The sequence below is a fragment of the Coffea arabica genome, chromosome 6c (genome assembly GCF_036785885.1).
Source record: "Coffea arabica cultivar ET-39 chromosome 6c, Coffea Arabica ET-39 HiFi, whole genome shotgun sequence".
In the NCBI taxonomy this organism is placed as follows: Eukaryota; Viridiplantae; Streptophyta; class Magnoliopsida; order Gentianales; family Rubiaceae; genus Coffea; species Coffea arabica.
Window position 1 is genome coordinate 35,415,992 of NC_092320.1, and position 72,089 is coordinate 35,488,080.

The following is a 72,089-nucleotide window of genomic DNA, read 5'->3' on the forward strand; positions in this document are numbered from 1 at the left end:
TCTTTTACTATGACCCTACTACTCAATCACCCCACGATAAGTGTAAATGAACCTGGAAAGTAGGGTTTCACTTTTCGTTTTCAAGTTGGAGCAAGTTAGGGTTTTCACGTGTATCCGTAGTGTAATTATTCGGTACCGAATGAGGATCAAATTTGGTGTTTAAGAGTGACTTTTGGGTGAGAAATAATATGTGATTAGAAGCAATGATATAAAGTTAGTGAATAGGAAGTAAAAACCCTAGTATGTGTGATTTAAGGAAAAATGGTGCAAACCGACGGGTATCGATCACTACCGATTGACCGCATCACTTGACCACCACTTTCTTACCACATGAGCTCATTAATATTTGAACAAAATATCCCCTCAATTCCAGCTAGCTTTGACCGAAATTATGGACCAAAATAACAAGGAAAAGAAACAAAAAAATGAGTGGAGGGTGGTGAGGACACTTGTCGGCCACCTAAGGGCCCTTGACCAAGACAACTTGTCTTACCTTCTTATCACCTTGGGCAACCTTTCTTCTTCATTTTTCTGCTACTTGGCTGAGACAAGAGAGGAGAGAAAGAGAGCAAGAAACCAACTTCCTTCTTCTTGAGTTGAGCCGTCCAAGTGAGGAATTAAAATTCTAAACCGATTAAAGTGTGAGTTGTGAGCTTGAGAAGCTAGGGGAACCAAGAATTCCAAGAGGAGGTGAAGTATTACTCTTGCAAGCTTCATTTGTTGAGGTATTTGCTGCCTATACTTGCTATATGGATGATATATGTTGTATCTAAGCTTATATAAGTGGTTGTAGTGATGATTGAATCAAGAAATGAAGAAAGTTTCATTGAATCCCAAAAATTCCAGGTTTCTGGAAATTTTCAGCTCTGTTCTGTCCGGTTTTGTAGCCCTATGTTAGAGGCCGATTTGGCCTTAGGTCAAAGCATGAAAGTTGTAGATAATGGTATTTTATAGGTACCTACAAAATTTCAGCTCAATCGGAGCAACATAGGTAGTGAAAAGTCCAAAATACCCTTACTATTTTAAGTTTTTCCCCAGCAGTCCGTTTGGTCAGTTTATCCAGTTTATCACGTTTTTCCACTAGGATCCGTACTGATTTAGTTTTTTACCAAAACATGAAAGTTGTAGTATTCTTACTTAGCTTTCAAATGCCTCTAAGAACACCTGAATCGGACCTTTGTACCCTGAGATATGACCATTATAGTACAATGCGGTTAGACAGCCGACGAGTGAGATTTTGGTTCTGTAAATTGAGGATTTGACTAGGTTGCATTGGAAACTGAACTAAGTGATCTTCATGAACATTGTAGCCTTGTGTCTTAGCTTCGAAACGGTATAAGTTTCACCTCAATCCGATAAGCGTAGCCTCAGATGTACCCATTCCGCAAAAACCCATCAAAACTGTCTTTTGTAAACTTCGTTTCCACACTTGTTGTTAGCTTAAATTTTGTCCTTGTATTGTTATGAGCCTATGGAACGGCTATTGACTTGCATTTATGATATATATGACTTTGGGATTGGTTGAGGAAAAATAATGAAGCCTAAATGGCTGGAAATTAGGTAAACACAAAGGGCATGCTGCCCAAATTTACGCTTGAGGGAATGAATTCCGGTTTCTAGGGTTTAATTGGGGGTTTTTCTAGTGGTGGCTTTTAAGCTTCTAATTAGCTTTGATTGAGGGATATTGTGGCCTAATTGGATATATTTTATTGCTTATTAACCGTATGCGTGATCGGTAATATATTGTAGGTTGGAAATGAAGCATTTATGGGGAAATGTTGTCCGAACTTTGAGAATGTATGATTGCTTTGAGTTTGTGATTTAGAGCTTGGACTCAGGCAAGGTAATGATATATGATGGATAGTTTCTGAGCCGTGGAGGTGAGTGACCCTAAACTCTTTCCAAAGTTACTTATGAACCGTTTCTTGCACTATTTACTTGATTGCATATCATGAGTGCTTGCATGTGGCCCATGACATGTTTTGGCTTAAATGAGTACTTGGAATTCGTGTGCTGAACACCAACGTCTCCACCTCTGTGTACTGTTCATCTGGAGCAAATGGCTCCCCCTCTGACTGTTTACTGTTAAATGTTTGTTTGGAGCGTTGGGTGTTTAAGTACAACGATTTCACTGGCTCACGAGAGCAATAAATGTACATTTGATCTTAGAATCATGACATCACTGAAATGAACGACTGTGAAACTGATTTGCTTACCGATTTTATTGGTTACTCGCTGAGCTTTTAGCTCACCCCCAAAATGTTTTATTCCCCTCCACAGGGCTCGAGACGAAGGAAGTGCTTGTAGCACGTATTCATGTGACCGGATGGATTATCTCATGTATGGTTTGAGTTTTGGATTTCATCTTGTGTAATAGTTGTTATTAGGGATTGTATGAACGTTTGGACTTAAGTGGGTTCGTGATATGTAATTCTTGGAGAATTTGATACATATTTGATTTTTATATTGTAATTTAATTGAGGACTGTAGTGAACGACTGAGTCCCGGCGAGAGCTGGGCAGGCGACTCGCCGAACCCTTTGGTACGCCCTAGGGGGAGGTGGGGCCGTCACAGATTCCCTCTCCAAAAACCTTCCTAAAGTCGGCTATAACAAATCAGAATTGTTCCCAAAAAAAAATTCCAGATTTCCTTCTCTTTTGAAACCTCCCAAAGTCGGCTGCAAAAAACAGAATTTGGTAGCTAAAAAAAATTTCCAGATTTCTGCTCCTTTTAAACCTTCCAAAGTCGGCTGCAAAACAGAATTTGGTAGCTAAAAAAAATTTCCAGATTTCTGCTCCTTTTAAACCTTCCAAAGTCGGCTGCAAAACAGAATTTGGTAGCTTCCTAACCGCTGAAAATTTCCAGATTTGTTACCTTATCAAATCAGAATTGCTTCCATGAAAAAAAATTCCAGATTTCTTGTCTTCTTAAAGATCTTCAAAAAGTCGACTATCTCTCACAAAAACTTCCTCTCTCCAGCCGCCCTTAGCTTGCCAACAATTCGGCCTTTCTCCTTCAAGACGCAACGCACAATTCTGTTCTCTCTTCCTTAGACAAGGCCACGGCAGTTTTGTTTCTTGTTTCAAGGAAATGGCTTCTCAAGACAACGAGAGTATTGTCACTCAAGAGTCCCCCAAGCGGCTTGCTCAAGAAATTCCCAAGAGATTTACTCCTAAACCAAGGAAGCCCCGTATGGATGCAAGAGCGTACAAGAAACTTTTTATACGAAGGCAAGTGCAAGTTTTTAAGGCCCAAGATAATCAAGAACCTCAAGCAAGGGTTGTTCAAGTGATCAAGACGCAAGGTGTTCGAGACTTTCAAGAAGAGGTTGGACAGAAATTTTGAGTTTCTTTTCTTTTTTTTTTTTCTGGTGTAGTTTCTGGTTTGGTTTGGAACAAAGAGTAACAAGACAGCTTGGTCAATAAAATTTCGGCTTCTTTCTTTGTTGCTTGCTACCTGAATGCCTTTTTTTTTTTTTTTGACTCTAAAACACACAATTACTTGACTGTTTTTGGGTAAAATTCCAGAATGTTAATGTCAAACCAATGTTCTCCTTCAATCCTCCAACAACTATCAAGACATGTATCAAAGTTTCAAGACTTCAAGATTAGTTTCAAGGAACTCAAGAAACCCTAGATTATTGTAGTCCCCCTTCAAGATTCCAACCCCTAACAAGTTTGACCACAAAAATCAGTTTAGGAAATTAATGAAAACAACTTGGTGGAATAACTAAAGTTTGGACAGATTCGGTAAGAAACTTGTGCCCAAGGAAAACCCTAGTTGCAAGTGAAAACCCTAGCCGTCGCAGAATTTTTCTTTTTTTGATATTTAAACAGAATATGCAACGAACAAAACACGGCTACACTTGAAGGCAGGCTTCAAGACAGAATCACACAACAAGTAATGCACGAAGTTGACACGAAGCAAAAGAAATCAAAAAATCTGGAAAATAAACTACTAACTATTACTAAAAGATTCAATCTCTTGCAGCCCAAAACATGGCCCATAAGCAGCCCATATTTCGTATCAGAGATATTTTTAAGGCTAACCAATCACATAAAAGTTCCTCAATTGCACTTTTAACCCTTGCACTCCAACTTTCTCTTTCTTATACATTTTCCCCCAAACATTTGATAATCTTTCAATTTACTCCATAGGTTATAACTTAATCTAGTTTAAAACACATAATCCCACTTAAGTACTTCACTAATCACTTTCCCATCTTAATCACTTCTACTTAAACATACTTTCTCCATAAATAAAACAATTAAACCACAACTTTATAATATTGGCAAAATTAGGGTTTTTAAACCCAACAGCTTTCTAATAATTGATACCACTAGAGGTTGGCTAATCCTTTTTAAACTTGTTATACGATAACAAATCCATTTGTTTCTTGCACCAAAACACACACTAGAATACCGCAAATAACAAATCTTAAGCAAAGTTAGGGTTTTCAATCTTAGCCAAAATTTGGGTTTTTCCTTAGCCCTAAAACCTTAGTTTAACCATACAAAATAATGAATAACCCTAATATCAACTTACGAACGGACTGGGGCCTCACAATCTTCCCCACTTAGGACAATTTTGTCCTCGAAATTAATTCTTTGGTCAAAGCGTACCTTCAAAACCCGCCGAAGGGTCAGTCACCTCGTATTGACCCATTGCATACACTCTTGCTGGCCCTTTGGGTCGATTTTCCCCTGCGTTTGATGGCTTCGTTGTGGTCCCTGTTGGTGGTTTGGGTCCTTCCTTCTGCATCTTCGGGCACCGGGCAATTAAATGTTCAGTGCTACCACATTTGAAGCATTTTCGTACCGAACTATTCTTCCAACAATTTTGATCGGTATGATTGCCCCCACAAAAACCACAGGTTGGTTTATTGGCCCTACCTGACCCTCCACGCTGAGCACTCCTTTGAGGCTCTTGCACTATTTGACCTCGCCCAAGGCTATTCAGGGTTCTTGTAGGTCGTGGACCATCTGTGCCTTTGCTCATCTTAGCAGGTGGCTCGTCTCGCGAACTTTGTCCAATCGTGGAGTTATTCGAGCTGGGTTGCCTCCTTTTCCGGTCATGGAAAGCTCTAACCTGTCCCCTGGCAGTCTCAATCCGCTGTGCCTTTTCCAGCGCCTGGCTAAAGGTGTCCAGCTGTGCAGCCGCCAGTGCCTCCTGGATTTCCACGTTCAAGCCTTGGGTAAAGCGGCGAATTCGCTTTCGCTCTGTTAGTACCAGCTCTGGGGCAAAGCGAGAGAGTTTAGTGAATTGAGTCTCATATTCCGCCACACTAGACGCCCCTTCACGCAGGCGAATAAATTCATCTTCCCGTTTTTCTTGCACAATGGGCAGCAGGTATTTTTCGTTAAATTCCCGTGTGAAGTTGATCCAGGTCTAGGGGGTTTGTTCGCGCTCCCACTTGGTTTTAATCACGTTCCACCAGGCTCGGGCGGCCCCTTCAAATTGAAAAGCAGCAAAGGATATCTGCCGTTCCTCCGAGTACCTAAGCGCGGCAAAAATATCTAGCATACGGTCCATCCAACCCTCTGCTAGGTCAGGGTCGGGTCCACCTACAAACTTAGGGGGTGTAAATTTTTGGAACCGTTCTAAAGCACGGTCCTCTCCCTCATGATTACCCGGATTATGTCCCGGATTATGTCCAAGGTTCCTAGTACTGCTCCCCTGGCCCTGTTGATTTGACATTCGCTCCAGAAGATCGGCCATCCGCTGGATGGCTGTAGCGACTTGGTCTGGCTCTTGTCCTTGTTCCCTTTCAGGGATTCGTGCTCGCCCTCTACCTCCACCTCGAGTACCGGAGGCCATTTAAGTGCAAAAGTCTGTAGATCGGAACATTACATATACTTATTATCCAAACTATGAACAAAAGTACGGACGTAAAGCGTATGCACAGAAGACACACAAAAGATAAGTTAAAAATGCTTTTCAAGCATATACATATATTTACAAGGTCACACCAAAAGATTTACACATTACCGACCTCCAGTCGGTACAAAACCCAATGAACACATGAGCTTCGGCTCCAAAATCTAATCAGTCAACCAGATAACAAAAGAAAGTAGTCATGCTAGTTCTAACAAAAGTCATACACTAGCGAACAAAAGCACAAAAGCGACCCTAATCGCCTCCCCTAGGGCCCAGGTTCCCAACGGAACCTAACGTGTCCACCTCGTCCATCCCCTCTGGACCGGTGGCTCGTGGCGGTGCCTCTGCGGCTAGATCTAGTAGGAGTTCGCAGTCAATCGGCATTTTAGCTTAAAGTATATCATTCAACTTAAAAGGGTCACATATGTCTAGTGCCCATCGAGTATGTCCCACTTGCCCAAGTCCTCTAACCTCGCTCTGATACAAACTGTGACGACCCCACTTCTCCCAAGGGTGAACCCAAGGGTATCGGCGGGCCGCCTGCCTAGCTCGCGCCAGGACTCAAAACTTAAAACAATAAAAGCCAAAAAATTCAAAAGAGTTCTAGATACAATCCCAAAAGAGTTATTGTGAGGACCCAGACCGTTCGTACGTTGAGAGTAGGGTTTTTCATTATTTGGTACGGTTAAATTAAGGTTTTAGGGCTAAGGAGAAACCCTAATCTCGACCAAGATTGAAAACCCTAACTTTGCTTTTGATAAAACCCTAGTTTATGTATTATTCGTAAACTCGAGCTATAGTTTATATGCGGTATCCTAGTGTGTGTTTTGGCATATGTAAGTTTAGGATTCGTTTTAGTTTACAAGGGTTTAGCAAGTTTGAAATGGTTAGCAAACCTCTAGTGTTACAAATAATTAGAAAGTTTAAGTGGAAGATTATTTATCGCCCACCTTTTCTACATTTTCTTTATTAGAAAATTCCCCAAATAATTTTAGGGAGTAAATATAGTTTTTAGATGATTTTTCTAGTATCCGTTAGTTTTTAAGAAATTAAGGACGCATATCGGACGTGAGACCCACTAGTGCGGAAAGTTCGGTAAAATTCGGCCAATTAGGTTAAGTTCTGGATACTGGGTTTAATTTATCAGGTGTTATGAAATAATTGAAGGTTGCTATATGGATGAGAGTGGAGAGAGACAAAGTGATAGAGATGCATTTAATGAGGTGACAAGTGTCACCATAGGGTTGGTAGGAACTTTGACCATTCTTTCTTGTTTTATTATTTGACTTCAATAAATCAAAAAAAAATTGACCAAAAATCCCTCAAAACATAGCAAGCTTGGCCGGCTCTCTTCCTTGAAGAAACAAGAAAAACCTCTCTCAATTCCTTGCTCCAATCTTGCCCAATCTCTCAATTAAACCGATTAATCTCCCAATTACTCCATAAAACCTCTTAGTTTGGTGGAGTTAAGCTTGGTTGTGAAGTTGTTTGGAAGCTTAAGGTGCTAAGTGGTCTCTCTTCTTTGGTTCTAAGGTGAGTGACTATGGAACCCCTCTCTTCTATCTAGAGATGCTTAATTAATGACTTGTGGTTGTTATAAGTGTGATTTGGTGGACTATTTCTTGATTTTAGTTAAGATTGATGAAGTATTCTATTTATTTGGGATTTTTGCTGGTTGCATATGATTAATATTATGTGGCTATGTATGATGATTGGAAATGATTGAGAATGAAGCTAGTTGGTGTGAATGGTAGTTAATTGCAAGAAATTTCTGTTTTGGAAGAGAAATTGGGAATTAGGGTTTCATTGTTCTTCAATTCTGTCCGGTTCTGTATCTCCTAGTTAGAGGCCGAATTGGTCTTGTCTTAAAACATGAAAGTTGTAGGGAATGACATTTTAGAGGTGCCTACAAAATTTCAGGTCAATCGGAGTAGCGTAGAATGAGAAAAGATGGATTTACCCTTGCTGTCCTGTTTCTACCCGAACCTGAGAACTGCGATTGTAATTGGTTATTTTGGTTTGGAATGCTTCAGAATTGGTTGTTCTGGTCTTCTAATAAAATGTAGCCCTATTTCTAAGCTTTCATATGGCTTTGGAATTTCTGGATTTGGACTTATGTAGGCTGTTTTATGATGTTTGTACTAGAATACGGCTTGTGAACCTGTTTTGCGATTCTGGTGTAGTATGTGACATTTTTGACGTAGTTTCACTCGAAATTGGACTGAGTAGCCTTCTTCAACATTGTAGACCCTTAAGTCTTGAATATTCCTGTAAAATTTCAGGTCAAACGGATTAGGTTATCATGAGTTATAGATGAAACACTTAAGCCTGTTCTGAACATCAGATTCTGTACGTTTTTAGTTTAGCTTCTGCCCGTGACTTTTTCGGTTTTGATACCGTACAATATGGGTGGTGACTCCTTCATAATAAATGTAGATCTCGGTTTTGGCTTCGAAACGGTATAAAGTACGTCGAAATCCGAGTTCCGTAGCTTCCGTTATGACCCAAACAATATCGATCGTCAGAACTGCCTTGTATCTGGACAGTTCTGACGGGTATTTTGGCACTCGATTTTCGTTCTATTCTGAATGGATTCAGATTTTGGCCAAAACATCAAAGTTTTAGCCTTATGTCTAAGTTTTCTAACGCCTCTGGAATTTCTTCATTTCGATTTCTGAGCCGTGAGTTACGGCCTTGCAAACAGGGCCTGTTTGGTAAACCGCAATGAAACAGCTGGCACTGTTTCGTGCATTTTTGACCTATACCTATTGAGATCTGGGTTGAGATACCTAAATTAAAGTTGTAGCTCTTCCTTTTAGCTTCGAAACGGTGTCTCACCCACCTTGATCCAACACTCCTAGCCTAACTTTTGACCAAAACGGTTTGAGATGGCAGATTTGGCCGTCCCGTTTGCCGTTCCGCGCGTGCGCGTGTGCCCCTTTTTGCCGTTTCCGCACATGCGCGTGCCAATTTTGCCGTTTTGCTTGTTTTGGGCATGTTAGTGGCCGTTTGTGATAATATGTGATGCAATCTTCTATTTCAGACAGTGGTGAGTTAGGCGGAGCCGGTGGGGCCCACTACTAGCGAACACGCGCGAAGTGATTTTGCTCTTGTACCACTTTTGTATTTTGAGTAAGTATTCAGGCCGCTCCTACGTGTTAGTTGCTTATGTGTTCGCTATTGATGAAAAAGGGTACCTAGGCGAGCGTGTACTTTATCGCGCACGACCTAAACCCGAATTTGTGCACATATTTGAACATGACATATGTATATGAATCATTTTGGAACTAAACCCCTTGAGCTTGTGGCTCGGGGTGACTTTTGAATAAATTTTGTGAAGTTTGTGAGTTTGGGGCCCGATCTCATGACCTAGATGGACTATTCGAGCCAGTTAGGGCTTGGTCGAAGTCAGTCCAACCTGGTTTGAGGTCACCAAGTTTATGAATCCGGTTCACCGATTATGTGGACCAAGTTTATGACCCGAGTTTGTGAACCAAGCTCAATTTCATTCGCTCGAGCAAGTTTGTGAGGTGCCTGGCCAGAGAGGGTGATAAGGTGTACGGTGGGAGTACAAGTGAAGTTCTACGGACGATTAATTGTAGTCGACGGAGTGTCGGCAGGAGGTCACGCATGGCAAATGATTTGGCTTTGGAGCCACCTGTATCCTTATTATGTGATGTTACTTTTCTGCTTTTGCTTTACTCTTACTGTGTAACTGTTGTTACGTGAAATTTATGCTTTCGCCCCTGTTTACTTACTAAGCATATAGCTTACCCCTTTCCTTTTGTTTTCCTTAGCAGGGGCCGACGCGGGGACTTTTGGCACGTACACTAGTATAGTTAGGTTTGATTGTAATAATTGGACATATAGTATGTTTGTTTTTGTTTTGGTGGTTTGTATAAGGACCCTCCTTAGGGTCTACATTTTGGTTTTGGTGGTAATTATAAGGATGTAATAGTGTGAGCAGGTACTTTTGGAGAATGTAATTATAACTCTTTTGGGATTGTATCTAGAACTCTTTTGAATTTTTCTGGCTTTTATTGTTTTAAGTTTTGAGTCCTGGCGCGAGCTAGGCAGGCGGCCCGCCGATACCCTTGGGTTCGCCCTTGGGAGAAGTGGGGTCGTCACAGTCATAATTACATTCTCCAAAAATACCTGCTCACACTATTACATCCTTATAATTACCACCAAGACCAAAATGTAGACCCTAAGGAGGGTCCTTATACAAACCACCAAAACTAAAACAAAAACAAACATACTATAAGTCCAACTATTACAATCAAACCTAACTATGCTAGTGTGTGTGACAAAAGTCCCCGCGTCGGCCCCTGCTAAGGAAAACAAAAGGAATGGGATAAGTTATATGCTTAGTAAGTAAACAGGGGCAAAAGCGTAAATTTCACGTAACAATAGTGACATAGTAAGAGTAAAGCAAAAGCAGAAAAGTAACATCACATAATAAGGATACAGGTGGCTCCAAAGCCAATTCATATGCTATGCGTGATCTCCTGCCGACACTCCGTCGACCACACTTAATGGTCCGTAGAACTTCACTTGTACACCCACCGACATCTTATCACCCTCACTAGCCAGTCACCTCACAAACTTGCCCGGGCGAACGAAATCACAAACTTGAGCTCGAGTCACAAGCTCGGGTCACAAACTTGGTCCACATACTCGGTGAACCGGATTCACAAACTTGGTGACCTCCAACCAGGTTGGACTGACTTCGACCAAGCCCTAACCGGCTCGAATAGTCCATCAAGGTCAAGAGCTCACCCCAAACTCACAAACTTCACAAAATTATTCAAAATCACCCCGAGCCACAAGCTCAAGGGTTTTAGTTCCAAAATGATTCATATACATATGTCATGTACAAATATGTGCATAAATTCGGGTTTAGAGCGAGTGCGATAAAGTACACCCTCGCCTAAGTACCCTCTTCATACATGTCGAAACACATAAGCAACTAACACATAAGAGTTGCCTGAATACTTACACAACGAACAAAAGAGCAAAATTCGAAATTTGTGCCGCGAAGAGTAGCTAGTAGGCCCCACCGGCTCCACCTAGCTCACCACCATCTGAAATAGAAGATTGCGTCACGTAATATCATAAACGGCTACTAATATACCTAAAACAAGCAAAACGGCAAAATCGGCACATGCAAGTGCGGAAACGGCAAATCGGGCGCACGCACCCGCACGGAACGGCAAACGGAAATGGCCAAATCTGCCTTCCCAAACCGGTTTGATCAAAAGTGAGGCTAGGAATGTCAGATCAAGGTACATGAGGTACCGTTACGAAGCTAAGAGAAAAGTCTATAACTTTCATGAAGACACCTCACTCCGGATCTGAGCGGAGATGGGTCGAAAGTGCAGAAAACCGTTCCAGAAATTCGCACTTTAGAGTGACGAACAGGGTATGTTTGCTGGACCACAACTCCCAGCTCAAAATTCCAAATCAGGAAATTCCAAAGGCATTCGAAAGCTGGGACATAAGGCTAAACTTTTGATGTTTTGGCCAAGACCTGAATCCACTCAGAACAGAACGAAATTTGAGTGTCAAAGTATCTGTCAGAACTGTCCAGATACAAGGCAGTTCTGACGATCGATTTTGTTTTGGTCATAACAGGAGCTACGGAACTCGGATTTCGACGCATTTTATACCGTTTCGAATCCAAAACCAAGATCTACATTTCTTATGAAGGAGTCAAATCCCAGATCGTACGGGATAAAAACCGAAAATGTCACAGGCAGAAGCAAAACGAAAAACGCACAGAATCTGATGGTCAAAACAGGCTTGAGAATTTCATCTATAACTCAGGCTACGCTATTCCGATTGACCTGAAATTTTGTAGGCATATGCAGGACTTACAAGGCTACAACTTTCATGTTTTGAGGAACTTCCGAATCCATACACAACATCAAGAAAAACAAAGCTGAAGTTCGGATCCTGAACTGTCCAGTTTCCCAGATTTGCCGTTTTTTCGCGCCACTACCGTACGGTCCGTTCTTATGATTTTTAGGCGAGTTTTTCTAACCAATTTGATACCCAAAAACCATACTTATATCAGTCTAGGAGTGGTCTAAAATTCCTTCACAAATTAACCCAAAATCACCAAATACTAACCATAATCCTTAAGCTAATTTTATTTGCACCATAGAACTTGTTCTAACATCTAACTACACAAACCCTAACTCAATAGCCATAAGCTGAACTAATCTAACTTAATGGAATCTAGGGTTTCTTAACCCAAACCAGATTTTTACTAGAAATCAACTAATCAAGTGAGGCAAATTATCAAACACAACCACTACACATCAATTTCTCAATCAAAGCAACTAAGGAAAGCATTAAAGCAAGAAGCCCTAATTCCTCTCTTTCTTGACCGAAATTTCCAGCAACATAAATCACAAAAATTAACCATGATACTTCATAAAAACAAGTGATAGACATAAGAGGTACCATAATCAAGCACAACTAAGATCCTTTACCAAAAATAGCCACTAGTTCATCAATCAATAATCAACTTAAGTCTTCAAATAGACTTTTTTACCTCAAGATTAAGGATGTAAGATGACTAATGATCTTAGGCCAACTCCAAAGTGGATTCTTTATGCTTCAAAATGAGGATTTATGGAAGGAAATTGATTGAACTTCACAAACTTCTTTTGGTTTCTCACTTCAAGGTGGCCGGCCCTCTCTCTCTATTTTTTTCTCTCTAATTTTTGTTTTGTTTGTCTCACAAATGACTTAATTATGGCCCTTGAGACTAATATGTGGTGCAAGACCACTTAGGAGAGATATTTTTAAGGCTAACCAATCACATAAAAGTTCCTCAATTGCATTTTTAACCCTTGCACTCCAACTTTCTCTTTCTTATACATTTTCCCCCAAACATTTGATAATCTTTCAATTTACTCCATAGGTTATAACTTAATCTAGTTTAAAACACATAATCCCACTTAAGTACTTCACTAATCACTTTCCCATCTTAATCACTTCTACTTAAACATACTTTCTCCATAAATAAAACAATTAAACCACAACTTTATAATATTGGCAAAATTAGGGTTTTTAAACCCAACTTAAGCTTTCTAATAATTTATACCACTAGAGGTTGGCTTATCCTTTTTAAACTTGTTAAACCTCGGTATACGATAACAAATCCATTTTTTTCTTGCGCCAAAACACACACTAGAATACCGCATATAACAAATCTTAAGCAAAGTTAGGGTTTTCAATCTTAGCCAAGATTTGGGTTTCTCCTTAGCCCTAAAACCTTAGTTTAACCGTACAAAATAACGAATAACCCTAATATCAACTTACGAACGGACAGGGGCCTCACATAATGCGGCCCATCTACTTAAACTAGAAAAAAGATTCGGTCCACTCTTGAACATGGGTGGGCCGATTATTTGACTCCAATAACTAATAAACTATTAATTAAAACACGACTAACAAACCAACCAGCAACTAAGGACTCAATAACAATCAACCCAACTAACAATCGGTCAACTCATTACGGATATGCGTGGCCATCATTCGATGCCTCATTGGCTTGGATCAACGTGTAGACAAGTCGGCTTGAATCAAAGTAGAGACAACTTGATTAACATCTTTCAAGCCTTCAATGTCTCTATGAAAGCCTTGAGTCAAGGCCGCCATCCGTGCACACATTAGTTCCCTCCACTTGAGAAGAATTTGTCCTCAAATCTGGATGGAACTGGATGATACTACAGGAGTTGGTAGTATGAAACCTCAAATCTAACGCCACCACATTTTGGCCCTCTTAGACTGAATGATAATTGCATACGTCATGATTACTATGATTCAGTGCACATGTCTATTGGTCAGTTTGAAAATGCTCACAACTGGCCAAGAAAAACTCATGGCTTTACTCCAATGACTCCTCAAAGACAATGCATATAGCTTCGGTTCCATGATGCACTGTAGAATGTATGGTTCATTGGCAGCAAGGTTACAGCTTCTTGGATCCTCCAAAATGCAACTGAGAGAATGAAGAACACGTTCAACTTCATCAGACTGATCATCACTTTGAACACTTGTTGCAAAATGGTAAGACAGCATAGGACCAGATTCCAGTGCAAGAAATCCCTTTCAAACAATAGATTTAGGGATGGAACATGCCATGATCAACTCAAACTCTCCTTGCTTAACCTGCGACAAAGCAACTACACTCGAAGGCAATGCCTTGTCGAGTTTATTACCATTCAAGAGCACATGTTTACAGAGCACAAGTAACAAAGGCTGATTAGATTGTACAACATTCCTAATGTCGTTAGCCTTTATTATCATGTTTTGTTTCCTAGTGTTTGACTTAACTAATGCTTGTTCATTTGTAACACTAGTGACAACACTCTTCCCTTGGGTCGATTGCTCAAACGTAGAGGTCGAACAATTTCCAGATTCTGCCTCTTTTTGTTTTCTTTTTTGTCGGTCTAAGTCACATTCTCTTTGCAATTTAAGTTGGTCCTCATACACTTGTGAAGGTGTGAGGACCATTCTTTTACCATCATACAGAAGAGTATATTTGTTAGACCTACCATTAAAAGTAACATGCTTATAAAATTGCCATGGTAGGCCTTCCTAGTATCACATGAGTAGCATAGGTACAATATTGCATATGACTTCATCATAGTACTGACCAATCGAGAAAGGAAGGCGTACCTACTTGTAGACACGGATTTCGCCGTCTTCATTTAACCCTTGAAGTCGATAGGGATGCGGATGTTTGGTTGTGGACAGCCCTAAGCTCTCCACCATGATCAAACTTGCAACATTAGTGCAACTTCTGCCATCGATGATGAGACTGCACAACTTGTCATTTATTTTACCCTAGTGTGAAACAAATTTTTATGCTGTAATTGCTCATCCTCCTTAACACGGGCGGTTAACACTCTCCTCGCGACCAGGCAACCAATTTCACCTTGGATTGGCGAACATTCTTACTATGCTGAGTCACATTCTTATACGACCAGCACCAACCTTGTGATGCAACCCGTACAGAAAGGCTAGGATCTAGAAGGTGAGGACTCACATTGATGATGAACGAACGTAGCAGAATCACCTAAACCCGTTGATCACGTGGTTAACGAACCTCGGTATTGGTAGAAGACGCTATAATCTAGCGCGGTCGTAGATTGATAAGTCAATTGAATACCAAAGAAAATGATTCTAAGATATTCAAGGATGCTTCAATGAAGCTTTGAGAGAACTCTCAAGTATTTTTATTAATCATCAAAAATTGAGCATTACAACCCAAATTCTAAGTTAAAAACTAACTAGTAATAAAGACTAATGGGCCAAGCTACTCACTAATGTCGCCCATATGGGCTAGACCATTGACCCAAAGACTAACAACGACTAAGGTCCAAACCACAAGTGATACGAAATATGGGCCACTTATGGGCCATGTTTTGGGCTGCAAGAGATTGAATCTTTTAGTAGTAGTTAGTAGTTTATTTTCCAGATTTCTATTTTATTTGCTAGGAATAAATTTGGTCCAAGACCTCATGTTGAGTTGGATCCGATTTATAGAGTCTAGGCTCACTATTACTTAAGTTGGTTAATTAGCTTTTATTGTTATGTTGGGCCAGGTTAAAGCCTTCATTGGATCGATTATAAACTGACCATTAGATAGTGGATTTGAGTAGTGGAATCGGGCCAAAGGCCTAGCCTAGCCGAGTTAGGGTTTTCAAGTCACTTTAGGTTTTCAAGTTGTATGGCTATATATAGCCAAGGCAAGAGACCTTCATAATTAGTTTTTGATGATTAATAAAAATACAGTTTGAGAGTTCTCTCAAAGCTTCATTGAAGCACTATTGAATATCTTAGAATCATTCTTAGGTATTCAATTGACTTATCAATCTAGGACCGCGTTAGATTGTGGCATCTTCTGTCAATACCGAGGTTCGTTGACCACGTGATCAACGCGTTTAGGTGATTCCGCTGCGTTCGTGTGTCATCAACATGAGTCCGCGCCTTCTAGATCCTATCCTGTCTGTACGAGTTGCATCACAAGGTTGGTGCCGTTCGTATCAGCTGGCATCAGAGCTAGTTGAAGGTATCACGTATATCCCTTCGTTCCTTTGTGTCGTTTTGTCTTTCTTTGGTGTCATTTCTTTTCTGGTTTTTGGTGTCATTTTCTCTTCATTGTGTTGGGTCAAATTCTGCAGCTTTTGTCTTCAAATCTGTCCGCGTAAAATCTGAAGTTGTTTGTCATATTTGAGAGTAAAAAAATCTGTCCAAAAATCTGAAGTTGTTACTCTTGTTTTTTGCATTCAAAATTCTGTTTCTGGTTGAGTAATTGTGTCATTAGTCATCCTTGTTGCGTGGAGTTTGTACCCTGTCCGTTTGGTGTTGTTGTGTCGAGTTGTGTTGGGGCTGCCGCACCTTGTGGTGAGTCCGTGAATCATTAGGGTTTAGAATTCTTGAGTCAAAAAAAAAGAAGAGAAAGAAGCGGCTACCATACCTTGTTTATTCCTTGTTTGTCCGAAATTAGGGTTTGTTTTCAAGGGTGGAAACCATTGTGGGCTGTCCAAATTTTCTCCATGCAATTCGTGAGTTGTGGACTGTTTTGGAGTTGTAAGCCGTTGTTTGGGAAGTATACCACAAGTCTTGGTGAATCTTGAAGTTCTTGATTGATTCTAGCATCAATCTTGAATTTCTTGAAGCACTAGAGTGGAAACTTGGCAAATCTTGAATTCTTGGAACAACCAAGTGTATCGTGAATACTTTTGGCAAGTAAGGTAATCTGATTTGTTTTCCTTTTCGGCCATACCAAAAATTCAGTTGCGGCCAATCTAGGTCAAAACCCTAGCAGCCACACCTTGTGTTTCGTTGTTCAAAAAAATAAAAGAAAATAGCGAGCAACATTGATTCGGTCAAGTCAGAAATTTCCAAAATTTTATTGCCACTAGTCGAAGCTTACATAGTGTGTCCGAAACTACAAAACAAAATCAAAAGTTTTGGTCCACTACTTCTTGAAATTCTTGAACACCTTGAGTCTTGGGAACTTGTTTCATTCTCCTAGTGAAAAATTTCTTGTACTCTCTTGCGGTGGTGAAGGGTTTCCTTGGTTTTGGAGTGAATTTCTTCGGGACATCTTGGGTAACCCGTTGGGGGGGGAGCCTGAGGAGGGTTATTGGTGTCACCTTGTTGATTGTCCATCTCTGAGTTCTTGTTCTTGAGCCAACACCGAATTTACCTTGTGTGTTTTGTGCCTAAGGAAGCCGAAATTGAACTTGTCTTGTGGGTTAAGTGTCACGCCAATTGTGTTTAAATAGCCTAAACCAGCCGTGATCCTTGATTGTATTTTCCTAATTGCAATTGGTTTCCAAAGTTCTTGATTAAGATTGCTACCTTTGATTGGTTTCCTAATCTTGTTTGGTTGCCAAAGTTGTTTGATTTCCAATCAAGACACATAACTACGTTTTAGGAATCACTCTTCCTACTTTTTAGGGATTGCCTTCCTACACTTTAGCAACATTGCCCCTACTTTTTAGCCTACATTCCAGCCGCCACCTTACTCTACTTTTTAGGGATTTCCTTCCTACATTTTAGCCCTTACCTTTTCCTACATTTTGGGAGTTTCCTTAGCCTTTTCTTTTCAGCCACCTTTCCTACATTTTAGGTAGATAGCCGCCACCCATTCCTTTCTATAGAAGGCCATTTGGATCTACTAACAAGCAAAGACAGCTTGCATCTAAAAAAAAGAGTATTTTTCTCTTTTTTTTGGTCGAGTCTTTGTCTTCATTGCTGTCTATGTCTCAGTCATCCCTGTCTTTTCAATTTTAGTCTGTCCATCTTATTGTCTCTCGAGTCAATCATTCCTATTCAATTGAGGATTGCCACATTCTCGTGATCCAAATTGGAAGCTGATTGTTTGCCGGGGAGGAGTTCTAATTTCTTCAAGGTAAGCTATCAAGAGGTTTTTGAGAAGTGAGTGGTGAGAACATTAGAGTGTTTTAAACACTTGAGTGATACACGACAGTGAGTGAAACACGTAAGGGAGTGAGTGAGGACTATTCTACTAATGTTTGTTGAGTTTTGCAGGTAATAAAAGTATGAGACAAACGAATGCTCAACTAGAGCTTCACCATCTTATGCCTAAAGGAGTAACTACTATGGCATTGCATGAGATAACTGAGCAATTGAAAATCATCAAAGCTCAAAAAAATGATTGGTTTTATACACGTTGCCACATCAAGGATAAAGTTTGCAGCTTAGCCATTGATAAGGGTTGTGAAGTTAACCTCACAAGTACTGTATTGGTTGAGAAATTGAATCTTCCAACCATTGACCATCTTCGACCTTACAAGTTGCAAAGTGACAGTGGTGATATTTGGATTACTAAGCACACACTTGTTCCTTTTCGTATTGGCCAATACGTGGATGAGGTGTTGTGTGATGTAGTTCCCATTCAAGTGACGCATGTGCTGTTGGGACAATGGTGGATGTTTAATTGAGAAGTTAAATATGATGGATATACTAATAAGTATTCCTTCACATTTAATTGCCGTCGTACCAGGCTTGTGTCGCTTAATTGTAAGCAATTTTGTAGTGATCTAGCATACATGAAGAGTGAGCATGAGCGTTATAGTATGAAGAAAGAGCTAGATGAGCGAATTGTGACTGAAGAGGTAAAATTTGAGAGAGTTGAAAAGGAGAAAGAGGTTGAGAATAATGAGGGGAAAAAGTCAGCTACTGAGCATGAGAAAGAGATTAAAAATTCTAAGAGTAATCTGATTGTGAGAAAGGATGTGAGATCATATATTTTTTCTAACGATCTTAACTCCACTTTGTTTAGTGTTTCTACTTTTATGCAGGTTAAGCAAGGAAAAATTGAGTTGATCTTGGCATGTTCTATGCCTAAATCCATTGGTCTAAATTCGACCATTCATGACACAAGGCTGATTAGAGAGCTTTGGAGTGGTTGGAGTAAAGCCTTGAGTTTCCCATGGCGGATAGTGAGCATTTTCAAGCTGACCAAGAGACATGTGCACCGAATTACAATAATCATGACGTATGCAAGTATCATTCATTCTAAGAGAGCCAATATGTGGAGATTTGAGGTTTCATACTGCTAGCTCTTGTAGTACCATTCATTTCCAAACACGATTTGAGGACAAATCTTTTTCAAGAGGAGGGGAATGATACGAAATATGGGCCGCTTATGGGCCATGTTTTGGGCTGCAAGAGATTGAATCTTTTAGTAATAGTTAGTAGTTTATTTTCCAGATTTCTATTTTATTTGCTAGGAATAAATTTGGTCCAAGACCTCATGTTGAGTTGGATCCGATTTATAGAGTCTAGGCTCACTATTACTTAAGTTGGTTAATTAGCTTTTATTGGGTTATGTTGGGCTAGCTTAAAGCCTTCATTGGATCGATTATAAACTGACCATTAGATAGTGGATTTGAGTAGTGAAATCGGGCCAAAGGCCTAGCCTAGCCGAGTTAGGGTTTTCAAGTCACTTTAGGTTTTCAAGTTGTATGGCTATATATAGTCAAGGCAAGGGACCTTCATAATTAGTTTTTGATGATTAATACAAATATATTTTGAGAGTTCTCTCAAAACGTCATTGAAGCACCATTGAATATCTTAGAATTGTTCTTAGGTATTCATTTGACTTATCAATCTAGGACCACGCTAGATTGTGGCGTCTTCTGCCAATATCGAGGTTCGTTGACCATGTGATCAACGGGTTTAGGTGATTCCAATGTGTTCGTGTGTCATCAATGTGAGTCTGCGCCTTCTAGATCCTATCCTGTCTGTATGGGTTGCATCACAAGGTTGGTGCCGTTCGTATCAACAAGTTAGTTAGGCCTATTTATTACACTCTACTAAACTAGTAATGGGAAACTAGTAATGGGCCATGGACCCCCGTAGCCAAATCGTGGCTTCTAATCTTCAAGAATGGCCGAAACTAGTACAACAAGCTTAGTTTCGTTAAGGCCCTCGATGGCCTTTGGTTCTCCACTTGACTCTCGGGCCGCACGAACCAATGTTTGTAGTGTCTCATTCAATCTCTTCGCGCGAGCTCGTGTCATAAGCCCCAATGGCACCTTCACTTGCTCCACTTGGATAGTTCTCTCAACCTCCTCATCATTCCCCTCCATTACGAAAGATTTGTTCTCAAATCGACCTCATCATCTGCAAGATAGGGACTTAGGTCAGCGACATTAAAGGTAGCTGAGACATTATACTCACCTGGAAGAGCGAGCGTGTAGGCGTTTTCATTCATATGCGCCACAACTTGGAATGGTCCATCTCCACGGGGTAGCAACTTGTTGTGACGCTGGACAGGAAAACGCTCCTTATGCAAGTGTAACCAGACCCAGTCACCTGGTTCAAACACCACGCGACTCCGACCCTTGTTGGCATGCTTGAGGTACAGCTGGGTGCGAGCTTTAATGTTGGCCCTAACTTGCTGGTGCAAAGCCTGGACAAACTCAGCCTTCTTCTTGCCATCAAGGTTAGTACGCTCAAACAAAGACAAAGGCATCAAATCCAAGGGAGTCAAAGGATTAAAACTGTAAACAATTTCAAATGGAGAAAACTGCGTTGCACTATGAACTGTACGGTTATAAGCAAACTCGACATATGGTAAACACTCCTCCCAACTTTTGAGATTCTTTTTAATGATGGCCCTGAGTAGGGTAGAGAAGGTGCGATTAACAACCTCAGTTTGACCATCGGTCTGGGGATGACTAGATGTAGAAAATAGCAACTTAGTGCCCAACTTCCCCCACAAAGTTTTCCAGAAGTAAGAAAGGAACTTGACATCTCTATCAGACACAATGGTCCTAGGTACACCATGCAAACGGACAACTTCCTTAAAGAAGAGATCAGCTATGTTAGTAGCATCATCCGTCTGATGACATGGAATGAAATGAGCCATTTTAGAAAAGCGATCAACGATGACAAAATTGCTATCATGACCCCTTTTACTCCTAGGCAGACCAAGCACAAAATCCATTGAAATGTCGACCCATGGTGCTGAAAGGATAGGTAGAGGTGTATACAAACCGAAAGGTTGGAGCTTGGACTTGGCACGTGACAGGTGATGCAGCATGACACTACTCGCTCCACATCCCGCCTCATGCGTGGCCAATAGAAATGTTCCTGTAAAGTCTCAAGGTCTTGGTGACACCAAAGTGTCCCATCAAACCACCTCCGTGAGTCTCACGGATTAGTAACTCACGAACAGAGCATGACAGAATGCATAATTTGTCATTACAATACAGAAATCCATCATGTATGAAGAACGTACCCTGACCCGACTTAACACAAGACTTGTAGATATCAGAAAAATCAGAGTCGGTATCATAGAATTCTTTGATAAGGTCAAATCCAAGGAGTTTAGCATCAAGTAAAGCAATTAAAGCATACCTCCTAGATAGTGCATCGGCAACGACATTGGTCTTGCCAACTTTGTACTTGATCACATAGAGAAAGGGCTCCACAAAATTGACCCACTGTATGTGTCTCTTACTCAACTTGTGTTGAGACTTGAGATGCTTTAGTGCCTCGTGGTCAGTGTGGCTGACGAATTCCTTAGGCCGCAGGTAATGTTGCCATGTCTCCAGTGAACGAATCAAAGCATAGAGCTCCTTATCATAGGTGGAGTAGTTCAAGACAACACCATTCAACTTCTCGTTAAAGTATGCGATCGGCTTTCCCTCTTGGATCAACACGACTCCAATTCCTATACCAGAAGCATCACACTCAACCTCAAGTTTTATCAAAACTAGGTATGGATAATAAGGGTGCGTGTGTGAGCTTGTGTTTAAGGAGTTGGAACGCCTTCTCTTGAGCTTCCTCCCACTCGAACTTTACATCCTTCTTGATAATGGCGGTAAGAGGGGCAGCAATAGTACTGAAATTCTTCACGAACCGGCGATAGAAACTCGCAAGACCTTGGAAACTCAGACTTCACTCATGGTCTTGGGCACGGGCCACTCATTGATGGCCTGTATTTTGCTCTCGTCCACTCTAATGCCCTGTGCACTAACCTTATAACCAAGAAAAACAAGCTCATTAGTGCAGAAAGTACATTTGCCAAGGTTAGTGAATAACCTCTCCCTGCACAAAACATCAAGAACAGCTCGTACATGTGCTACATGTTCCTCAGGACTCTTGCTGTATATCAGAATGTCGTCAAAATAAACAGCAACAAATTTACCTAAGAACGGGCGAAGCACATGATTCATAAGGCGCATAAATGTACTAGGAGCGTTAGTCAAACCAAATTACATAACTAACCACTCATACAGACCATACTTAGTCTTGAATGCTGTCTTCCACTCGTCCCCTTCCTTCATTCGGATTTGGTGGTAGCCACTCTTCAGATCAATCTTGGTGAAGATGACTGCACCATACAATTCGTCAAGCATATCATCTAAACGAGGTATAGGGCGACGATACTTAACTGTGATGGCGTTGACAGCACGACAGTCTACACACATCCTCCAAGTGCCTTCTTTCTTTGGAATGAGGATGACTGGAACTGCACATGGGCTCATGCTTTCTCGGGCCCAACCTCTCTAAAAGTTCATCTACTTGCCGTTGGATCTCCTTAGTCTTCTCAAGCCCCATCTTGTAGGGCGGCCTGTTTGGCAAGGATGCTCTAGGAATGAAGTCGATCTGGTGCTCGATCCCTCTGAGTGGTGGTAGGCCACTTGGGATCTCATCTGGAAAGACATACTCAAATTCTTGCAACAAAGAAGAGATTTCAAGAGGTAAGTCATTGAGTGCCTCATGAGAGAGTAAAATCACATCTTTGCAATATAAGACATAAACAACTTGCTTGGACAAAAGTAATTTGCGAACTTCCCTGTTCTTTGCAAGCAAGCTTGGCCGTTTCTGCACTCGACCAGATGTTCCAGGGGCAGATGTCCTCCCGGCCAATGCCTTAATGATTGCTTTAGGGTCGGTTGACTTCTTGGCCAACTCTCGTTCATGCTCCTGTTGCAATCGTAGTTGGCCCTCATGTACCTGCTGGGGTGTGAGAGGAACAAGTGTCATCTTTTTGTTGTGGTGCAAGAAGGAATAATTGTTGGTAAATCCATCATGAGTAGTTTTCTTGTCATATTGCCATGGTCGTCCCAACAAAATGTGAGAAGCTTGCATGGGAACAACGTCACAAAGGACCTCGTCCTCATACTTCCCAATCTGGAAAGGCACTACCTGTGACAGCCCCACCTCTCCCTAGGGCGAACCCTAGGGTATCAGCGGACTGCCTGCCCAGCTCTCGCCGGGACTCAGTCGATCAAAGAACTAGTAACTCAAAATAACTGGGAAAATAACTTCAAATTAAATTGTACAATCCTAATAACACATAACTATCAATCAACTTTCCAAACTTAATACGGCAAGGTAAGAGTCACACTTACCATTTCATACTACGAATTACATAACATAAGTCAAACTTAGAAATTCAAGCTTACAAAAGTAAAAGGTAAAGTCATCTTAACAAAAGGTTACAAGTTCAAGCAAACAAAGCTAAGAAAGCCCTCGACCGTTAGTCCATCCCCGATCTGTTAAGGAAAACAAAGGGAGTGGGGTGAGCTAAAGCTCAGTGAGGTTCCAAGTAAAACAAGTAAACACATAGTCAAATTAAGGCATAGAGTAATCAAGTAAATACCGTCTGATGCAATAACAATTAATCCACAATTCAATTCAAGGATACGGGTGGCTTTCAAAAGCCAAAATTCCCTTGAGCTTGATCATAAATGTCTTCGTTGACACTCCGTCAACACTTGTATACACAGAATATTTAGTCCGTAGAACACCACTTTCACCTGTCTCCGTCCACCAATCAACCCCCCCACCGGGCCCGCACTTCATAAACAGTAGTTAGGTAATACTCGAGTATACCGGTTTCAGTGAACAGTAAACAGTCCTCAAGGTTTATCGGCCTTCTCGACCAAGCCCTTGCTGGCTCGATAGAACCGACTCACCTATGAGGTTGGGTACCCAAACAGTAGTAGTAGTTGATGGGATGTCACCCAAACAACTCAAGCACAGTCACATATAGAGAATTCACATTTCACAATAACAGTATACAGAGCCTCAGTGAAAATGAAGGAGGACGAGTGCGATAAAGTACACCCTCGCCTCCACTTTTATCAAATCAGGGTTTGGCTCAAACAGTCGTAAATCAAGTATTCAAATATTTCACATAAGCAGGTAGCAGGTAGTGGAACACTCACCTGTCAATCAAAAGAAGCAATCGATGTCAAACGTCTTAGTTACGGTCACCTTCGTTTCCCAAACCTAGGGCAACGAGTGAAATCGTTAACAATTAGATTCATGCCCCACTAGGTTAGGCTTAATAAGAGACCAAGTGAGTAGTCTAAGCTACTTAATCCGTTATGCAAACAAGGTCCAAACCATGGTAAAAGTTCATGAGAAAACAAGTTTAGTAGGTGCATGAAGGTTTGGCAAAAGAAAAGTTCCAATTATGCTTAAGGATTTCTTCTCGGGTTGCACAGTCATGCCCTGGCAGTCTTAGGAAAACGGTCATAACTCACTGTAGAAAAGTCGAAATTAGGTGCCGTCAGTGGCGTTGGAAACTAGACTCGAAGGGCTTTCCAACGGTACCAAGCTCACACCGTGGTTCATCTCCTATCAACAACAGTAATTCAGACAAGATGGCTGTTTTTCCAACCCTGGATCAACATTAATCCTATACCAAACTACTCTAGTTCTAGGGCTAACTTCATTAGTTTTGATTCAAATTCACCCAATTCACTCCTCAAGTGATCATATACAAGGATTCAAGTCACTTAGGATCAATGGAGTTCACAATATAACATACAACCTGATTTAAGGTAGCCATAATGATCCCATAACTACAAGAGTCCTAAAACAGTCTACTAATGGTTCAAAATCACCACTTTACTTGCTTCAACTCCATTCCAAATTGCTCATAGGCTTAACCAATATTTAACCTAGTTTATTAGGCTTGATTATGACATAATTTAACAATAAGATTGAGGGAAAATCCCTCCTACAAGAACCGGCCAGCCTAGACAAAGCAACCAGCCCACACTTTTCAACATTTGTTCAATCTTCATCCTTGCATGTTTTCTACTCAATCATCATATCAAGTGGTAGTTCTAGCTCAAAAGAGGTTTAAAACATAATAATACCTCATAAACAAACATGAATAAGAATCAAACATTTCATCAAACACTTGGTATACATACTAAGAAACCTAGCTACTACTTGTTTACTTCAAGAAACTAACTCAACATCTCAACCAAACAACTTGTATCTTTGCTATTAACACTTCAAGTGCATGATCTATCATCAAAAAAATCAGGATTTAAAGAACATATACCTCTCTTATAGTGAGCTTGAATCACCAAAATCACTTCACCAAAGTAAGTCTTCAAGCTTGGATCAAACACTTGGAGTTGTAGGAACTCTCTCACTAATTCAGATTTTCTCTCTTGATTGTTGTTCTTGGTTTGCTAGAGTAAGAAAACAAGTTTATGGAGCTCACTCTCTCTCTCTCTTGAAGCCAAGAAATTCGGCCAACACAAGCAAAGAAAAGGCCTTGGCTAGTTTAAATAATCTTCTAATCTTGGTTCCAACAAGATACTTGGTTAAAGTTTAGCCACATGTCCACTTACTTGTCCAACTCTCTCTTAATCTTTGACTAATGGTGTCTTAACCTTTCCAAATGCACCAATAATATTTTAACACCTCTAACTAACCTTTCCAAGTGCACCAATAATACTTTAACACTCCTAACTAATCTTTCCAAGTGCACCAATCATATTTTAACACTCCTAACTAATCTTTCCAAGTGCACCAATCATATTTTAACACTTCTAACTAATCTTTCCAAGTGCACCAATAATACTTTAACACTCCTAACTAATCTTTCCAAGTGCACCAATCATATTTTAGCACCTATAATCCTACATGTAAGATTTCTACCACTAATATAAAGACACTTGGTAAAATGTAAGTGGTGCATTAATTAAAATTATCTTAAAAAAAAAATGTTTTACTACAAGTAAAAGGAATAAAGTGTAATGCATGAAAATTATTATAACACCTAGAAAAGCAATTGTAATGGCACGTAATATATGATTTAAATCCTAGAATAAGGCAATTAATTGAGGAAATTGTGTTTTAAAATGAGGGTTCTCACACTCTCTCCCCCTTAAAGAATTTCGTCCTCGAAATTCTCACCTTCATCATTGAATAGCTTAGGGTATTTGGCGCGAATGTCCTCTTCCACTTCCCAAGTAGCCTCCTCCACCTCATGGTTTCTCCACAAGACCTTTACCAAGGATATTTGCTTAGTCCTCAATTCCTTCACTTTTCGATCTAAGATTTGCACTGGTCTTTCCTCGTAGGTCAAAGATTCATCAATGTCAATTTCCTCTGGCTTCAGTATATGAGTGGGATCTGGATAATACTTTTTCAACATGGACACGTGAAATACATCATGAACCCTGGATAGACTTGTTGGTAACTCCAATCGATATGCCACGTTTCAAACTCGTTGAAGGATTTTGAATGGTCCTACGTATCTTGGATGAAGCTTCTTTCCTTTTCCTGCCGTGAGACTTCGAAGTGGCATAACCTTCAAGAATACCTTGTCCCCAATCTCAAACTCCAAGTCTTTTCGTCGATTATCAGCGTAACTCTTTTGTCGACTTTGCGCTGTCTGAAGTCTCTGACGTATCACTTTCACTTTCTCATACGCATCCTCGATCCATGGTACTGCAACTGGGTCTAAAACTCTTCTCTCTCCTACTTCATCCCAAAATATTGGTGATCGGCACTTTCTTCCATAGAGAGCTTCATACGGTGCCATTTGTATTGAAGAATGGTAACTATTATTGTATGCAAATTCAACCAGAGCCATGTATTGTCCCCAACTTCCACCAAAATCTAGAATACAGGTCCTCAACATGTCTTCAAGTGTCTGAATGGTCCTCTCCGATTGTCCATCAGTTTGGGGATGATAGGTAGTACTAAAATTCAGCTTGGTCCCTAAGGTTCCTTGTAATTGTTGCCAAAAACGAGACACAAATCGTGGGTCTCTATCAGACACAATGCTCACAGGGATTCCATGTAACCTCACAATCTCATCCATGTATAATTGGGCCAATTTCTCCATAGAATATTTCATATTTACGGGTAAGAAATGAGCAGACTTGGTCAACCTGTCTACTATTACCCAAACGGCGTCGTGACCTTTTTGGGTACGGGGTAACCCTGATACGAAATCCATAGTAATATGTTCCCATTTCCACTCAGGGATTTCCAGAGGTTGTAGAAGACCTGAGGGCTTTTGATGTTCAGCTTTCACTTGTTGGCACACCAAACATTTTTGGACAAACTGAGCAATTTCCTTCTTCATCTTATCCCACCAATACAGCCTTTTCAAATCTTGATACATTTTATTACTTCCAGGATGCACTGTATACTTGGACCGATGTGCCTCTTCCAAAATATCTCCCTTTATCATTTCATCCTGTGGTACCACTATCCTATCACGAAATTTTAAGATACCTTCGGAACCCACGGTAAAGTCTTGTAACTCTCCTTTTTGCACTTTTTCTGTCCACTTTTGCACCATCCGGTCATTCCTTTGAGCCTCTTTAATTCGGTCCAACAAATCAGATCTTACTGTAATATTGCAGAAAATTACCCTCTGTCGGTCTAATTGCGGGTTCCATTCACTCACTTCTTCCAACAAATTCCATTCCTTAACCATCAATCCGGCTATTTGCACTTGTCGGCTTAAAGCGTCCGCTACAACATTAGCCTTGCCTGGGTGATAATTAATGGTACAGTCATAATCTTCAAGAAATTTCACCCACCGACGCTGTCTTAAGTTTAACTCCTTCTGAGAGAATAAGTATTTCAAACTCTTATGGTCGGTATACACCTCAAAAGTCACTCCATATAAGTAATGCCTCCACTTCTTTAATGCAAAAACTACAGCGGCCAGTTCTAAGTCATGAGTGGGGTAATTTCGCTCGTGGGGTTTTAACTTCCTAGAGGCATAGGAAATTACGCTCCCATTTTGCATTAGAACACACCCCAAACCTTCCCTTGAGGCGTCCGTATATACCATAAAACTATCTCTCCCATTTGGTAAAGCTAAAACAGGTGCCGACGTTAACCTTTTCTTCAATTCCCGAAAACTAGATTCACACTTAGAATTCCAGACAAAATGACCATGCTTTTTGGTCAGGTCGGTTAAAGGACCGGCTAACTTGGAGAAATCTTTGATAAACCGACGGTAATACCCGGCTAAACCTAGAAAACTACGGACCTCAGTCGGGGTTTCCGGGTTTTTCCACTCAGCTACAGCCTCCACTTTCACTGGATCCACAGAAATTCCATCTTTAGATATTATATGCCCTAGAAAAGAAATTTGCTCCAACCAAAACTCACATTTGCTAAACTTGGCATATAACTGATGTTCCCTTAAGGTCTGCAAAACTATCCTCAAATGCCGTTCGTGTTCCTCTCGAGTCTTGGAATACACCAAAATATCATCGATAAATACTACAACAAATTGATCCAAGTAGGGTTTAAAGACTCGATGCATTAAATCCATAAATGCAGCAGGGGCATTCGTTAAACCAAAAGGCATCACAGCGAACTCAAAATGACCATATCTGGAATTAAAGGCAGTCTTCGGTATATCCTCTTGCCTAATTCGTAACTGGTAGTAGCCTTGCCTCAAGTCCAACTTAGAGAAAACTACTGCCCCTTGTAGTTGGTCAAACAATTCATCAATGTGTGGTAAGGGATATTTATTTTTCACCGTAACATCATTTAGGCCACGATAGTCAATGCACAGTCTTAAACTACCATCCTTTTTCTTAACAAATAACACTGGCGCCCCCCACGGTGACTCACTTTCTCGAATAAACCCTCGTTCTAACAGATCTTGTAACTGCAGTTTCAACTCTTTAAGTTCGGCGGGGGCCATTCGGTATGGCGTTTTTGCAATGGGAGCAGTTCCAGGTACTAAATCGATCTTAAATTCTATTTCCCTTTCTGATGGCATCGATTTCAACTCATCGGGAAAGACATCAGGAAATTCATTCACTACTAAAACATCCTCCAGTTTCACTTTATCTCCAGGAGTATTAATTCAGAAGGCTAAGTAGCCTTGCGCCCCCTTACTCAACAACTTTCTGGCTCGGATTCCCGAAACAAGTGCAGACGAGGCTAACCTACCTCTCACGTCTAACCATAAAGTTGCCTATCCGGGTATCGAGAATTCTACCACCTTTGTTTTACAGTTCAATTGGGCGTTATAACGGGCTAGCAAATCCATGCCTATAATTACATCGTATCCCTTAAGGTCTAAACTTATCAAGTCACCCACTAACTTCCGTTCTCCTACCCAAATCTCACAATTTTTATAGACCATATTGGTAATCAGGCTTTGATTCCCAGTGGGTGTTTTCACTTCTAAATCATATGGCAACTTAACAGGATTCACAGCAATACCACACATAAAGGTAGGATTCACAAAAGAATGGGTTGCCCCAGGGTCAATCAAAAGTTTAGCTAAGCGGTGGAATATAGGGATCGTACCTTCCACTACTTCCGAGGAATCCGGAACTCGCCGGTGGTCCAAAGCAAAAACCCTAGCAGAGGTTTTGGGTCGACTAGCACTGGCTGTAGGTTGCTTAGGGTTTGACTTTTCCGACTGAGTACCCCCGTTCCCGTCACAATTCTTAACAGGGCAAGTGGCAATCTGGTGTTCAGAACTTCCACAAACAAGGCACTTTTTCAACTTTTTCCAGCAATTGTCTTCGGTATGATTTGGCTTACCACAATATCCACAGCTTACACGTGTGGTGGGTGCGGGAACTCCTTGGGAGCCAGTCTTCTGTTGTCCCTGTCCCCTTCCACTTTGAGCTCCTCTAGATGAAGTTCCTCCTCTCGGTATCCCTGTAATTCGACCTCCACCCGCACCTCTTCCAAACTTCGGAGGTGGCACATTCTGATCACCTCGGCTAGGAGTACTACTGGACGCACCACGTCTCTTAGCCTGAAAGGTCCGAACTTGAGATCGGGCCTGCTCCACACGTTGAGCCTTTTCAAGCGCATCCTTAAAGGTGTCAATTTGAGCGGCAGCTAAATCCTTTTGGATTTCTACATTCAAGCCTTGTATAAACCGCCTTATACGCTTTTGCTCACTTACCACTAATTCTGGGGCAAACTTGGAAAGTCGGGTGAACTGCGTTTCATACTCTGCCACACTTGAAGTGCCTTGGCGCAGTTTAATGAACTCATCCTCCCTTTTCTCCTGAATTAAGGGTGGAAGGAATTTCTCATTGAATTCCCTCGTGAAGTTTAACCAGGTACGTGGGGTTTGCTCCCTTTCCCACTTGGCCCTTACTACGTTCCACCAGGAACGGGCCGCGCCTTCCAGCTGGAAGACAGCGAAGGTAACTTGCCTCTCTTCAGAGTAATGCAACGCAGCGAATATATCCTCCATTCGCTCGAACCAATTCTCTGCAACTTCAGGTTCAGGTCCTCCAAGAAATTTTGGAGGAGCAAACTTTTGAAACCGCTCCAAGGCCCTATCCTCGCCTACTTCGAGGTCCCTTTGTTGGTTACCAGGTACTTGACCCTGCTGGTCAACCAAGCGGGCCAACAAATCAGTCATTCGATTAATAGCTGTTGCTACTTGGTCCCCTCCATCACCTCGGGGTTCCTGGTTTTGATTCGCCACCGAACCTTGTTCCTCCCCTTGATCTTGGACTTGCCTGGGTTCTCGTCCACGGCCCCGAGTACGCCTTTGTCTAGTCTCCATTATTACTCAGTGGCCTAGTGCCCAAGTACGATAACTAACCGGGTAAGCAATATGATATATGATAGATGCTCATATGAAAAGTCAAGTAAGAAATGAAAATCGAAAACACGACAAGCAAGTGAAATGCATTGTAGTTAAAATTAATGACGGAATAAAGCCAAAGGTCAAAAGTCAATAGTCAACAGTCAATAGTCCAAGATCAAGATCAACAGTCAAAGTATTATACATTAAGGGACTTATAGCAGTCATTTACAAGCTAACGAAACCAAAATAGCAAGTACGAGTCCCAAAAGTACCGATATAGTCATATCAAGGAAAACCTAACACGAGTAGTCAAAAGAGCTATACAACCACCAGGTCACCACCTCCCCTAACCTGTCTATGTACAATGTCAAAATCATCCACTATCCTAGCCAAATGGTGAAGATCTAGTCAGTGGCGGAACTAGCTGACCCCCCACTCTCAGTAGGTTCATCTTCTGAGCCAATGTCCATATAAGAAGCCTCATCACTTGCTTCTCCTAGAAGGTCGTCACAAACATTCAGAATGGACTCCGCCCTAGTCCTCACCTTCATTGTCCTAGTCACCATGCGTTCTTGAGTTTCCTCCAACTGTGCGCAAAGATCGTCAATCCTCTCTTGGCCCTCAACATTATCATACTCAAGCTCTTTAATCTGCTCGGCTTGCATCTTATTGGCTTCCTTTAGTTGCTTCACTTCGGCTTCAAGCCTAGCATTATCCCTGGCAAGCTCCTTACGCTCTTTTACCACCGCCAATACCACTTCATTAGGGTAGCCATAAATATCACGGCACTCGCAACGCCTATAGCGGTTTGACGGGCTCCAATAAACTCTAGATCCTCCAGGCCGGATTTGATACTTAATCACGGGAAGTGCTCCTTGGAGCTTCTCACCAACAGGACTATCACTACGGCCGCTAGGTCCGTCCATCCTACACAAAAGTGTAGATAAACTTTAGTACTCTTAAGGGAAAATAATGAAATATAATCCTTAAGTTGGAAACTTCTAATTCGCCCAAGCTAATTCAAACCTAAGCTCTGATACCAACTGTGACAGCCCCACCTCTCCCTAGGGCGAACCCTAGGGTATCAGCGGACTGCCTGCCCAGCTCTCGCCGGGACTCAGTCGATCAAAGAACTAGCAACTCAAAATAACTGGGAAAATAACTTCAAATTAAATTGTACAATCCTAATAACACATAACTATCAATCAACTTTCCAAACTTAATACGGCAAGGTAAGAGTCACACTTACCATTTCATACTACGAATTACATAACATAAGTCAAACTTAGAAATTCAAGCTTACAAAAGTAAAAGGTAAAGTCATCTTAACAAAAGGTTACAAGTTCAAGCAAACAAAGCTAAGAAAGCCCTCGACCGTTAGTCCATCCCCGATCTGTTAAGGAAAACAAAGGGAGTGGGGTGAGCTAAAGCTCAGTGAGGTTCCAAGTAAAACAAGTAAACACATAGTCAAATTAAGGCATAGAGTAATCAAGTAAATACCGTCTGATGCAATAACAATTAATCCACAATTCAATTCAAGGATACGGGTGGCTTTCAAAAGCCAAAATTCCCTTGAGCTTGATCATAAATGTCTTCGTTGACACTCCGTCAACACTTGTATACACAGAATATTTAGTCCGTAGAACACCACTTTCACCTGTCTCCGTCCACCAATCAACCCCCCCACCGGGCCCGCACTTCATAAACAGTAGTTAGGTAATACTCGAGTATACCGGTTTCAGTGAACAGTAAACAGTCCTCAAGGTTTATCGGCCTTCTCGACCAAGCCCTTGCTGGCTCGATAGAACCGACTCACCTATGAGGTTGGGTACCCAAACAGTAGTAGTAGTTGATGGGATGTCACCCAAACAACTCAAGCACAGTCACATATAGAGAATTCACATTTCACAATAACAGTATACAGAGCCTCAGTGAAAATGAAGGAGGACGAGTGCGATAAAGTACACCCTCGCCTCCACTTTTATCAAATCAGGGTTTGGCTCAAACAGTCGTAAATCAAGTATTCAAATATTTCACATAAGCAGGTAGCAGGTAGTGGAACACTCACCTGTCAATCAAAAGAAGCAATCGATGTCAAACGTCTTAGTTACGGTCACCTTCGTTTCCCAAACCTAGGGCAACGAGTGAAATCGTTAACAATTAGATTCATGCCCCACTAGGTTAGGCTTAATAAGAGACCAAGTGAGTAGTCTAAGCTACTTAATCCGTTATGCAAACAAGGTCCAAACCATGGTAAAAGTTCATGAGAAAACAAGTTTAGTAGGTGCATGAAGGTTTGGCAAAAGAAAAGTTCCAATTATGCTTAAGGATTTCTTCTCGGGTTGCACAGTCATGCCCTGGCAGTCTTAGGAAAACGGTCATAACTCACTGTAGAAAAGTCGAAATTAGGTGCTGTTAGTGGCGTTGGAAACTAGACTCGAAGGGCTTTCCAACGGTACCAAGCTCACACCGTGGTTCATCTCCTATCAACAACAGTAATTCAGACAAGATGGCTGTTTTTCCAACCCTGGATCAACATTAATCCTATACCAAACTACTCTAGTTCTAGGGCTAACTTCATTAGTTTTGATTCAAATTCACCCAATTCACTCCTCAAGTGATCATATACAAGGATTCAAGTCACTTAGGATCAATGGAGTTCACAATATAACATACAACCTGATTTAAGGTAGCCATAATGATCCCATAACTACAAGAGTCCTAAAACAGTCTACTAATGGTTCAAAATCACCACTTTACTTGCTTCAACTCCATTCCAAATTGCTCATAGGCTTAACCAATATTTAACCTAGTTTATTAGGCTTGATTATGACATAATTTAACAATAAGATTGAGGGAAAATCCCTCCTACAAGAACCGGCCAGCCTAGACAAAGCAACCAGCCCACACTTTTCAACATTTGTTCAATCTTCATCCTTGCATGTTTTCTACTCAATCATCATATCAAGTGGTAGTTCTAGCTCAAAAGAGGTTTAAAACATAATAATACCTCATAAACAAACATGAATAAGAATCAAACATTTCATCAAACACTTGGTATACATACTAAGAAACCTAGCTACTACTTGTTTACTTCAAGAAACTAACTCAACATCTCAACCAAACAACTTGTATCTTTGCTATTAACACTTCAAGTGCATGATCTATCATCAAAAAAATCAGGATTTAAAGAACATATACCTCTCTTATAGTGAGCTTGAATCACCAAAATCACTTCACCAAAGTAAGTCTTCAAGCTTGGATCAAACACTTGGAGTTGTAGGAACTCTCTCACTAATTCAGATTTTCTCTCTTGATTGTTGTTCTTGGTTTGCTAGAGTAAGAAAACAAGTTTATGGAGCTCACTCTCTCTCTCTCTTGAAGCCAAGAAATTCGGCCAACACAAGCAAAGAAAAGGCCTTGGCTAGTTTAAATAATCTTCTAATCTTGGTTCCAACAAGATACTTGGTTAAAGTTTAGCCACATGTCCACTTACTTGTCCAACTCTCTCTTAATCTTTGACTAATGGTGTCTTAACCTTTCCAAATGCACCAATAATATTTTAACACCTCTAACTAACCTTTCCAAGTGCACCAATAATACTTTAACACTCCTAACTAATCTTTCCAAGTGCACCAATCATATTTTAACACTCCTAACTAATCTTTCCAAGTGCACCAATCATATTTTAACACTTCTAACTAATCTTTCCAAGTGCACCAATAATACTTTAACACTCCTAACTAATCTTTCCAAGTGCACCAATCATATTTTAGCACCTATAATCCTACATGTAAGATTTCTACCACTAATATAAAGACACTTGGTAAAATGTAAGTGGTGCATTAATTAAAATTATCTTAAAAAAAATGTTTTACTACAAGTAAAAGGAATAAAGTGTAATGCATGAAAATTATTATAACACCTAGAAAAGCAATTGTAATGGCACGTAATATATGATTTAAATCCTAGAATAAGGCAATTAATTGAGGAAATTGTGTTTTAAAATGAGGGTTCTCACACTACCACTTGCTTGATGACTTTGATACACTCTCATTGAGCCATTGCAAGCAGTATGGGCTAAAGTGCCTCAACGTGGGCAAAGAAAGATGATCCACCATGAGAGTACTTGCCACGTTGGTACAACTACCCGCGTCAATGATGAGGCTATATACCCTTCCCTTGACATAACATCGTGTGTAGAAGATGTTGTCACGTTGGGCCTCATCCACTTTCTTGACTTGGGTTGCAAGAGCCCGACGGGCTACTAGAGCAACACCCACTTGCTCATTAGTGGCCTTAACCTCCACCTCGGAATCTTCACCCTCATCCAGTAATGGAGGCATCTTGGCGAACTCATCCTCATCGTCAGATACGACATCTCCGCTCGGTAGGATAATCATGGTACACCTATTCGGACACTGAGAAGCAATGTGTCCAAATCCTTGGCATTTGAAGCACTTGTCACGGCTTCATGGTTTGGAGGAGTTGAATGGAGGCTTGGTGGTTGCCTTTGGTGCCTGCTTGGGTGGCTCGGATTTAGGAGTGAAATTTGACACCCCTGCACTAGGCCGTTCCCGCTCGAAGGTCGAATTGCCCCTCCAAAGAAGCATGGCTAAGAAACTAGGGTTGCGAGGGTTACCTCTCCTCTTAAGCCTCCTCTCGATCTTGGATGCCTTATCAATTAACATGTCCACGTAGTTTTGCAACTCCACCAACTCGGCAATCTCAGGTCTCAAACCGTTAAGAAATGGTAGCCTCTCTATCCTCCATAATGTCTACTCGGAGGATGGTGATCTCCATTTCCTTGTAGTAGTTTTCCACACTGCGGCTTCCTTGAACTAATGTCTGGAGCCTCTGGTATAGATCACGGTAGTAATGTCTGGGTACGAATCGTTTTCTCATAGTGGTTGGTAACTCCTCCCATGTACTAATTGACCGTTCTCTATTGCGGCGCCTGCTAGTGCGCTCCTGTTGTGAGAACCCGTAATTTTCATTTTCTAGGTTTCTCGCATTTTTATGGTTTGTTTTCTGCATTTTCGTGCTTAGGAAAAATTCTAGATGAATTTAAGGAGCAGATATAATTTTTAGATGCTTTTTATAGTATCGAATGGATTTTTAGAAATTAAGAGCGTATACCGGACGTGGGACCCACTAGTGCGAAAAGTTCGGAAAATTTCGGCCAATTAGGTTAAGTTTTGAATACTGAAATTAATTCACCGGGTGTTAAGAGATAAGTAGAGGGTGCTAAGCGGATTGGTATAAGAGAGACAAGGTAGGTAAGTATTTATTAAAAGGTGACAAGTGTCACCATAGGAGTGGTTTGACCTTTTTGAACACTATTCACCCTTTTAACAATTTGGTTAAAATAGCTTAAAAATGACCCAAAAATCATCAAAAAAATCCTCCACGGTGGCCGGCCCTCTCATTCTCTCTTTCTCTCTCTCTTACTCTAAGCACAAGGAAGAAAACTCTTCAAGCTTGCTCCAAATCATCAAAACCAACCATCCAACCTTAATTTTGCTCCATAAAACCACTTAAGGAGGTGTTGATGAGTTGTTGTGTGAAGTTATTTGGAAAGTTAAGGTGTCCAATAGCTCTCTCTCTCTTGTTTTAAGGTTAGTTGTGAAGAACCACCCTCCTCCCTTAATTGATGCTTAAATCATGCTTAGTGGTAATATGAGATGCAAGTTTATGGGTTATTTCTTGATTTGTGGTTGAAGTGATGAAGTTTTATTATTTTTTGGGATTTTTTCTGTTTTAATATAAGCATGATTGTGTGGCTATTTATGATGATTAGAAATGGTATATAATGACTCTAGGAGGTGGAAAAAGTGATTAATTGCAACCAATTTCTGGTTTGGAAGAAATTTCAGAAAATTAGGGTTCTTGAGGGAGCATTCTGCCCGAATTTTTAGCTCCTAGTTAGAGGCCGAATTGGCCTTGGCTTAAAACATGAAATTTGTAGGGAATGCCATTTTAGAGGTGACTACAAAAGTTTAGGTCAATCGGAGTAGTGTAGAATGAGAAAAGTCGAAATTACTATTGCTGTTCTGGTTTTACCCGAATGTAAGAATTGCTCCTGTAATTGGTTGTTTTGGCTGGAATTGCTTCCGAATTGGTTGTTAAGGCCTTCTGATGAACTTTATCCCTGTTTCTTAGCTTTCATCTGGTTTTGGAATTTCAAGATTTGGACTTGGAGAGCCTGAGTTATGAGGTTTCCGCTAGAATGCGTTTTGGTGAATCTGTATTACGTTTTTGATGTAGTATCTTGCCTTTTTGACCTGTTTGCACTCAAAACTGGGTTGAGTGACCTTCTGTGATGTTGTAGCCCTGTCTTTTAGCTTTGAAATGGTGGGTCTTGTACCCTCATCCGAAAATCATAGTGAAATTGGTGCCATTACCGTAAAATGAGGACAAAAACTGCTTTTTTTTTCAAGGCCAAAGCTAGTTACATTTCCGAAATTTCTGGTTTCCTTTAATGTTTGTATATGCTTATGGAACCCTATTGGGGTCATGTTTGGCCTTGGTTTATGACTCGTTATCGAGATCATTGTATTTGTTTGCATGTTTTAGGACGTGACCGTGGTGCACAACGTTCTTTCGACAGAAGTGCATGAAACCACATTTGCGAGCTTGGTGAGTGTACTACTCACTTGTGTGTTATTATATGACTTTGATACTTGAACTTGAGATGTTGAATGTTAATTGATTGAAGTGAGAGTGTACTTTATCACTCTCACTTATTGTTTCGCATGTTATTGGAAAGTTATTGGAATGTTATATGAAATGAAATACATGACTTGGTGTCGTTTGGACGAGTCTCCAACGACTACAATTGTTATCCTTGAGCTCAACCCCATTGGTAATTGATTGAATCGAGCCGGCGAGGGTTTGGTCATGCCAATTAATGTGCCTTGGGGCAATGTTATATGGAATCTTGTAGTATGAGAGACTCTCGATTCCGGTTTACTCGAGTAATACCACAATGCAAGTGTTTGGATTTCGGGCCCGGTAGGGGAATGTTAGGTGGAAGGAATGGAAATAAAGTGGAGTCTACGGTTGGTTATTTTTGAACATTGACGGAGTGTCAATGACGTCCGATCAAGAAATGCAAAGGAGGAAAAAGGGCTCTTGAGAACCATCCGTATCCTTTTCACCACCATTAATGTGTGCCTTTGCTTATTTTACTATATTGAATGAAAGCTTGATGCTTATGTGCAATTGGTTGCGTAAGTGATAGTATATCACTGGGCAATTAGCTCACACGTTCCTTTTATTTTCCTTACAGGAATATGACTCTTTTGGAATGAATCTTGATAGATGGTTGCTGAATGAATTAGATGAATATCTCTTTTCTATTGTATATGAAGTGGGACCCTAAATGTATCTTTAGGGCCGTTTTCACTTTCAATTTGGCAAACCGTGTATATATTCACTTTTGACAACTTTTGTATGTCACTTTGGATTGTATTTGCTAAAGTTCAAGATGTGAATGTTTGTTCGATATTTGGTTGCGTTCTGACGGGTCGGTTACTATTCATGGTCGACTCCGAATTTCATTTTTTTTATGTTGGGTTATTTTGCCATTTTGCCTTGTTTACGTGCGTTTATAAGTTCAGGAACGCAATAGATCATTCTAAACTGCACCGTTAGTCCTGGCGAGAGTTGGGCAAGTAGTCCGCTAACCTCTTTGGTTCGCCTTAGGGGAAGATGGGGCTGTCACAGGTGGTATCAGAGCCTAGGTTTGAATTAGCCTGGGTGTTATAGGAATGCTTGATTTTAGGGTTTATTGTTTATGGGCCTTTAAGATTATTTATGGTTAATTGCTCTTTTGGTGTAGGATGGACGGATCTAGTGGACCGAGTGGTGACTCTGTAGGCGAGTGACCTCGCGGAGCACTCCCAGTGATTCCGTACCAGATACGGCCAGGAGGGGCCGTCGTGCGCTGGAGCCCGTCTAACTGTCTCCGACGGTGTGAGTGTAAACATAAGTATGCCTATCCGAACGCTCTCGTGTTTGCAGTGGACAGGGAGCGTAAGGAGTTGGCCGGAGAGAATGCTCGACTTGAGGCCGAGGTGTCTCAACTTAGGGTGGCCAATGAGAGACAGGCCGAGCGCGTTGAGGGCCTGAAGTACGACGTACTTGAGGCAGAGGATAGGGTTGATGACCTCTGCGCTCAGCTGAAGGAGGTCCAAGAGCGCGAGAGTAAGCGAGCTCGCAAGGTAAAGAATCGAGCCGCTTCGATCCTAAACCTTTGCGCCGAGGTGGTCGAGGGCGTGAGCGACGAGGACTCCTGTGCGGGGTCTGAGGCTGGGGTTGGATCCACTCCGTCGGGTGGGTCTCATAGCTCGTCATCGGTCTAAGTTAATACTCCTAGAGTTGTTGTGGATAGTTTTGGTCTTGTATATAGGGCGGATAGGGAGTAGGGCCTTAGCTAACCATTTTGTGCGGCTAGATTAGTTACGTGTATATTTCTTTTGATGAGGCCATTCCCTTGGGGATTTTCCATGCTTGTACTTGACTTGACTGATTGTATATATGTGTGTTGTTTGTCTTGTTTGTAATGTATATATGTGTGTTTGGAAAGTTTTGAGTTTACTTACATGCAATGTTTTATATTGGTTTAGTACCATTGCCTAGATCAAGTAAAGTTTATGGAAGGAACACGTAGTGGACGGGGACGTGGGCGCGGAAATAGACAACCCACATCGGATAGGGGTATTGGGGAAACCTCTACTGGACCTAACCCTGACCCTAATGTGCAAATCGCTGCCGCCATGCAGCAAATGACTAATTTGCTAGCACAAGTGGTGCAGCAACAAGGCCAGAATACAAACCCTAATCCTGGAAACCCTGGAAACCCTAGCAATCATGTCGAGAGCGAAGACAGAGCTCTCGAATGTTTTCAAAAGTTTGCTCCACCCAAATTCATTGGGGGACCTGATCCGGATGTTGCCGAGCGATGGCTCGAGAAAATAGTTGATATTTTTGCGGCTTTGCACTATACCGATGAACGGCAGGTGACCTTTGCCGTATTCCAGTTAGAAGGGGCGGCCCGTTCCTGGTGGAACGTCATACGACAAAAATGGGAACGAGAGCAAACGCCCAGAACTTGGGTGAATTTCATCCGGGAATTTAACGCGAAATTGTTCCATCCTCTAGTTCAGGAAAGGAAGGAAAACGAGTTCATCCGACTCTGCCAAGGAACTCAATCGGTGGCGGAATACGAGAGCCAGTTCACCCGTTTGTCCAAATTTGCGCCTGAGCTAATCATGACAGAGCAACGGCGAATCAGGCGTTTCATTCAGGGCTTGAACATCGAAATTCAAAAGGACCTCACAGTGGCTTAAATCAATTCTTTTAGCGAGATCGTAGAAAAAGCCCAAAGGGTAGAGAGTGCTCGATTGCAAGTCCGGAACTTCCAGGCGAAGAAGCGGGGCTTTCCTGGAAGCAGTTCTGGACAAGGGGACAAAGGTACTCCCTCCAAGTTTGGACGCGGAGCTGGAGGTGGGCGACAGTCAGGTTCCGGCAGAGGGGCTTAGTCTAGGGACGGCCCAGCCGGGAGAGGCCAAGGTGGAAACTTCCAGAGGGGCTCAGGTTCGGCGTCTCGTGGACCTTGCGGGTACTACGGAAAGCCGAATCACTTTGAAGACAATTGTTGGAAGAAGGGAGGCAAATGTCTGCGTTGTGGAAGCGCAGACCACCAGCTTGCTACCTGCCCACTCATAACGCAAGACGGAAGGGGAACTCAAACCATGCCAAAGACCAATACGGGACCGAATAAGGGGAATGAGGCGAAACCTAAAGTGCCAGCTCGAGTCTATTCCTTAGAACCTCGACAGGTCCCAGAATCCTCAGAGGTCGTAGAAGGTACGATCCCCATTTTCCACCATTTTGCCAAAGTTTTAATTGATCCTGGTGCCACCCATTCCTTTGTTAACCCTGAATTCATGTGTGGCATCTGTCGCGCCCCATTTTTTGATAAATAAATAAATGGTTTAAAAAAATGTATTTGAATTTATGATTGGAAAAAGAAATGTGGGTCTAAATGGGGGTTTGAAAATGCGACGATTTGACCCAAAATTATAGTTTAAAAAGGGTTTTTGGAAAAATGGGAGTCGCCACTTGGTAATGAGTTAAGGTGTACCAAGTCACCTAAAAATGAATTTTTTAGGAAAAAGTTGTAAGAAACCCCTTTTAAACGACTCCTAGTCCACGTAAACCAATGAAAAAGGTTCGGGAGTCACATTTGACGAAGGGGAAGGCAAGGATAAAAATCCAAGGCACCCCTTCGACCTAGCCAAGGCTAGTTGCGGGATTTAATCAAAGTTTTTCTTGTTTTAACCAAAGAATTTATTACATTTGGATGCACTACATGAATGTAAAAAGAAAGAAAAAATGCAAACCTAAATTCTAAAATGTCTCTTGTAAGGTTTTTGGTCCCAACCACATGAATTGTGGCGGCCAATAAAGGAAAACCTTATAGAGGTCGATTAATGCAAATGATGGCTAAAGTGCAAGTGTGCAAGTGTATAAAAAGGTGCACGTGTGAAATTGTAAAAAATCCAAGTGTTTGTGTGCCAGTGTATGGAAAGGTGCATGTGTGAATTTGTATGAAAAATCCAAGTGTTTGTGTGCAAGTGTATGAAATATAGTGATAAGTGCATATAGGTGTAATTAAGTGCAATTTTGTGAAGTAGAAATCAAATTGAACAATAAGGAAAGGAAAAGTGATGAGGAAATGTGAATTGGAAAAAAAAATGAGTAAGTGATAAATGAGAATGAATGAACCTAAAGGAATGCATCAGGTCGGGTATGGGAATGACTACTAACTTTTCGACTTCGATTTTCCCTTTGATTAGAAGGCAAAACTAGCGTGCTAAGGCTATCGAGTAGCCACACTCGCTCGTTTCCCTTATCGGAGGGGACTCTTCAGGCAAATGTACCCTAACTAGCATGAGATGCAAGACCTAAAGTGAGGGGAAAGGGGATTAGAGGGACATGCCAAATGATAAAACTAAAAAAAAAATGCATGACATGTAATGAACATGCAAACATGTACTAACGAGGGGAAATCCCTAAGGGTCTAGCGTTGGACTAGCCCATTCTATGAATTCCGACTAGCGTTGGACTAGTGGAAACGTACATTCATCCATCACATTCATTCATGGCCATGGAAAAGCGAGTAGACATGCCAAACACTCGTGAACACATAGCACATAACACTTAGCATGCTCGACTAGATGCAAGGCCCTAATAAAGCAAATTAACACGTAGCACATAAGCATGCAAGACAAATAAGACAATTAAAGCCCTAACTATTACATTTGCTAGCTAGGCACATGTCTTCAATAGGTCTTCATCAAATGCTCCTCCAAGCCCTATCTATTACAAGCCAAGAGGTGTACACATACCCCATAAAAAATAACTTAAATAAAAAGCAAAAGTAAAAATGAAAATGAAAGGAATTAAGGAAAAGCAAGGGAAGCAAGTAAACATGCAATTTTCACGTAGCACGTTGGATCACATAGGAGAGACAAAAAAGATAAAAGAAGTTATACCTCCCTTGAGTTGGAGCTCTAATGGGGTGAAGTCACTTATTTATCCTCCAAAATAAAAGAAATGGTCAAGGTACCAATTTATTTGGGAAAATTAAAGAAAACGTGCAAAACGAAGCTCACTTGATCGTAAAGCCTCTAAAGTCATGGCTTAAGTGCAATTGACAAAACATGGTAGTTAATTGAAGCAAAACAAACAATGAAATTGCAAAAACTAAAGCTGCCAAGGGCCAAATTGAGGACATTATTCAATTGGTTGGGTCATAGTGGCATAAGGGAAAACTTGAGGGGTTAAAGTCCAATTTTCTTGAACATTTACATGCATGCATACGAGCAGCTTCTTCATTTCTGGTTGCTAATTTTCTGCCAAGGTTTTCCTTACATTTAGACATGCAAGTATGTTAACCATATGCCAGGACTTGGAACTAACTAACATTAACTAAACATGCAACTTCATGGCAGGTTAGAAACAAGAAAATGGTGCTGATCATCAAAGGTGTAGAGAGGATTTAAGAACAGCAATAGAAGGAAAAATAAGAAATGCCGCAAGTTTTCTGCAACAACTGCATTTTACTTTCCAACACCAAGTTCAGACTCCAAGCGCATACTTTAACCGAAGTGTTCTTGATTCCACATCCAAACTTTGAGCTAAACAAACAAGACATGATTTTGACATCCAAACAAACAAGAAACATAAGAGGAACTGGTGCAAAAGATCACGAAGGAACTTATGCATTCTGCAAATTCCAGCCAAGGCTGCTTCCGCAACTCTTTGCTCTTAAGCTCTTGGTGGTCAAAACAAAAATCTGAATGCAGCTTGCTCAACAATTTTCAACCAAGATCATAGTTTTTAAAACTAAGCAACAAAAAACACTCGACTCTGTCATCCAAACAAACAAGAAAACATAGCAGAAATTGGTGCAAAAATCTGGACAGAACGTTCGTGTAGCAATGGCTTAGCAACCTGGAATTTACTTTTCATCAAGCATTTGAACATGATTCAAGCATTTCAGCCCCTAAACGTGCAAACCCAATGCCAGATCAATTCATTTCTTCCATTCAAAGTAAGATTAAGCATGCAACTTAAGTGTGAAAACTCAATGGGCAATTAAGAAAAAGAAAACAGCACAGAAAAAACGTAACAGCCTGTTGCTTTGCTATGAACTTTGCAGCTTCAAACCATTGTATTGGACACCGTAACCATTGTATTAGACTCACCCTTTATCCACCAAACTCACACACATATTCAAACATCCATTTTAACAGCAAGGAAACCAAAAGAATTCAGCAATGAAGATATCAACCTTCCCTCGAAATGCCGAACCAGAAAATTCGAGAAAACAGATTGACTCTCGGACCATGAAGCAAAAATCATTATTCAGTACAAGAAAAACCATTTCATTCCCTCTTGGCAGCCAAGAAACATCACTCAGCGCAAAATCATCCTCATGGTCAGCAAACAACAACAAGACACCAAATAATGCACAAACCCCCCGTGATACATAGCAAACTCAAAAGAATCTACCCGCACGGTTGTAGCAAAATTGAGACTTTGAAACTTGCTATGGCAAACTCTAAATCTTACTCTTAAAGGTCCTAACAACCATAACAAATGATCCACAGACCAGTTGTCGATCTAAACAAGGGAGAAACATGAAGGGTGCACAGAGAAAGCAATTGGTTTCTATTTCTTATGAAATTCATGGTGATATCATACGAAACTAACTAAAAACTTACAGCTTCATCATCGGACATTCTAAGACAAACAGCCATGATACGGATTCACCATCTCTCCAAGATACACAAAGAACAAGAAAAACATGGAAGAAGAAACTCACAGCAAATTTGCAAACAAAGATTTTTGATACCCAGATGAAAGTCCGATGATTTGGGACCGAAAGAAAAGAGAAGTGACAGGTTACCTTTGCTCCTTTGAGTTGCAAAAGACAGCACCTTGATGAAGGAGCGATGGATCCTTGACGCAAACCAAACAAAACTGGAAAAGTTTCACCTTTTGATGCGCCTGCCTTCTAGATTCTGCACCGCCTTTCTTTCTAGTCGAAAGCTTCTCACTCACTCTTTTCTTCTCACCTTCCCGGGCTCTCCCAATGAAACCCTCAACTCTTGTTTTCTTTCTCCTTGCGAACCGATCCTCCCCTTCAAACCTTTCCAGCCCTCCGTTTCTCTATTTTCTTTAGGTCTCGGTCAGTTGTCATCCCTCGGATTCTACCCCCCTAATCTCACTCAGCCGTGAGCTCTCGTGCTTGATTTTCCTTCTCACTCTCTCAAACCGTCTCAAAATTCTCTCTCGGTTCTTCCCTTCTGTCTCTCCCTTCCTGGTTTTTCTTCTGCCGTTCTCCAGAACCTCTCTCACGGGAGCTCTCTCCTAATCCCCCCTTTCTGATGCAGCCGCCAACCCCTTCTCTGTTTTTCCAGTTGCGGCCGTCACCTCTCTGATGAAAAACCTCTCCTTTTTTCACAGTTTTTCTGGTTCTCCACTCAATTCTTACGGCTGCCCTCTTGTTCTTCTCCGTTCTCTGCCGTTTCTTTTTTTCTATTTCTTCCCGTCAATCTCTTTCTCTCCTTCGAAACTCTCTCCTCAATCCTTTTGCGGCTGTCTTCCTGCCTTTCTATTTATATGGGAACTCCAACCTAAACCCTTAACAACTTCCTGAAATTTGCAGCTAAGGAGCTCCCCAAAGTTCCTTTGCAAGCTGCAAAAAATGCAGCTTGCATGCACGCAGCTTTTTTTTTTTTTTTTTTTTAACTTAACAAATACAAAATATAAATAATAATAATAATAATAACAAAATGACAAAACCATGTAATAATAATGAAAACAAATAAATAAAATAAAAAACAAACTAAACAAATAAAAACAACAAAAATGTCCATTTTTTCAAATTTTCTTCATTTTTCCTTTTTTCCCTTTTTTCTTTTCTTTTCTCAAAATAACTTAATAAAAATAACTAAAGTGCCAAAAGATTGAATTTGAACGTATTTTTGTGACCAATTTTCCTTTTTTTTTCTCTTTTTTCATGATTTTTCTTTTCTTTTTTTTTCAAGAAATTCTATGCTAAAACTTAAAAATAAACTAAAACTAAAAACTAAAAACTAAAAATCGAATAAAACTATCACGACAAATAAAAAACTAAACAGTAAATGAAATTACACCAAAAATTTGGTGTCTACAGCATCGATATAAAACCTGCTAGTTTACCATACGACCTAGAAGTTAGTACACCTACGGGGAATCAACGCTTGGTTACTAGTATGGTTTATAGAGATTGTGAAGTGTGGGTAGGAGAGAAAAGATTGTTAGGGGATTTGATAAGTATGGTCATTAAGGGGTATGATGTGATTTTGGGTATGGATTGGCTAGCCTGGTATAATGCCCAACTGGATTGTAAAACGAAAGTGGTGGAATTCCGCATTCCTGGTGAGGTGACCTTAAGGTTGGATATAAGGGGTAGGTTAGCCTCATCTGCTTTGATTTCTGGCATTCGAGCTAGGAAATTGCTAAGCAGAGGAGCGCAACGATTTTTGGCCTTTTTTATTAACACCCCCACGGATAAGTTGAAAATGGAGGATGTGGCCATAGTGAAGGAATTTCCGGATGTGTTTCCTGATGAATTAGTAGCCTTACCTCCGGAAAGAGAAATTGAATTCAAAATAGACCTGCTACCGGGAGCCTCACCCATCTCAAAAACACCATACCGAATGGCTCCTGCCGAGCTCAAGGAGCTAAAGTTGCAATTACAGGACCTTCTGGAGCGGGGATTCATTCAAGAGACTGGGTCTCCTTGGAGAGCTCCTGTACTGTTTGTAAAGAAAAAAGATGGTGGTTTGAGGATGTGTATTGATTATCGGGGGGGCCTGAATAATATTAAAATTAAAAATAAGTATCCACTGCCCCATATCGATGAGCTATTTGATCAGTTGCAAGGAGCGGTGGTTTTCTCGAAACTGGACCTCCGCCAAGGGTACTACCAGTTATTAATCAGAAAGGAGGATATTCCGAAGACCGCCTTCAACTCGAGATATGGGCATTACGAATTCGTAGTTATGCCCTTTGGACTAACCAATGCTCCTGCCGCCTTCATAGACCTAATGCATAGGGTTTTTAAGCCCTACCTGGATCGATTTGTAGTAGTCTTCATCGATGACATCTTGGTCTATTCCAAGACCCGTGAAGAGCATGAGCAACACTTGAAAACTGTCTTGCAAACCCTGAGAGACCATCAACTGTATGCCAAGTTCAGCAAGTGCGAATTTTGGCAGGAGAAAATTGCTTTTCTGGGGCACGTAATTTCTCAAGAGGGTATTTCAGTCGACTCGGCGAAAGTTGAGGCTGTGACTAATTGGAAGAGGCCAGAAACTCCCACAGAGGTCCGCAGCTTTCTAGGACTGGCTGGATATTACCGGTGTTTTATCAAGGACTTCTCCAAACTGGCCGGTCCTCTAACCGATTTGATGAAGAAACATGGTCGGTTCTTATGGAACGCCTGAAGTGAGACAAGTTTTTGGGAATTAAAGAAAAGATTGACCATGGCTCCAGTTCTAGTCTTACCAAACAGGGTGTGTGACAGCCCCACCTTCCCCTAAGGCGAACCAAAGGGGTTAGCGGACTGCCTGCCCAGCTCTCGCCAGGACTAACGGTGCAGTTTAGAGGGATCTATTGCGTTCCGGAACTTATAACGCGCGTAAACAAGGCAAAAGGGCAAAATAACCCAAAAAAAAAAATAAAACATGGAGTCGGCCATGAATAGTAACCGACCCGTCAGAACGCAACCAAATATCAAACAAACATTCGCATCTTGAACTTGAGCAATTACAACCCAAAGTAGCATATAAAAGTTTTCAAAAGTTAATATATACACGGTTTGCCAAATTGAAAGTGAAAACGGCCCTAAAGAGACATTTAGGGTTTCACTTCATATACACTACAAAAGAGATATACATCTAGTTCATTCGGCAACCATCTATCAAGATTCATTCCAAAAGAGTCATATTCCTGTAAGGAAAACAAAAGGAACGGTGTGAGCTAATTGCCCAGTGAGATACTATCACTTACGCACCCAAGTGCATATAAGCATCAAGCTTTCATTCAATATAGTAAAAATAAGCAAAGGCACACTTCAAATATGGTGATAAAAGGATACAAGAGCCCTTTCCTCGTTTGCATTTCTTGATCGGACGTCATTGACTCTCCGTCAATGTTCAAAAGTAACCAACCGTAGACTCCACTTCTCTCCCATTCCTTCCACCTAACATCCCCCTACCGGGCCCGCACTCCAAACACTTGCACTGTGGTATTACTCAAGTATACCAGAATCGAGAGTCTCTCATACTACAAGATTCCTTATAACTTTACCCAAGGCTCATTAATTGTCACGACCAAGCCCTTGCCGGCTCGATCCAATCAACTACCAATGGGGTTGAGCTCGATAATAACATTTGTAGTCGTTGGATACTCGTCCGATCGACACCAAGTCAAGTACTTTCATTTCATGTAACATTCCAATAACATGACAACAATGATATAAGGCATATAAGTGAGAGTGATAAAGTACACTTTCACTTCAATCAAGTCACATTCAATTCACTTCAAGCAATTTACATTCATAGCCATATAGTAACACACAAGTGAGTAGTACACTCACCAGGGTCAGTGCAGATACCCCCCAAAAGAGAGTTTTAACCACCAAGAAACCCTAAAATAATCCAAGGAAAACAATTGAAGGTTCCACTTTCAAAATTGAGTATACAGAATGCACATGTGAGGCTCGACTACCAGTCGTATGCCTCGCCAAATAATTACTAAAGCAAGGGTGCAAAACATGATTTTTGGTAGCGAAAAGGTAACATGAAGACCTAGGCTCAAACAACCCAAAAGCCCTTCGTTCAAATCACAAGTAAATCCAACTAGCCTTCAAGAAAAATTTCGGCAGCATATCCCTTGTTTTTACCTATTTTCCAGCCATCATGGCTTCATTATGTCCTCAAATCAGTCCCAACATCTCGTACAAAAATAATCTCATTCCCAAAAGCCGTTCACTAGGCTTAATGGCATTCAAGTACAAAATTTAGCTAGGAAATAACCGGATATGAAAGTCAAGCCCTAAACTATTCAAATGAACACAATAAGACTCGATTACAAGTCATAAACCAATTCTATATACTCCCAAAACAGGGTTCCCTAAGCATACACAAACATTAAAGGAAACCAGAAAATTCGGAAATACAATTAGCTTTGGCCCTGAGAAAAATAGTTTTTGTCCTCATTTTACGGTAATGGCACCAATTTCACTACGATTATCAGATGAGAGTGCAAGACCCACCATCTCGAAGATAAACGTCAGGGCTACAACATCACAGAAGGTCACTCAACCCAGTTTTGAGTGCAAACAGGTCAAAAATGCAAGATACTACATCAAAAACGTAAAACAGATTCACCAAAACGCATTCTAGCGGAAACATCATAACTCAGGCTCTCCAAGTCCAAATCCAGAAATTCCAAAACCCGCTGAAAACTAAGAAACAGGGCTAAATTTCATCAGAAGGCCTCAACAACCAATTCAGAAGCAATTCCAGCCAAAACAATCAATTACAGGCGCAATTCTTACCTTCGGGTAAAACCAGAACAGCAATAGTAATTTCGACTTATCTCATTCTACACTACTCCGATTGACCTGAAATTCTGTAGGCACCTCTAAAATGTCATTCCCTACAATTTTCATGTTTTAAGCCAAGGCCAATTTGGCCTCTAACTAGGAGCTATAAATTCGGGCAGAATGTTCCTTCCTGAACCCTAGGTTTTTCAATTTTCTCCCAAAACAGAAATTACTTGCAATCTTCCACTTTTTCCACCTTCTAGAATCATTATATACCATTTCCAATCATCATATATAGCCACACAATCATGCTTATATGAAAACAGAAAAATCCCCAAAAATAATAAAACTTCATCATTTCAACCACAAATCAAGAATTAATCCATAAACTTGCATCTTATACTACCACTAAGCATGATTTAAGCATCAATTAAAGGAGGAGGGTGGTTCTTCACAACTTACCTTAAAAACAAGAGAGAGAGAGCTATTGATCACCTTAACTTTCCAAATAACTTCACACAACAACTCACAAACACTACTTGAAGAGGTTTTATGGAAGGAATTCAAGATTAAACGGTTAGTTTGTGAGATTGGGCAAGATTGGAGCAAGAAACTTGGAAGCTTTTCTTTCTTTTCTTGTAGGAAGAGGTTCGGCCAAAAGGAAAAGAAGAATGAGGGATTTTAGGTGAATTTTAAGATATTTAAGTCAATTGGTAAGATCATGAATAGTGGTCTTAAGGTTGGACCACTCAAATGGTGACACTTGTCACCTTTTAATAAATGCTCACCAACCTTGTCTCTCTTATATCAATCCACTTAACACCCTCTACTTATCTCTTAACACCCGGTAAATTAATTCCAGTATTCAAAACTTAATCTAGTTGGCCGAATTTTTCCGAACTTTTCGTACTAGTGGGTCCCACGTCCGGTATACACTCTTCATTTCTCAAAATCTATTCGCTATTAGAAAAATCATTTAAAAACTATATTTACTCATAAAAATTATTTAGAAAATTTTCCGGATACAGAAAGTGCAGAAAACAAACCATTGAAGATAAGAAAACCTAGAAATATAATAAAACCTAGAAAATGGAAAAATTACGGGTTCTCACAGGGTGGACGGATATGCTGTGTACACTGATGCATCCCGAGAAGGCCTGGGTTGTGTATTAATGCAAAACCGAAATGTGATCTCTTTTGCCTCGAGGAAGTTAAAACCCCACGAGCAAAATTACCCGACCCACGATCTGGAGCTAGTTGCAGTTGTTTTTGCTCTGAAGAAGTGGAGGCACTACTTATATGGAGTAACTTTCGAGGTTTACTCTGATCATAAAAGCCTGAGGTATCTTTTCTCACAGAAGGAATTAAACATAAGGCCGCGACGGTGGATGGAATTTTTGGAGGATTACGACTGTACCATCAACTACCATCCGGGAAAAGCAAACGTGGTGGCCGATGCCCTAAGTCACAAAGCTCAGGTCGCGAGTCTAATGATCAAAGAGTGGGAATTGTTAGACTCCGTGTGTGAATGGAAACCCTGCCCTGGGAGCCATAAGGTGATTTTTGGCAATATTAAAGTGACTTCTACCTTCTTGGAAAGGATTAAAGAAGCTCAAAAGGAAGATGCACTGGTGCAGAAATGGGGAGAGAAAGTGGGAAAAGGAGAAACCACTGATTTCAATTTTGGTCCTGAGGGTATTTTAAAATACCGAACCCGAATAGTGGTGCCGAATGATGAATCGTTGAAAACGGAGATTCTAGAGGAAGCCCATCGATCCAAGTACACAATCCATCCGGGTAGTAGTAAGATGTATCAAGACCTGAAAGGAAATTATTGGTGGGACAATATGAAGAAGAAAATTGCTCTGTACGTGCAAAAATGTCTCTTTTGCCAACAAGTTAAAGCAGAGCATGAAAAGCCATCGGGTTTGTGACAACCCCTAGAGATACCTGAATGGAAGTGGGAAAACATCACCATGGAATTCGTTTCAGGTTTGCCGTGAACGCAGCGAGGACACGATGCCGTTTGGGTGATCGTCGATCGATTAACCAAGTCGGCCCATTTCTTGCCGGTGAACATGAAGTATTCCATGGACAAGTTGGCTCAACTGTACATGAACGAGATCGTAAGGCTACACGGCTTTCCAGTTAGTATCGTCTCTGATCGAGATCCACGTTTTGTATCTCGGTTTTGGCAAAAGTTCCAGGAGACTCTAGGGACGAAACTCAACTTGAGCACAACCTATCACCCTCAGATGGATGGACAATCAGAACGAACCATTCAAACTCTCGAGGACATGCTACGAACTTGCATTCTGGATTTTGGAGGCAACTGGGGTCAACACAACACATGACCTTAGTAGAGTTTGCATACAACAATAGCTACCATTCGTCGATTCAAATGGATCCATATGAAGCATTGTATGGACGAAAATGCCGATCACCAATTTACTGGGATGAAGTTGGCGAGAAGAAGACATTAGATCCAACCACTATTCCTTGGATGGAGGAAGCTCGAGAAAAGGTCAAGTTGATACGGCAAAGGCTCCAAACTGCTCAAAGCCGACAAAAGAGCTACGCAGACAACCGAAGAAAAGACTTGGAGTTCGAAGTTGGAGACCGTGTTTTCCTCAAGGTTACACCATTAAGGAGTGTCACGGCGGGTAGAGGAAAGAAATTGCAACCGAGGTTCGTCGGACCTTACAAGATCCTGTAGAGGATAGGCGCGGTAGCATATAGACTAGAGCTGCCGTCAAGTCTCTCGAGAATTCATGACGTTTTCCATGTCTCGATGTTAAAGAAGTACTATCCTGACCCCTCCCATATCTTACAACCCGAGGAGATCGACGTGGACGAATCACTTGCTTATGAGGAAAAACCTGTCCAAGTACTTGACCGGAAAGTCAAGGAGCTCAGAAACAAGTAGATTCCGTTAGTGAAGATACTGTGGAGAAACCATGGGGTAGAGGAAGCTACCTGGGAAGTGGAAGAGGAGATGCGAACGAAATACCCTAACCTTTTCGTGAATTAAGGTGAGAAATTTCGAGGGCGAAATTCTTTTAAGGGGGAGAGAGTGTGAGAACCCGTAATTTTCATTTTCTAGGTTTCTCGCATTTTTATGGCTTGTTTTCTGCATTTTCGTGCTTAGGAAAAATTCTAGATGAATTTAAGGAGCAGATATAATTTTTAAATGCTTTTTCTAGTATCGAATGGATTTTTAGAAATTAAGAGCGTATACCGGACGTGGGACCCACTAGTGCGAAAAGTTCAGAAAATTTCGGCCAACTAGGTTAAGTTTGAACACTGGAATTAATTTACCGGGTGTTAAGAGATAAGTAGAGGGTGCTAAGTGGATTGGTATAAGAGAGACAACGTAGGGAAGTATTTATTAAAAGGTGACAAGTGTCACCATAGGAGTGGTTTGACCTTTTTGAACACTATTCACCCTTTTACCAATTTGGTTAAAATAGCTTAAAAATGACCCAAAAATCATCAAAAAAATCCTCCATGGTGGCCGGCCCTCCCATTCTCTCTTTCTCTCTCTCTTACTCTAAGCACAAGGAAGAAAACTCTTCAAGCTTGCTCCAAATCATCAAAACCAACCATCCAACCTTGATTTTGCTCCATAAAACCACTTAAGGAGGTGTTGATGAGTTGTTGTGTGAAGTTATTTGGAAAGTTAAGGTGTCCAATAGCTCTCTCTCTCTTGTTTTAAGGTTAGTTGTGAAGAACCACCCTCCTCCCTTAATTGATGCTTAAATCATGCTTAGTGGTAATATGAGATGCAAATTTATGGGTTATTTCTTGATTTGTGGTTGAAGTGATGAAGTTTTATTATTTTTGGGGATTTTTTCTGTTTTAATATAAGCATGATTGTGTGGCTATCTATGATGATTAGAAATGGTATATAATGACTCTAGGAGGTGGAAAAAGTGATTAATTGCAACCAATTTCTGGTTTGGAAGAAATTTCAGAAAATTAGGGTTCTTGAGGGAGCATTCTGCCCGAATTTTTAGCTCCTAGTTAGAGGCCGAATTGGCCTTGGCTTAAAACATGAAAGTTGTAGGGAATGCCATTTTAGAGGTGACTACAAAATTTTAGGTCAATCGGAGTAGTGTAGAATGAGAAAAGTCGAAATTACTATTGCTGTTCTGGTTTTACCCGAATGTAAGAATTGCGCCTGTAATTGGTTGTTTTGGCTGGAATTGCTTCCGAATTGGTTGTTGAGGCCTTCTGATGAAATTTAGCCCTGTTTCTTAGATTTCAGCTGGTTTTGGAATTTCAAGATTTGGACTTGGAGAGCCTGAGTTATGAGGTTTCCTCTAGAATGCGTTTTGGTGAATCTGTTTTACATTTTTGATGTAGTATCTTGCATTTTTGACCTGTTTGCACTCAAAACTGGGTTGAGTGACCTACTGTGATGTTGTAGCCCTGTCTTTTAGCTTCATAATGGTGGGTCTTGTACCCTCATCCGATAATCATAGTGAAATTGGTGCCATTACCGCAAAATGAGGACAAAAACTGTTTTTTTTCAGGGCCAAAGCTAGTTACATTTCCGAAATTTCTGGTTTCCTTTAATGTTTGTATATGCTTATGGAACCCTATTGGGGTCATGTTTGGCCTTGGTTTATGACTCGTTATCGAGTCTCATTGTATTTGTTTGCATGTTTTAGGACGTGACCGTGGTGCACAACGTTCTTTTGACGGAAGTGCATGAAACCACATTTGCGAGCTTGGTGAGTGTACTACTCACTTGTGTGTTATTATATGACTTTGATACTTGAACTTGAGATGTTGAATGTTAATTGATTGAAGTGAGAGTGTACTTTATCACTCTCACTTATTGTTTCGCATGTTATTGGAAAGTTATTAGAATGTTATATGAAATGTTATATGAAATGAAATACATGACTTGGTGTCGTTTGGACGATTCTCCAACGACTACAATTGTTATCCTTGAGCTCAACCCCATTGGTAATTGATTGAATCGAGCCGGCGAAGGCTTGGTCGTGCCAATTAATGTGCCTTGAGGCAATGTTATATGGAATCTTGTATTATGAGAGACTCTCGATTCCGGTTTACTCGAGTAATACCACAATGCAAGTGTTTGGATTTCGGGCCCGATAGGGGAATGTTAGGTGGATGGAATGGAAGTAAAGTGGAGTCTACGGTTGGTTATTTTTGAACATTGACGGAGTGTCAATGACGTCCGATCAAGAAATGCAAACGAGGAAAAAAGGCTCTTGAGAGCCATCCGTATCCTTTTCACCACCATTAATGTGTGCCTTTGCTTATTTTACTATATTGAATGAAAGCTTGATGCTTATGTGCAATTGGTTGCGTAAGTGATAGTATATCACTGGGCAATTAGCTCACACGTTCCTTTTGTTTTCCTTACAGGAATATGACTCTTTTGGAATGAATCTTGATAGATGGTTGCTGAATGAACTAGATGAATATCTCTTTTGTATTGTCTATGAAGTGGGACCCTAAATGTATCTTTAGGGCCGTTTTCACTTTCAATTTGGCAAACCGTGTATATATTCACTTTTGACAACTTTTGTATGTCACTTTGGATTGTATTTGCTAAAGTTCAAGATGTGAATGTTTGTTCGATATTTGGTTGCGTTCTGACGGGTCGGTTACTATTCATGGCCGACTCCGAATTTCATTTTTTTTATGTTGGATTATTTTGCCCTTTTGCCTTGTTTACACGCATTTATAAGTTCAAGAACGCAATAGATCGTTCTAAACTGCACCGTTAGTCCTGGCGAGAGCTGGGCAGGCAGTCCGCTAACCTTTTTGGTTCGCCTTAGGGGAAGGTGGGGCTGTCACACCTGTTCCCACCAGACAATAGCGTAATCGGTGAATTCGAGGGTTGCCAGTTTGACTTTTTGTTCATCGATGTAGTCTTGGCACTCGAATACCCTCTCGATTCGCTGTTCCCACTCTAGGTAAGCCTTTGGACTAGACTTGCCTTAGAATGAGGGAATCTTGATCTTGACCCCATTTAATCCGTCATCTGTTCTCCGGTAGTCCTGCTTTGGCCGACGGATGAAGTCATCTTCCTCGCTATTAGAAGCCAACTCCTCGTGAGGTGGAGCATCTCGATGGGCAGTATGGGATCGAGCTTGAGAAAGCTCCAATTGGTCCATCCATTGGTGTAGGGACTCCATAGACTCCCTAAGCATGTGTTTAAACTCCGCCATCAATGCTAGGTTGTTCAATTTCGTGTCAAATTTGGAAGGTTCGCTTCCGTCCGACATGATGTAGGTAACCTGCAAAAAGTTAGTAGCAAAGCAAGTATAGATAACTCACTCCCTCGCATGTGTACACTCAACTCTCATGTATGTCACTCAAAAAGCACTCTAATAATCTCACCAATGCTCTCAAAACCTCTTGATAGCTTACCTTGAAGAAATTAGAACTCTTTCCAGGCAAACAATCAATTTCCAATGTTGGAGCATGAGAAAGTGGCAATCCTCAATGGAACGGATGGAACTAATAGGAATGACTGACTCGAGGGACAATGAAACGGCATGGCTCAAATGAAAAGGAACAGAGAAGACTAAGATACGGATAGAAATGAAACAAGATTTGATCAAAAAAAAGAAAAAAAAAAAGAAAAATACTTGTGAGAACCCGTACTTTTCCCATTTTCTAGGGTTTTATTTATTTAATGGTTTGTTTCTGCATTTTTTTTGGTAGGAAAATTTTCTAAATATTTTTGATGAGCAGATATAGTTTTTAGATGATTTTTCTAGTATTGGATAGTTTTTGAAAAATTAAGGATATATAACGGACGTGGGACCCGCTAGTGCGAAAAGTTCGGAGAAATTCAGCCAAGGAGGTTAAGTTCCGGATACTGAGTGAAATTTATCGGGTGTCAAGAGATAAGTAGAGGTTGACATGTGATTGATATGAGAGGGACTTAAAGGATAGAGATGCTTTAAATGAATTGACAAGTGTCACCTTAAGAGTGGTTGTAACTTATGACAACTATTCACCTTTTTGACTTATTTGACCAATTGATTAAATATCTCAAAAATTACCACAAAAATCACCATTTCTTACCTCCATTGTGGCCGGCCACCTTGAGCAAGGAAGAAAGAAAAACTCTTCAAAGTTTGGCATCCATCTAGTGCAAATCAGCCAAAGCAATCACTTAAACTTGTTTCTACTCCATAAAATCTCTTCTTTAGGTGTTAGTAAGTGGTTTGGTGAAGTGTTTTGGGAAGCTAAGAGGACAAGCAACTCTTCCTCTCTTGTTTACTAGGTGAGTGATGATTGAACTTTCTCCTTCACCTAATGAAGCTTAATTAGTGCCTAGTGGTAGTTAAAGTGATGAATTTTGTGGTTTATTTCTTGGTTTGAGATGAATTGGTGAAGTTTTCAATTTATTGATGAATTTTCTGGTTTAATATGAATGTGATGTTGTGGCTATCCTTGATGATGGGAACTGATGTTTAATGACTCTAGTAGGTGTATATGATAGATAATTGTAACCAATTTCTGGTTTGGAAGGAATTTGAGAAAGTTAGGGTTTTATATCCCCAATTCTGTCCGGTTTTGTATCTCATGGTTAGAGGCCGAATTGGCCTTGGTTTAAAACATGAAAGTTGTAGGTATTGATGTTTTAGAGGTACCTAAAAAATTTCAGGTCAATCAGAATAGTGTAGAATGAGATAAGTCGAAATTACTATTGCTATTCTGGATTCATCCGAATGTAAGAACTGCGTCTGAAATTGGTTGTTTTGGCTGGAATTACTTTGGATTTGGTTGTTGAGGTCTTCTGATGAAATGTAGCTTGATGTCCTAGATACCATATGCCTTTGGAATTTCTGAATTTGGACCTGTATAGACTGAGTTGTACTGATTACAGTAGAATGTAGTTTGTGAACCCGTTATTGTGGTTCTGGTTTAGTATCTCGCATATTTGACCTGGTTGTGCTAGTAATTGGACTGAGTGATCTTCTACATTATTGTATCCCTGTTTCTTAGATTTCAGCTGGTTTTGGAATTTCTGGATTTGGCCTTGTAGATCCTGAGTTATGATGTTTCCTCTAGAATGCGTTTTGGTGAATCTGTTTTACGTTTTTGATGTAGTATATTGCATTTTTGACCTGTTTGCACTCAAAACTGGGTTGAGTGACCTTCTATGATGTTGTAGCCCTGTCTTTTAGCTTCGAGATGGTGGGTCTTGTACCCCCATCCGATAATCGTAGTGAAATTGGTACCATTACCGCAAAATGAGAACAAAAACTGTTTTTTTCAGGGCCAAAGCTAGTTACATTTCCGAAATTTCTGGTTTCCTTTAATGCTTGTATATGCTTATGAAACCCTATTGGGGTTGTGATTGGCCTTGCTTTATGACTCGTTATCGAGTCTCATTGTACTTGTTTGCGTGTTCTAGGGCGTGACGGTGGTTCACGACGTACTTTTGACGACGGTGCATGAAACATCACCTACTTGATTGGTGAGTGTACTACTCACATGAATGTTTACAATGTGGCTTTGATATATGTGATTGTGATGCCGTGAAGGCTTACTTGGCCATTGGAATTGGTTAAGGTGAGGGTGTACTTGACCGTCCTCACCCCTTTTGATACTGTTAATGACTGTTTACCGTTTCACTGTGATACTGAACTTGATATATGAGTTATTGAATTCCATTTCATGAAAACCTGATTTGGTGTCGTTTGGACGAATATCCAACGGCCTTACTGTGTTACTGAGCTCAACCCCGTTGGTAGTCAAATGAATCGAGCCGGCAAGGGTTTGGTCGTGAAAATTGACATGCCACGGGGACAGTACTGGGGAATCTTGTAGTAATGAGACTCTTGATTCCGGTAAACTCGAGTATTACCAAAAGTTACTGATTGGAGTGCGGGCCCGATTGGGGTATGTTGGGTGGAAGGAATGGAAGTGAAGTGAGGTCTACGGTTGGTACTCTTAAACATTGACGGAGGGTCAATGAGGTTGGATCAAGAATGTAAGCGTGGAAAGGGGCTCTTGAGAGCCGTCCGTATCCTTTTACCGATTTGTTTTATTCCTTAATTGTGTACTTGAAATGAAAGGTTATGCTATATGCTCTTCGTTGCTTATGTGGTAGTAACTCATTGAGCTTTAGCTCACTTCGTTCCATTTGTTTTCCTTACAGGAAAATGACTATTTTGGGAAAGGTTGTGCTAGTTGGTTGTCAAGTTGAGTGTGACAGCCCCACTTTCCCCTAAGGCGAACCAAAGGGGTTGGCGGACTGCCTGCCCAGCTCTCGCCAGGACTACGGATCAGATTAGCGCGATCTAATACTTTTCGGGTCATACAACCGCGTGAAAACCAGTCGAACCCACAAAATAAGAAAAAAACAAAGTCGGAGTCGGCCATGAAGAGGAACCGACCCGTCAAAACCCAACCGAAAGAGCACGCAAACATTCACATCTGAACTTTAGCGATTACAATCCAAAAGGACATACAAAAGTTTTCAAAAGTTAATACATGTACGGTTTGCCAAATCCAAAAGAGAAACGGACCAAAAGTACATTTAGGGTTTTAATACATGAGCTATACAAAAGATATGTCCAACTAGCTCAAGTCGGCAACCGATTATCAAATCCAGTCCAAAAGTATTTATTTTCCTGTAAGGAAAACAAAAGGAACAGAACGGGGTGAGCTTGCGCTCAATGAGGTACCAAACAGAGAGCAATAAAGTCATGGCATTTCACATTTAACAAATCAGATACACATGTCAGATGTAAAGCAAAGGAACTAATGATTCAAATCAGAAGGATACGGGTGGCTCTCAGGAGCCAAATTTCCAGCGCAGTACTTGATCCAGACCGGTTGACTCTCCGTCAACGTATATAGAACCAAACGTCCGTAGACCCCTCTTTACACCGAATTCCGTCCACCAAACACCCCTTTACCGGGCCCGCTCACCGTAACCGAACAGAAATGGTAATACTTGAGTATACCCGGAATCAAGGGTCTCAATACCCAAAATCCCCGAACAGACTACCGTGGTTCGTTATCTAATCGTCCAGGCCCTTGCCGGCCCGACTCGAATAACTTAGCCACAGGATTGAGCTCATAGGTCATAGAAATTCGAACAGATGCAGACATAGATAACAGATTCAAATTTTGCATAGTAAATTGGCATATGATCAGACTAGAGAACGAGTGTGATAAAGTACACCCTCGTCTCGAACAAATAAACAGATTGCGGAGCAAAATCAAGTTAAACAACAATGAAGGGGAGTGGTACACTCACCGGCTCAACTTCAAAAGTTTTCACTTCAGATTGGCCTTAATCGCCAAGAAACCCTAAAATAATCAAAATAAACCAATTGAAGGTTTTACTTCCAGAATCGAGTAAACAGAATGCACATGTGAGGCTCGACTACTAGTCGTATACCTCGCCCAAATAATTACTAATGCAAGGGTGCAAAACATGATTTTCTTGGAAACGAAAAGGTAGCATGAAGACCTAGGCGCAAACAACCCAAAAGCCTTTCATTCTACCATGAGGGCAAACCTAACTTAAAGGAACCAAACGGCCTAGAAAATCGGGCAGCACTTCCCCTAGATTTCTTACTTTTCCAGCCATTAAGGCTTCATTATTTACTCAAATCAGTCCCAACATCTCACACAAAATTCATCTCATTTCCCAAAAGCCGTTCACTAGGCTCAAAGTGGTACAAGTACAAAAGTTAACTAGGAAACAACCGAAATGAAAGCAAGCCCTAAAAGAGACTCGATAACGAGTCATAAACCAATGCCAACCACAACCCCAATAAGGTTTTATAAACATATACAAGCATGATAGCAAACCAGAAATTAAGAAAGGGCTTTAACTTAAGCCTTGATAAGAAAACCGGTTTTGACGTCATAATGCGGTAATGGCACAACTCCCACTACAATTATCGGTTGGGGGTGTAAGACCCACCGTTTCGAAGCTATGGAACAGGGCTACAATAATGTAGAAGACCACTCAATCCAGTTCCTGACACAACTAGGTCAAATATACGAAATACTATACCAGAATTCCCAAAACAGGTTTGCAAAACGCAGAAAACTGTAATCGGTATATCTCAGTCCATACAAGTCTAAATGCCGAAATTCCAAAGGCATAAGTTAGCTAAGTCATCCAGCTAAATTTCATCAGAAGACACCAACTCCAAAATCCAAACCAAAACCAGTCAAAACAGACAATTACTATCGCAGATCGCACATTCTGTTCACCCAGAACAGCAACAGTAAAAACGGCATAACTCACTCTACACTATTCCAAATGCCCTGAAATTTTGCAGGCACTTCAAACTCATCAATACCTACAACTTTCATGTTTTGAGCAAAGTCCAATTCGGCCTCTATCTATGACCTAAAATTTCGGACAGAATGTTCAACCAAGAACCCTAGTTTTCCAGAAATTCTTCCAAATCCAAAATTGATTGCAATTTTCTATCATATGCACCTACTAGAGCCAAAGCCCCTTATTACCAACCATCAAAAACAACCACACCATCAAGATCATATTAAACCAGAAAAATTCCCAATAAAATAAAAACTTCACCAAAACAAGCCAAATCAAGAGATAAATCACATTTTCAAACACTCAAGCCACTTCTAAGCATCATATAACCATTATTAGAGGTAGTAGGGTGTTCAAGCAACACTTACCAAGAAATCAAGAGAGAGGAAGATGTTGTGCACCTTAGTTCTTCAAACAAAGTTCACCAAACAACTTACTAGCACTAGAAGGAAGAATTTTATGGAGCAAATCTAAGTTTAATTGGTTGGAATGGAAGATTGAGATAGTTTGAAGCTTGTAAATTGAAGAAGTTTTTCTTCCTTGTCCAAGAGGGAGAATCGGCCAACAAGAGGTAAGAAAGAATGAATTTTTAGTCAATTTTTGAGATATTTAATCCATGGTAAGAAAAGTCAAAAATGTCCAACAAGTGGACCAATCACATAGTGCCACTTGGCACTTCATTTAATGCCTTCCTATCACTTGGTTCCTCTCACATCAATGCCATGTCACCCTCTACTTATCTCTTAACACCCGATAAATTTCCACCAGTATCCGAAACTTAACCTTATTGGCCGAATTTTTCCGAACTTTTCGCACTAGTGGGTCCCACGTCCACTATTTACTCTTAATTTTCTAAAATTTCTCCAATGCTAGGAAAATCATCTTAAAACTATAATTGCTCATAAAATTCACTAAGAAAATATTTCTACGCCAGAAAATGCAGAAAACATGCAATTAAGGGGAAATAAACCCTAGGAAAATAATTAGGGTTTTACGGGTTCTCACATTGAGCTCATGTAAATGTATATTTTGAATAGCTCCTTGAGGGTGAAAACCCTAAGTGTTTTGTTTCAACCAATGGTTGGTTTGTAATTGGCTAATTGCACATGTATGAACTTGTTGGATATTTTGGTATGCCGCTTTGGCTCGTAAATGTTAAATTTCGATGTATATATGTTGGATTGATGTTTGGTTGAACTCCGGATTCTGACGTGGCCGGTACTGTTCATCATCGGCTTTGATTTTCGTTTTTTTTTATTTTGTGATTTTGACTTGTTGCGCACGTTGGTGTGTTCCGGAACATAGTAGAGCGACGTAAACTAATCCGTTAGTCCTGGCGAGAGCTGGGCAGGCAGTCCGCTAACCCCTTTGGTTCGCCTTAGGGGAAGGTGGGGCTGTTACAATACTCCTTTTTTTGTAGACACAAGCTGCCTTTGCTTGTTAGGAGGTCCAAATGGTGACTAAGATAAGGAAATGGGTAGCGGCTATCAACCTACAATGTAGGGAAATGTGGCCGAAAAGAAAAGGAAAGGAAAAGGCTAAGGAAACTCCTAAAATGTAGGAATAAGTAGTGGCTAAAATGTAGGAAGGAGTTTCCTAAAAATTAGGGCAAGGGGCGGCTGGAATGGAGGCTACAAAGTAGGAGAAAATGTTGCTAAGGTGTAGGAAGGTAACTCCTAAAAAGTAGGAAGAGTGATGCCTACAATGTAGGAATTGTGTCTTGATTGGAAAGCAAACACTCTTGGCAACCAAACAAGATTAGGAAACCAATCAAAGATGGTAATCTAATCAAAAACTTGGACACCAATTGTGCTTAGGAATACAATCAAGTTCACGGCTGGCCTTAGGTTATTAATACACCACGCAAGTAACAACTTAACCCCACAAGACTACAAACAAGCTCGTAAATTCTGGTCAAAACAATTTGGCAATTTCCGCTAGGATCAAGACAAGAACAACGAGCTATGGACAATCAAGATGGTGCAACTAACCCTTCTCAGGTTCCCCCCAACGGGTTACCCAAGATGTTCCCAAGAAGTTTACTTCAAAACCAAGGAAACCCTTCACCACCGTAAGAGAATACAAGAAATTTTACACTAGGAGAGTGAAGCAAGTTCCTAAGACTCAAAGTGTTCAAGTTCAAGAAGTAGTGGACCAAAACTTCAAATAATTGGCAATAAAATTCTGGAATTCTTGGCTTGGCTGAAATAATTACTTTGCTGGCTTTTTTTTTTTTGTTTTGAGCAACGAACACAAGGTGCGGCTGCTAGGGTTTTGACCTAGATTGGCCGCCATTAACTTTGTGTATTGGCCGAAAAGGGATACCAAATCAGATTCATGCACTTGCCAACTTACTCAAACACACTTTGGTCGTTTCCAAATTTCAAGATTGTGTCTCAACTCTCCAAGTAATGGTGTTCAACCCCCCAAAACAGTCCACAAAGCTCACGAATTGCAAGTGGAAAATTCAGGAAATCAAGGATAGAACAAGGTACGGCAGCCGCTCTTTTCTCTTCTCTTTCTTTTTTTTTTTGACTCAAGAACCCTAGAAACCCCAAAGACTCACGGCTTCACCACAAGATGCGGCAGCCCAAGCACACGACTCAACCACCACACGAACACAACAACCCCAAACGGACAAGACACAATGCGGAATTAATGATGCAATAATGACCAACAACAGAATTTTTTTAACACAAGAACAAGAGGAAACAATTACGGACTGACTTGGACAGATTGCAGACGCTTTGGACAGAAACTTTTGACTCGAAAAACACGACAAAACAGGTTTGGACTTACGTGGGTAGATTGAAGACAACACGGACAGAAATTGACATAATGCAAGAGAAAACAAACGACACCAAAAGAAGGAGAAAACAACGACACAAGGACAAGAAATAAGGGATATACGTGATACCTTCAACTAGCTCTGATGCCAGCTGATACGAACAGCACCAACCTTGTGATGCAACTCATACAAAAAGGCTAGGATCTAGAAGGCGAAAACTCACGTTGACGATGAACGAACGCAGTGGAATCACCTAAACCCGTTGATCACGTGGTCAACGAACCTCGATATTGGTAGAAGACGCCACAATCTAGCGCGGTCCTAGATTGATAAGTCAATTGAATACCAAAGAAAATGATTCTAAGATATTCAAGGATGCTTTAATGAAGCTTTGAGAGAACTCTCAAGTATCTTTATTAATCATCAAAAACTGAGCATTACAACCCAAATTCTAAGTTAAATACTAACTGTAGACACCAAATTTTTTAATTTATTTCATTTTATTTTATTTTGTTTAGTTTTATTGATAATTGTCGTTTATTTTACCTTATTAATCTCATTTTTCATTTTTGGCATTCTAGATATTAATTTTTATTTGCTATTATTTGATCCTTTTTCTCGTTAGGCATTTTTAGCATTAACATCTAAAAAAAAAGAGAAAAGAAGAAAAATGGTTCACAAAATATGTTTTATCTTTTTAAATTCAATCTTTGGCATTTTATTTATCTTGTTTTATTATTGTCGCGCCCCACTTTTTGGTAAAAAATAAATACTTGTTTTTGTGATTTTATTGGTTTGGAAAAAGTGAATTTTTTTGATAAAAATAAAAATGGGTCTAAATGGGACTTTTGAAAATGCGACGATTTGACCCAAGAAAAATAGTTCAAAAAGGGTTTTTTATATGAAAAATGGAGTCGCCACTTGGTATAGAGTTAGGGTGTACCAAGTCACCCAAAAAGTGAATTTTTTAAGGAAAAAAGTAAGAAACCCTTTTGAACGACTCCTAGTCCACGCAAACAAAGAAAAAGGTTCGGGAGTCACATTTGACGAAGGGGAAGGCAAGGATGAAAATCCAAGGCACCCCTTCGACCTAGCCAAGGCTAGTTGCGTGATTTAACCCTTATTTTCCTAATTTTTCCTACCCAAAGTATGTATTTACAATTTGGACAAAGACTAATAAATGAGAAATGCAATCCTAAATTCTATGATGTCTCTCGTGAGGTTTTTGGTCCCAAACCACATGAATTGTGGCGGCCAATAAAGGGAAACCTCATAGAGGTCGATTGATGCAAATGGTGACTCAAGTGCAAGTGTGCAAGTGTATGAAAAGATTCATGTAAAAACAAAGTGTTTGTGTGCGAATGTGTAAAGAAAGTGCATGTGTGAATTTGTATGAAAAATCAAAGTGTTTGTGTGTGCAAATGAATGAAGATAGAATAGTACATATATAAGTGAAACTTGAATTTCATTTGTGAAGTAAAGTAAATAAATGATAAAGATGTAGTGAAAAATATGGATTGCGAAATGTAAGAAAAATGTGATTAAAAGAGTATGGAAGTGATAAAAATGAAAGTATGACCCTAGGGGAATGCAACAGGTCGGGTACGGGGGTTGACTTCTAACTTTTCGACTTCGATTTTCCCTTTTGATTAGAAGGCGGAACTAGCGTGCTAAGGCTATCGAGTAGCCACACTCACTCGTTTCCCTTATCAGAAGGGGACTCTTCAGGCAAATGTACCCTAACTAGCATGAGATGCAAGTCCTAAAGTGAGGGGAAAGGGAATCGGGGGCATGCAAAAAATGACAAAAACTAAAAAGAATGCATGACATGTAATGAACATACAAACATGTACTAACGAGGGGAAATCCCTAAGGGTCTAGCGTTGGACTAGCCCATTCTATGAATTCCGACTAGCGTTGGACTAGTGGAAACGTACATTCATCCATTCCATTCATCTACACTACAGAAAGCTAGTAGACATGCCAAACGCCCATAAACACGTAGCACGTAACACTTAACATGCTCGACTAGATGCAAAACCTAATAAAGCAAGTAACACGTAACACATAGGCATGCAACCAAACTAATGAACTTATTACATTCACTAATTAAAACAAAAGGGGAAGGGGAAAATGGACCAAATTGCTCGCCAAAGTTCTATCTATTACAAGCCAAGAGGTGTACACATACCCCATTAAAGAATAACTTCATGAAAATGAAAGTAAATGACATAAGTAAAAGGAATTGAGGAAAAACTAGGAAAGCAAAGTAGGCATGCAATTCACTTAACACGTTGGGTCACATAGGAGAGAAACAAAAGGGATAAAAGAAATTATACCGCCCCTTTGAATGGTGTCCAAATGAAAGAAAAATGGCTTCAAAACAATAAAAAGGTCAAGGTACCTCAAATAGTAAAGTATAACAAAGTCACCAAATCTCTCCTAATTGCAATTTAAATGAAATCAAATAATGCATAAGTTTCAGAAAAAGGACCCACCAAGGACCCAATTACCAATTAAAGACCCAATTGCAAACCTTAGTCAACCATTCGAATTCAATCGAAACATTTAAGCACTCCAAAGGTCTCAAGAGCCAAGAAAAGGTCAAACAACCAATTTATTTTAGGGAAATTAAAAAAATAGGCAAACACAAGCTCATTCGGTCATGAAACCCCTAAAGTCATGACTTAAGTGCAATTGACAAAACATGGTAGTTAATTGAAACAAAACAAGCCATGAAGTTGCACAAATTAAAATTGCCAAGGACCAAATTGATGAAATTATTTAATTGATTGGGTTCTAGTGGAACAAGGAGAGACTTGGGGGCCAAAGTGCAAATTTTTGAAAGTTCCATGCATGCAAATCACGTAGAAGAAGAATTTCTGCAACAAACAATTTCTGCAATGCCAAACCAGCTGCACTTCTTCATAATTTGTGAACTTCCTTAGGCTTTTAGACCAAAACAAATGCAGTTCGCACAAAATAACAAAACACCACTTGATCTACCCACTTTATAATGCAACAAAACAATCAATCAAACAAAAAGAGCCTGCAAAAATGATGAAGCAAATTTTCTGCTGCAACATTCATCCAGAATTTTTCCTTTTTGCAACTTTAAACTCTCAACTGCAGGTTTCATAGAAAACTTCAAACAAAAGCCACCAAAGACCCTCACTCAATCACCATTTAACAACTAAACACTTTGATTAACACAACACAGCTGAACATGCAACAAAAAAAGGCAGAAAAACACCCCCAAAAACTCATGCAACTCAGCTGAAGCTATGCTGCGTTTTCTTTTATTGCAACTTTCAGGGTTTCTGATGCAGTTCAAACGCAAGGAACAACTTAGGCAACAAAGGTTTGGACAAGATTACCAAACATTCTTTCCACTTTTTAATCATAAAACTCTTATGTGTAAACACAACAATTCAAGGAAAGAGAGCATGCAAATCTGGAAAATTTTCTCTGCAGCATTCTACAATTTTTCAGCCACGGCATTTCTTTTCATCATGCAAACCAGATTTTTAATTCAAATACAAAGCTTTGATTAGATATTTCTCAAACCAGCATCTTAACTCTAACTAAACAACAAGCTGCTTAACTCAACTCCAAACAAACAAGAACAATGAAGGAGCTAATGCATTACAGAAAATCTGGACAGACATTCATGTAGAATACTTTGGCAATCTGAAATCCACTTTCCAGCTCAAATATTTTAGATGTTTAAACACTCAAACTCAACACTCAACCTTCCATTTCCTCCCTTCAAAACACAATTAAACATGCAGCTGAAGTACAAACTCAGAACGCAACCATGGAAAGATCAGTAAGAGGAAAAAATGCAGCAAAAGTTTCAGTAAACTAGAAAACTCTCGTCAAACCGAAGCATTCTTAGCTTCTGTAATTTTCAGATGAAGACTTTCTGCAATTCGGCACCTTGCCAAACCGGCTCTCAAGCATAATCAAGTCCAAACACAAGGCTTTAAACTAGGCAGCAAGCCAAAGAATCCAGTGCAAACAAAAATAAAATACGTTCAGCAAGTTGAAAAATCTGGAACATATAAAACTGATTTGGCAAGTTGAAATGCATTTTCCAGCAAGTGCTTGGGCATGAATCCGAATTTACCTCGGTTGAATCATTGTGTTAAGTACCCAAAACTAACATGCAAGGCTACTTAATGAAATTGCTATCATTTCTAGTTCAGATCCAGTTCGGACAGCTACTATAAACATCCACAAATCCAGAAATTCTGTTCACCATCCTTGAATGAACTTGCATGTAGCCGTTCACTATTTCATTTCTTTTCTTGCTTAGCCGGACCAATAAACTTCCTGCAAAGCTTAATCATCTAATTTTAATTAGTCAAACACCTAACCAAGTGAAAATCAAACACGTTCCAGCAAAATTCATGCTAAAATACCCAAGCAATTTCCAAAACAACTTCAACGGCTAATCTGGAAAAATTAGTTCAGCAGTCCAGAAATTTTCTAATAAGTTTTCCAGTCATGCAACCGAAATTCCTAGCCATAAAGTTCACATGCAATACTAAGTAAGGAGCTTATCTATCAGGTTGATTCAAGATTAAGCTCAAATCATCACACCCAGCAAATTAAAACCAAAATTTCCAGCTCAAGCTCTCGGCAGAAAACATAACTAGCGCACAGAAATTTTCTTCTTTTCTTAATTACAAATCTGGCCGCCTAAACTCACATGCAAAGCTATAACTAGCTTAATCCACTCAGTTTTTGTTAGCTAATCATCGATTCATGCTCAGATGATGTCAGGGAAACAAGAATTAAAACTGCAACTCCTAATCTACTCTCGGCAGAACCAGATGCTACCAAGACAGATTTCAACATCCGAACATACAAATCCCACATGCAAGTACTTAAACACCATCATCAACCTCTAGAAAGCTAATCTAAAATAGAATCTACCTCAATTGGAAGCTCAGCTCACGCACAAAAACTCGGAAATTTTTCTTCCTCTCGGCTCTCACGCACGACTGAAATTCTGATTTGCGTGGGCTGTGGCAGATGATGGAACTGGTGGTTGTTGCGGCTGGAAACTTGATTGCAGCTGGTAGAACAGAAGTGCAGAAGGGTGAAGCTCGCTCACAGCTTCTCTCTGTCTTACTTCAACTCACGGACGGAACCAGAAAAATTTTTACCGCTCGCGGATCCTTTTCTTCCCTCTCGGATGCACGGTTGCCGCTCTCTCTCTCTCGCACTTTCTGTCGATGGTCACAAGGTAAGGGAGAATGGTGTGGGATAGTTGTGGTTGCTCGGTTTGAAACTTAGCTCATGCAACAAGAAACTGCAAATTTTTCTTTCTCGGCTCACTCTTGGTCGGCACAGGATTGCAGCCTGACAGCTCCCTCTCTTGCTCAAGCTTGCACACGGAATGGAGGAAATGGTAACTCTCGGCCTTTTCACCAGCTCACGGATGGGGTGAAGAAGGCTGCGAGTCACTCTCTCTTTTCTTTCTAGTCTACGGTCAGAAGGTGAAGGAAACTCAACTCTCACTCTCTCGATTTTGTGCAGAATGCAGCTCCCTCTACCTCTCTGGTTTCCTCTCTTCGATGGTTCCAAAGCAGAGGGTATTGTTGTGGTTGAGGTGAGCTAGTGGAGAGAAAATCCTGGTTTAAGGGTAGTGGAGTGTTTTTAAAGGAAATGGTGAGTGGTGACTGAGATGTCATCCGGCAGAATTGGAGATTTTTTTTTTTTTTTTTTTTGTTTTTTTGAAACAAACAAAATTGATAATAATAAAAAGAAATAACCAAAACAAAATAATTAACATTTGATGAAAAATAAACTAGAACAATAGAGTGCAATTTCCATTTCTTTTCCATTTCCCATTTTCATCGTTTTTCTCTTTTTTTTTTTTTCTTTTTTTCAAAATAACTTAACAAAAATAAACAAAATGCCAAAAGATTGAATTTAGAAGACATAAAACATATTTTGTGGGCAATTTTCTTTTTTTTCTTTTCTCTCCTCTTTTCTTTTCACTTTCTCATTTTCATTCATTTTCCAAGAGATTCTATGCTAACAACTTAAAAATAAAAATAAAACTAGAAATTAAAACTAAAAATCGAATAAAACTAAAATGAAAAAATTAAAAATAAACAGCAAATGAAATTACACCAAAATTTGGTGTCTACAGTTTGCCCCTCTTTGTCTGAGTTTTGAAAAAACTTGAGACAAAGAAGTAGACACCAAATACTTACCTGTGTTATTCGGCTGCAATGGACGCTTCTGAAATGAGGATCGACCTCTTTAACATTTTTTTTTTTTTTGATTTTTTTTTCTTTTGATTTTTTTTTTTTTTGAAATGGGATTGACCCAAACAGGAAATTAAAACGGGACTGACCCGAGCAGAAATTTAAAATTGGGACTGACTAGAGAAGGAAATTCAAATCATGGGACTGGCCCGAACAAGCTTTAATCGCGGGACTGACCCAAATAAGCTTTTGATCGAGGGACTGACCCGAAAATGCTTTTGATCGAGGGACTGACCCGAAAATGCTTTTGATCGAGGGACTGACCCGAAAATATTTTTGATCGAGGGACTGACCCGAAAATGTTTTTGATCGAGGGACTGACCCGAAAATGCTTTTGATCGAGGGACTGACCCGAAAATGCTTTTGATCGAGGGACTGACCCGAAAATGTTTTTGATCGAGGGACTGACCCGAAAATGCTTTTGATCGAGGGACTGACCCGAAAATGCTTTTGATCATCGGTCAGTGGGATTAAACCCGATCCTGCCGTGACGAAATTTGATTCGATTTTGGTTTTTGATTGATGATTTTTGCTTCTTTTTGACTTTTCAAAATCTTTACAAAAAATTACTTTGCCCCAGTATGATGAATTTTTGCTATTTGAGTCCAGAGTTGATTCTGTATCGCCATGCTGTTGCATTTTTTGATGAAATTTGCTTGCGACATTTTCAATCTGCCTTTGTTCATTAGGACTCTTTCCGACACCGATTTCAGTGCAAGGTGTGATTGTTTTCATCCATGCATGAAATTTCCTGCAAAAGAGAAAAAACAAAGGAATTGCCACCATTATTTGATCCGTTTGTCCTTGAGAATCGTGTAAACATGAGTCTTTGGATGCCTTCGTCAAAATTGACCGTGGCATCTGACTTGGTTGGATTTGTCATTTCTAAACGTCTCTGATTTTTCCCGACTAACCGAGCGTGCATTTTGCCATATTGTGAAGCTTGTGTAACCGACCTTGCTGAATTTCAACCATTTTCGCAAGATGACTGAACCCAAGTATGCTTTGAATAAATCATGGGGTTATCATTCACCAAAATTCGATGATTAAAAAGTAATTTCACCTATCATGCAGAAATGAATATGTGAAAGAATGCAAACACAAACCATTTGTGCTTAAAGCCTACAAAAATGCCATGAATACAAGCAATTGAGAAAAAATGAGCTTCCTAAGAATGAATTTGCTAAAGAAATATTTTTACAAAACGACACAGTTTTGGCCAACGGATGTCATATTCGAGTTCCTGAATATCTTTGTTCTGCAATTCGACACTGGCAGAAGTATTATGAAGAGAAATTCCAAATGAACCAAGTCATCAACTGTTCTTCCTCGTGTTTGCTCATTGAAGAAACCTACCTAGCGCCCTTTCGGGTTTTCATCAAGGTTGCCCCCACCCCCTTTTTGTTTTGTTTTGTTTTGTCTTTTCTCTTTTTTTTCTTTTTTTTCTTTTTTTCCTTTTTTTTTCTTTTTGAGGTGCCCTTTCGGGTTTTTACGTAAGAAAGCAATGGAAGAGCTCAACCATAATCGCCTCAGAAGTATGAGTTAAAGATTTCTGACATCAGTAAAATGCACTTCCCTTGTAAGATTAAGCGAAGGCATTATGGACATCACTTGTCAGTTGATTAGCAAACTTTCCAATAGAAATATAGCAAGTGACGAAAATCAGGACTTTGGGCTTTTGTAATGGAGTCAGGTGGGATATGTCAAGAAAAGTTAAGGCTTGAAAACAATTTGCTCTTATGAGAGGTGAAATAACCTGAGATTGCATCATTTGAAATCATCTTCAATTTCGAACGAAACTGAGGGAAATTTGCCCCAGTTTGATTGAATTCTCTCTTTGCTTTTTCCATTGCATCTTCCTCACTTTTTGCATTTTTCTTCAAAGCTAAATTTGCCCCAGTATGGGGTTCTCTTTTCTTTTCATCTTTTTTTTTTTTTTTTTTGATTTGTCTTTTGGCCTTTTGCCATTCTTTTGAACTTTTTCAAAAATTTGCCCCAGTGTAGGGTTTTCTGCTTTTTCTTTCTCTTTCAAAATAAATTTGCCCCAGTGTAGGGTTTTCTTTTCTTTTGATCATCTCTTTTCCAAAATAACTTGGCCCCAGTGTGGGGTTTGCAACTCTCAGGGGCTGCCAAACGAAAATTACTGCTCTGATGGCTCAAAAGGGATAACTAGGGATGAAATGTTTTGATTGAAAAGGAAGATGGCCTGACTTTTACCTCGTCCCTTGCATGATTTCCAAAAGAAATTTGCATAATAAAAAATAAAGACTTCTTACACATGTCTGATTTGATAGGTTGAGAGAATGTTTACCCATCCATCTCTTCAAGGATAAGTGCTCCACTCGGTGGCACCTTTTTGAATGACAAATGTCCTTACCAGTTTAGATCAAATTCGTCTTTGACTTCATCTTGCATTGGCAAAACTCGCTTTAACTCTTTGTCCTCCTTCTCTAAAGGCTCGGAGGCGGACCTTTTTGTTATGAACACAGGCCACGCACTTTGATAACATTAGCCATGGCACATGGCGTTCAGCTGCTTTTCATCCATCAAAATCAATTGTCGGTGACGCTGCTTTAATCAATCAGCTTCGAACTTGGCAAAGAAGGGATTTTCTCAATGAAGGCTTCCTCAATGAACGAATTCTTAATAAAGGGATTTCTCAATGAAGGCTTTCTCAATGAAGGAATTCCTCAATGAAGACTTTCTCAATGAAGGAATTTCTCAATGAAGACTTTCTCAATGAAGGGATTTTTCATGAAGGGGTCTCTCAAAGAAGAGGTTTTTGT

The 72,089-nt window shown here is 40.4% G+C and overlaps 1 protein-coding gene and 2 long non-coding RNA genes across 3 annotated transcripts; all 3 read right to left on the reverse strand.

Moving 5' to 3' along the window:
• Positions 1-23,312: 23,312 nt before the first annotated feature.
• On the reverse strand, positions 23,313-25,351 carry LOC140008191 (uncharacterized). Its single transcript, XR_011815574.1, has 3 exons — positions 25,253-25,351; positions 24,120-24,183; positions 23,313-23,444 (listed from the first exon to the last, which is right to left on the reverse strand). It is a non-coding gene; the product is annotated as an uncharacterized lncRNA (long non-coding RNA).
• Positions 25,352-29,158: 3,807 nt separating this feature from the next.
• LOC113735789 (uncharacterized) lies at positions 29,159-30,724 on the reverse strand. The gene has a single exon (XM_027262776.2). The coding sequence runs from the start codon at positions 30,722-30,724 to the stop codon at positions 29,159-29,161; it is 1,566 nt and encodes a 521-aa protein (XP_027118577.2).
• A 1,285-nt stretch (positions 30,725-32,009) lies between these two features.
• On the reverse strand, positions 32,010-34,048 carry LOC140008192 (uncharacterized). Its single transcript, XR_011815575.1, has 3 exons — positions 33,950-34,048; positions 32,817-32,880; positions 32,010-32,141 (listed from the first exon to the last, which is right to left on the reverse strand). It is a non-coding gene; the product is annotated as an uncharacterized lncRNA (long non-coding RNA).
• Positions 34,049-72,089: the final 38,041 nt, after the last annotated feature.

Excerpts from the sequence above, each read along its gene's own strand:
- LOC113735789 (XM_027262776.2), bottom strand. The coding sequence starts at position 30,724 with ATGGAGACTAGACAAAGGCGTACTCGGGGCCGTGGACGAGAACCCAGG.